At 44.7% G+C, this 61,460-nt stretch overlaps 15 protein-coding genes and 1 long non-coding RNA gene across 26 annotated transcripts; 8 read left to right on the plus strand and 8 right to left on the minus strand.

The window, feature by feature from the left end:
• Nucleotides 1-3,035: 3,035 nt before the first annotated feature.
• LOC115769809 (intraflagellar transport protein 172 homolog) lies at nt 3,036-8,767 on the plus strand. Its single transcript, XM_030714777.1, has 5 exons — nt 3,036-3,074; nt 3,138-3,483; nt 3,543-3,829; nt 4,101-5,144; nt 5,201-8,767. Exons 1-5 carry the CDS (start codon nt 3,036-3,038, stop codon nt 8,726-8,728), a joined length of 5,244 nt encoding a protein of 1,747 aa, XP_030570637.1. The 3' UTR covers nt 8,729-8,767.
• Nucleotides 8,768-8,790: 23 nt separating this feature from the next.
• LOC115769810 (regulation of nuclear pre-mRNA domain-containing protein 1B) lies at nt 8,791-10,661 on the minus strand. Its single transcript, XM_030714779.1, has 4 exons — nt 10,291-10,661; nt 9,562-10,235; nt 9,357-9,500; nt 8,791-9,146 (listed from the first exon to the last, which is right to left on the minus strand). The coding sequence occupies exons 1-4, from the start codon at nt 10,439-10,441 to the stop codon at nt 8,994-8,996; spliced, it is 1,122 nt and encodes a 373-aa protein (XP_030570639.1). The 5' UTR covers nt 10,442-10,661; the 3' UTR covers nt 8,791-8,993.
• A 503-nt stretch (nt 10,662-11,164) lies between these two features.
• On the plus strand, nt 11,165-16,685 carry LOC115769764 (adenylyl cyclase X E). Of its 3 annotated transcripts, XM_030714724.1 has the most exons (14): nt 11,170-12,149; nt 12,215-12,512; nt 12,581-12,794; nt 12,847-13,158; nt 13,223-13,504; nt 13,555-13,840; nt 13,909-14,084; nt 14,151-14,366; nt 14,437-14,683; nt 15,001-15,084; nt 15,149-15,417; nt 15,477-15,571; nt 15,635-15,786; nt 15,839-16,685. In XM_030714724.1, the coding sequence occupies exons 1-14, from the start codon at nt 12,054-12,056 to the stop codon at nt 16,568-16,570; spliced, it is 3,459 nt and encodes a 1,152-aa protein (XP_030570584.1). In that variant the 5' UTR covers nt 11,170-12,053; the 3' UTR covers nt 16,571-16,685. The 3 variants fall into 3 exon arrangements, with proteins under 3 accessions (XP_030570586.1, XP_030570584.1, XP_030570585.1); XM_030714725.1 differs by lacking the exons at nt 11,170-12,149; nt 12,215-12,512; nt 12,581-12,794; nt 12,847-13,158; nt 13,223-13,504 and having other exon boundaries at nt 13,800-13,840; nt 13,903-14,084; nt 15,839-16,682; XM_030714726.1 differs by lacking the exons at nt 14,151-14,366; nt 14,437-14,683; nt 15,001-15,084; ... (2 more) ...; nt 15,635-15,786; nt 15,839-16,685 and having other exon boundaries at nt 11,165-12,149; nt 13,903-13,962.
• Nucleotides 16,686-16,971: 286 nt separating this feature from the next.
• Nucleotides 16,972-21,939, plus strand: LOC115769964 (adenylyl cyclase X E-like). 5 transcript variants are annotated; one of them, XM_030715009.1, is made up of 12 exons: nt 16,972-17,129; nt 17,187-17,327; nt 17,384-17,537; nt 17,778-18,115; nt 18,171-18,298; nt 18,352-19,095; nt 19,156-19,368; nt 19,701-19,941; nt 20,002-20,088; nt 20,141-20,403; nt 20,502-20,917; nt 20,985-21,939. In XM_030715009.1, exons 1-12 carry the CDS (start codon nt 17,028-17,030, stop codon nt 21,560-21,562), a joined length of 3,405 nt encoding a protein of 1,134 aa, XP_030570869.1. In that variant the 5' UTR covers nt 16,972-17,027; the 3' UTR covers nt 21,563-21,939. The 5 variants fall into 5 exon arrangements, with proteins under 5 accessions (XP_030570869.1, XP_030570870.1, XP_030570871.1 ...); XM_030715010.1 differs by having other exon boundaries at nt 17,913-18,115; XM_030715011.1 differs by having other exon boundaries at nt 17,967-18,115.
• Nucleotides 21,940-22,041: 102 nt separating this feature from the next.
• Nucleotides 22,042-27,581, minus strand: LOC115769966 (cytochrome b reductase 1). 3 transcript variants are annotated; one of them, XM_030715017.1, is made up of 4 exons: nt 26,957-27,158; nt 22,902-23,111; nt 22,477-22,840; nt 22,042-22,414 (listed from the first exon to the last, which is right to left on the minus strand). In XM_030715017.1, the coding sequence occupies exons 1-4, from the start codon at nt 26,970-26,972 to the stop codon at nt 22,246-22,248; spliced, it is 759 nt and encodes a 252-aa protein (XP_030570877.1). In that variant the 5' UTR covers nt 26,973-27,158; the 3' UTR covers nt 22,042-22,245. The 3 variants fall into 3 exon arrangements, with proteins under 3 accessions (XP_030570877.1, XP_030570878.1, XP_030570876.1); XM_030715018.1 differs by lacking the exon at nt 26,957-27,158 and adding an exon at nt 27,449-27,581 and having other exon boundaries at nt 22,045-22,414; XM_030715016.1 differs by lacking the exon at nt 26,957-27,158 and adding an exon at nt 26,006-26,457 and having other exon boundaries at nt 22,045-22,414.
• A 375-nt stretch (nt 27,582-27,956) lies between these two features.
• Nucleotides 27,957-29,911, plus strand: LOC115769967 (elongator complex protein 5). Its single transcript, XM_030715019.1, has 3 exons — nt 27,957-28,074; nt 28,129-28,792; nt 28,851-29,911. The coding sequence occupies exons 1-3, from the start codon at nt 28,026-28,028 to the stop codon at nt 28,942-28,944; spliced, it is 807 nt and encodes a 268-aa protein (XP_030570879.1). The 5' UTR covers nt 27,957-28,025; the 3' UTR covers nt 28,945-29,911.
• Nucleotides 29,912-29,917: 6 nt separating this feature from the next.
• Nucleotides 29,918-33,157, minus strand: LOC115769965 (xylosyltransferase oxt). The gene is made up of 3 exons (XM_030715015.1): nt 32,259-33,157; nt 32,039-32,202; nt 29,918-31,725 (listed from the first exon to the last, which is right to left on the minus strand). The coding sequence occupies exons 1-3, from the start codon at nt 32,962-32,964 to the stop codon at nt 29,938-29,940; spliced, it is 2,658 nt and encodes an 885-aa protein (XP_030570875.1). The 5' UTR covers nt 32,965-33,157; the 3' UTR covers nt 29,918-29,937.
• Nucleotides 33,158-33,484: 327 nt separating this feature from the next.
• LOC115769953 lies at nt 33,485-34,397 on the plus strand. Its single transcript, XM_030714998.1, has 2 exons — nt 33,485-33,968; nt 34,026-34,397. Exons 1-2 carry the CDS (start codon nt 33,485-33,487, stop codon nt 34,208-34,210), a joined length of 669 nt encoding a protein of 222 aa, XP_030570858.1. The 3' UTR covers nt 34,211-34,397.
• On the minus strand, nt 34,284-36,636 carry LOC115769949 (protein ecdysoneless). 2 transcript variants are annotated; one of them, XM_030714995.1, is made up of 2 exons: nt 36,244-36,636; nt 34,284-36,186 (listed from the first exon to the last, which is right to left on the minus strand). In XM_030714995.1, the coding sequence occupies exons 1-2, from the start codon at nt 36,527-36,529 to the stop codon at nt 34,376-34,378; spliced, it is 2,097 nt and encodes a 698-aa protein (XP_030570855.1). In that variant the 5' UTR covers nt 36,530-36,636; the 3' UTR covers nt 34,284-34,375. The 2 variants fall into 2 exon arrangements, with proteins under 2 accessions (XP_030570855.1, XP_030570854.1); XM_030714994.1 differs by having other exon boundaries at nt 34,284-36,636.
• Nucleotides 36,637-36,757: 121 nt separating this feature from the next.
• LOC115769950 (putative neutral sphingomyelinase) lies at nt 36,758-38,763 on the minus strand. Its single transcript, XM_030714996.1, has 2 exons — nt 38,493-38,763; nt 36,758-38,392 (listed from the first exon to the last, which is right to left on the minus strand). Exons 1-2 carry the CDS (start codon nt 38,531-38,533, stop codon nt 37,114-37,116), a joined length of 1,320 nt encoding a protein of 439 aa, XP_030570856.1. The 5' UTR covers nt 38,534-38,763; the 3' UTR covers nt 36,758-37,113.
• Nucleotides 38,764-38,813: 50 nt separating this feature from the next.
• LOC115769951 (uncharacterized protein C7orf50 homolog) lies at nt 38,814-39,702 on the plus strand. The gene is made up of 2 exons (XM_030714997.1): nt 38,814-39,004; nt 39,063-39,702. Exons 1-2 carry the CDS (start codon nt 38,839-38,841, stop codon nt 39,626-39,628), a joined length of 732 nt encoding a protein of 243 aa, XP_030570857.1. The 5' UTR covers nt 38,814-38,838; the 3' UTR covers nt 39,629-39,702.
• On the minus strand, nt 39,674-42,331 carry LOC115769948 (nucleolar MIF4G domain-containing protein 1 homolog). Its single transcript, XM_030714993.1, has 2 exons — nt 41,447-42,331; nt 39,674-41,388 (listed from the first exon to the last, which is right to left on the minus strand). Exons 1-2 carry the CDS (start codon nt 42,309-42,311, stop codon nt 39,716-39,718), a joined length of 2,538 nt encoding a protein of 845 aa, XP_030570853.1. The 5' UTR covers nt 42,312-42,331; the 3' UTR covers nt 39,674-39,715.
• Nucleotides 42,332-42,373: 42 nt separating this feature from the next.
• Nucleotides 42,374-43,080, plus strand: LOC115769954 (39S ribosomal protein L23, mitochondrial). The gene is made up of 2 exons (XM_030714999.1): nt 42,374-42,789; nt 42,857-43,080. The coding sequence occupies exons 1-2, from the start codon at nt 42,403-42,405 to the stop codon at nt 43,013-43,015; spliced, it is 546 nt and encodes a 181-aa protein (XP_030570859.1). The 5' UTR covers nt 42,374-42,402; the 3' UTR covers nt 43,016-43,080.
• LOC115769955 (thioredoxin, mitochondrial) lies at nt 43,041-43,817 on the minus strand. The gene is made up of 2 exons (XM_030715000.1): nt 43,447-43,817; nt 43,041-43,391 (listed from the first exon to the last, which is right to left on the minus strand). Exons 1-2 carry the CDS (start codon nt 43,620-43,622, stop codon nt 43,142-43,144), a joined length of 426 nt encoding a protein of 141 aa, XP_030570860.1. The 5' UTR covers nt 43,623-43,817; the 3' UTR covers nt 43,041-43,141.
• A 176-nt stretch (nt 43,818-43,993) lies between these two features.
• LOC115769947 (E3 ubiquitin-protein ligase MARCH6) lies at nt 43,994-47,993 on the plus strand. The gene is made up of 2 exons (XM_030714992.1): nt 43,994-46,070; nt 46,134-47,993. Exons 1-2 carry the CDS (start codon nt 44,415-44,417, stop codon nt 47,559-47,561), a joined length of 3,084 nt encoding a protein of 1,027 aa, XP_030570852.1. The 5' UTR covers nt 43,994-44,414; the 3' UTR covers nt 47,562-47,993.
• LOC115769956 lies at nt 47,739-49,570 on the minus strand. 2 transcript variants are annotated; one of them, XR_004018793.1, is made up of 2 exons: nt 49,093-49,570; nt 47,739-48,947 (listed from the first exon to the last, which is right to left on the minus strand). It is a non-coding gene; the product is annotated as an uncharacterized LOC115769956 (long non-coding RNA). The 2 variants fall into 2 exon arrangements; XR_004018792.1 differs by having other exon boundaries at nt 47,739-49,032.
• Nucleotides 49,571-61,460: the final 11,890 nt, after the last annotated feature.

Here is a 61,460-nt window from a genome sequence, read left to right on the forward strand (position 1 = left end):
CGGCTGCGGCTGCAGTCAAGGATGCGCAAGGCACGTTGTTAAGGCTGTTGGCCAACTTGGTAATCTATGGGGAATGCTGGCCAGCTAAGCTGCGGCCCAGCTGCTGCTCCAAGGTGATTATATTCTACATTTCCGGCTTGCATGTGGCCGTGTCATATTTTGATTTCGTTATATTCGTATAGCTTACAGCTGCCCACCTGATTATCGTGCTACTCTAGAAGTAGGTCTAAAGCTGAGATTGATATTTGTTGTTGTTGTTGTTGCTCTTGGCAATCACTTTGATTGCTGCGCTGTCTGTCAGTTCGTTTACTTTTGGGATCGCTTAATTTTAGAACATTTCTTGCTCGTCCTTTAACCCTTTTGTGCAGCTGCTGCTGTTGGCCTTTTGTTGCGCCATTTGGGCTTGCATTGAATTGCAAAATTGTTACAATACACCTACCACACACACACACACACCATCGTCCTGTTCATTCTTAGCCATTACCCAGTGCGCTCGACAGGCCGCGTTAAAATCTCCACTGACCGGAAACTAATTTGAAAATGTTATTCATTATGCATAGCGCTTGCAATGGCTGTTATTTTTCGCGCACTTCCTGCCACACTTTTTGCAAAGCTTCTTTTTCATTTTTATTATTATTTTTTTTTTTTTGTATTTATGCACAGTTTGTTGCAGTTTCCACGCTTGAAGTGTGTGCGTGTGTGTGTGTAAAAGTTTAAGGAAAAACTTTCGCCTTGCAGGGAGCGATAAGTGCCCAGATTTTAACTGGCGCCTGGCTGTGAGTTTTAACCAGATTGTTGCTTATGGTCTGTATTAGAGCATTTTGGCCGTACGCTGCGGTCGCCAGCTGCACAATGCATGAAAATCCATTAATGCAAAGCCAGCCAAAGAAAGAGATAGCAATAGAGATAGAGATAGAATAGAGATAGAGATAGAAAGATAGATACACCTGTCGTATGCCTGACACTTCAACTGTCACTTGTTAATTCTAATGGAAAGCATCTTGAGAACTAAGGAAACGACATAAATAATAAGTCGACAAATTAAGTTGACTGTCGCCGAAAGTAAAACAATACAGCAAGAGAGAGCTATAGAACGTTGCAACGGAAATGGCAAATGCAATGCTGCTGGCAGCCAGAAAGGCAGCTGAAACAATGACAGACAACGCGAGCGCAGGAATTGCCAAGTTTTAGAAGAAAGACAAAAGTCTGGGCAACGTTTTAAGGTTTTAAGCCACAGAGATAGATAGATAAAAATGGCGTGCGACGCACGGAACATGAACAAAAATGGCACCCACAAGAGCTTCCGGCAGACATCCGCTTTAACAACTCTGTTAGCCGCACACACACATGGAGAGAGAGAGAGAGAGAGAGAAAGAGTGGGTGGGTGAGTGGCTGGGTGGGGCAGAGGGAGTTACACACATGCGACTGCGAAATCAGCGACAATAAAGTGCGCCCTGCACATTAGCTGCGGGTCATGGGGTCTGGTTGGTGAGCAACGTTTTTGTCATAAACCCATTAAAAGTCAAGGACGAAATTCATGTTGCATGTTTATTCATGCACACTCACACTCACTCACACACACACACAGAGAGACAACTGTTATACTAGCAGCAGCTGTAGCAATAACAACAAGCATAACAACAGCAGCCACAAGCAACCGCCGCTTACAAAGTAGCTTTAATTAATGTAACTCATTAAAGGGCTGCTGCCAAGTCCTGGCCCGGCATCAAGCCAAATGCCAGCCAGGCTAAGCAGCAGGCCTAGACAGAAGCGCGCGCGCTTTGACCTGCCACAATGCGCTGCCACATATTAGCCTGGTCCACACCGACTTTGGCCCGCCCGGCTAGCACTCCATTTGCGACGTGTCCACGGATCCTGCCGAACCGACGTTGTGCTGTCACGAGCCACGCCACGAGTGGCTGCTGTTACGATGAGAGACGACCGTGTCGAAGGCACGAGAGCGCAACGAAGCTTTGCGGAGCGCCGGTTGGGGAAATGATTTTGGTAAAGTTTAAAAAAATTATTCCGAAAAAGTGTACTTCCCCTGAGTAAGCAGTTGGCAAAGCAGCTCAATACGAAATTAACTGCTTGCAAGGCAGTGGATTTCAAGTGTTATACGCTATAAATATTATATACACGAACCTGCGCACAGGTACTATAAAAATGTGACTCTTATACGCTAGCAAACACACAAACCTGTCTAAGCTAAGTTTATTATACAAGACTCTAGTACGTTAAAGCTAGCACGTACACGAACCTGATACTATTTGCCTATGAGACTCTTATACGGTAATACTAGCACAAACATGCACTTGCTTTTGTAACATTCTGTTTTAAGCTAATACAAATTCAGAAAACATTGCATTTGACAAAGCAGTGCAACAAGTAAACTCTAATAAATATACGTGTGTTATACAAATGTGACTCTTATACGCTATAATTAGCGCAAACACAAACCTAATACAAATTTGTATCTTTTAAATATATTTGCCGCTAGAGCTGCTTTTATGCCAATTTGGTAGAACTTTCCTTAATAGCAAAGTTCTCTCTGTCTCTTTCACGTTCTCCCTCAGGCGCTCTCCCTCACTGGATTAGCACACCTGTATGAATTAAACTACTCTCCGCTCTCCGCTCTCTCGCCCACACATGCGCCTCGGCGAGCTGTTGCTGCTGCCAGGACTAGGCCAACAGGCTGAGGCCTGACGAGGCCTGGTTGCAGAGCAAGCAACAGCTTTGGCTGCGACGCCAGCGCCAGCGTTGACATTATCATGTTTGACAACAGCAACAAAAAAAAAACAACCCCCCACGCCCCTTCCAACTAGAATCCACACGTCCTGTGGCATGCCCGGCACCTGCTGCATTTCCAAACAAAAGCCATTTATTTAGAATGGCAAGCACAAAGCGGAAGCAGCAAGAAAATAGGCAACATGCAACGTTACCTTGACAACGGCTGGTCAAAACAAACGCAAACATCGAGCTGAAAATTTCGACGCAATAAACAAAAGAGATTTATAGCAAAAAAAGAATTCCCAGCCATGCAATTAAAATATTTGCGAACGCTGCTCGAGGGACAGGTGAGGCGCAGGAATAGCTGTCATTGCCTAAGATTAACACACACACACACGCCCACTTTCTAGGAGCAAATCCAGCGTATTGCGGGTCTCGCCTGGTCACCCAATCAGCAGAAATTGGCCATTGCCACCGCCGATCGTCACATTCTGCTGTACGATGATGCCGGCGAGCGCCGGGACAAGTTCAGCACGAAGCCGGCGAATGCTGCCAATGGCAAGAACTCGTATGTTATACGCGGCCTGGCCTTTAGCCCGGACTCAACCAAGCTGGCAGTGGGCCAGAGCGACAGCATTGTCTATGTCTACAAGCTGGGCGAATCGTGGAACGACAAAAAGGTCATTTGCAACAAGTTCCCCCAGGCGGGCGCAGTCACAGCGCTCATTTGGCTGGCCACAGGCGCCATTGTGGCAGGTGAGTTGTGCCTCTCGAACATCCATCGATAGCTTCTCATTCTCAACGCGCCTCTACAGGTCTGGAAGATGGCAAGGTGCGCGCTCTGCACTGCAAGAGCAACAAATCGCAGAGCCTTTACAGCGGCGATAGCATCTGCATCTCCCTGGCGTCCAACACCAAGGGCAATGGCTTTCTCAGCGGACACAACGATGGCACCATCATACGCTACTACCTGACCGAGGAGGCCACCGAGCCATTGGGTCGTGTCGTGCAGCATCCTGTGCCTCCATTTGCTCTCGCCTGGCCCCAGGGCGGCTTCTGTGCCGCCGGCTGCGATCAGCGCATTGTCTTCTACGATAGTGTGGTACGTAGGTCAAGGGGGTCAAGGGTTGGCAGGATTGAAATACGTAACCTAGGGATAGCTATCAGATTGTGACCGTACTTACACAGAGTCTCTCTGAGGGTCATCAGCTTCTGCTCGTGCTCGATCTCTTCCTCCAACCTCTCTTCCATTGTCGCCCTCTTTGTTCTGTTTGATCCTCCTTCTTCCATCACCCCATTCTGCTCCTTTCTGTCATGCATATAATAATCAACTTTTAATCTTTCTCCTTTCTCCGCGCTCTGCTTTTCTTCAGGGCCGTCAGCAACGCAGCTTCGATTTCTCACGCTCCGAGGGCGAGCGCGAATTCACGGTAGCCGCCTGCAGTCCCAACGGGCAGGCGGTCGCCTTTGGCAGCTACGATCGCATTCGGATCTTTGCCTGGAGTCCACGCCAGAGCGCCTGGAGCGAGAGTGCCAGCAAGGAGATCAGCTGCTTGTACACATTGAGCGCTCTGATCTGGCGCCGGGATGGTGCTCGCCTCGCCCTGGGCTCCGTAAGCGGCGCCGTTCTGCTGTTTGAGTCGGTGCTGAAGCGCACCATCTGGCAGGATAAGGTCGAGCTGATCTTTGTGGCGCCCAGTCAGCTGCTGGTGCGCTCCTTGACGGAGCCCGCGCAGCAGCTGACCATCGAGTCGCAGCTGGGCCTGGAGATAGACGATGTACGTATCATGGGCAAGGACAATTTCCTGGTGGGCCGCACCGAGGAGTCGCTCATACTGTGCGACCTGACGCGCAATCTGGCCAGCGAGGTGCCCTGGACGGCATCGGGTCGTCACGAGCGCTTCTACTTTGAGAATCTGCACGTGTGCCTGATCTTCAATGTGGGCGAGCTGAGCCTCGTCGAATATGGCGACAATCACATTCTGGGCTCGGTGCGTACCGAGTTCGTCAATCCACATGTGATCTCCGTGCGGCTCAATGAGCGCGGCAATGGGCGGGATAACAAGAAGCTCGCCTTCCTCCTGGACGCCAAGACGATATGTGTAGTCGATCTGGTCAGCCAGCTGGTCAGCGGCCAGATCAATCACGAGACAAAGATCGACTGGCTGGAGCTGAGCGAGACGGCGCACAAGCTGCTCTTCCGGGACAAGAAGCTGCGTCTGATACTCGTCGACAATTACAGCGGCAAGAAGCAGACGCTGCTCGGCAACATCTCCTTTGTCCAGTGGGTGCCGCAGAGCGATGTCGTGGTGGCCCAAAGCAACAACAATCTGGCCATTTGGTATAACATCGATCTGCCGGAGCACGTGACCATGCAGACCGTACGCGGCGAAGCCATCGAGGTGATGCGCGAGCATGTAAGTCTAACATATTTCTGGTAAGGATCAGTCATAGGAGTTTCTGGTATCCGCAGGGTCGCACCGTGGTCCGCACACAAGATGGACCCAGCGAGCACAGCTATCAGCTGGACGAGGGCCTCGTCGAGTTTGGCACCGCAGTCAACGACAACGACTTTGGCCGGGCTGTGCACTTTCTGGAGTCGTTGGGCGATAAGCCGGCTGCCAAGGCCATGTGGCACAATCTGGCCACCATCGCGCTGGAGGAGGGCAATCTGCGCGTGGCGCAACGCTGCTATGCGGCCTTGGGCAACGTATCCAAGGCCTACTATCTGGCCGAGATGATACAGCAGGCGGATGACTTTGAGCTGGCCACGGGCAGTCCGGGCATCCACTGTCCCGCGGTGCGCGCCAAGCTGGCGCTGCTCGGCTCGGACTTGCGTGCCGCGGAGCGCATCTATCTGGAGCAGGGCGACATCGAGGCTGCCTTGGGCATGTACCAACAGCTGAGAATGTGGGATGAGGCTGTTGCCCTGGCGGAGAGGCGGGGCTATGCGCGCTTGCCGGAGCTGCGACAACAGCACATGGACTTTCTACTGGAGACCGAGCAGCAAGAGAAGGCCGGCCAAGTGCTCGAGAATGAGGGTGAGCTGCAACAGGCGATGGCGCTGTTCCTTAAGGCCAACAAGCCGGCGCGTGCCGCACGCCTGGCCCTAAAGACGCCGCAACTGCTGCAGGATGAGCAGCTGATGCTGCAGGTAACCGAGGGCCTGGTCCACAGCGAGCTCTACGAGCTGGCTGGCGACATTGCACATCGCTTGTCCCGGCCGGAGGCCGCGCTGGCCCTGTACCGCAAAGGCGGCGCCTACGCGAGGGCCCTGGAACTGGCGCGTGTCGTCTCCCCGCAGGAGGTGACATCGCTGGAGGAGCAATGGGGCGATTGGCTGGTCAGCCGCAAGCAGCTGGACGCATCCATCAATCATTACATTGAAGCGGGCGCCACCCAAAAGGCTCTGGAGGCAGCTGTCGGCGCCCGGCAATGGCGCAAGGCGGTCCAAATCGCCAAGGTGCTGGACGAGCCGGAACTGATCCAGCGTCATGCATTGGATCTGTCCAAGCACTTGGCATTTGCCGGCGACCTGGATGGCGCTGAGGATTTGCTGGTGCGCGCCAATCTCTACAAGGATGCCATCGAGCTGCTCAATAGCCATGGCAAATGGGAGCGCGCCTATGTGCTGGGCGAGAAGTATCTGAAATCGGAGCAGCTACGCGAACTCTTTATCCAGCTGGCCAGCAGCCTGGAGGAGCAGGCCAAGTACCGGGATGCCGAGAAGGTGCTGATAGCTGTCAACGAGCCGGATCTGGCCATAGCCATGTACAAGCGCCGGGAGTTATATGACTCCATGATTAGGCTGGTCGAACGCTATCACAAGGATCTGCTGGACAGCACCCATCTGCATCTGGCGCGCCAGCTGGAGTCGCGCGGCAAATTCAAGAATGCGGAGCTGCATTTCATTGCGTCCGGCGATTGGAAGTCAGCCGTGCACATGTACTGCTCCTCGTCCCGCTGGGAGGATGGCTACCGCGTGGCCAAGCAGAAGGGCACTGAGGGCGCCAGCCAGCAGGTCGCCTATATGTGGGCCAAGTCCATGCCCGTGGAGAGCGCCGTGCGTCTGCTGAGCAAGCTGGAACTACTGGACACGGCCGTGGGCTTTGCTTGCGACTCCGGACAGTTTGAGTTCGCCATGGAGCTGTGCCGGTTTGCGGGCAAGCCAACGGATGAGGTACACTTAAAGATCGCCATGTCGCTGGAGGATGAGGGCAAGTTCGAGGAGGCCGAGGCGGAGTTTCTGAAGGCGCACAAGCCCAAGGAGGCGATACTGATGTATCAGCATGCCGGCGACTGGCACGCCGCGCTCAATGTGGCCGAACTGCATCAGCCGGATGCCGTCAACGAGGTACTCATTGGCCAGGCGACGGCGGCGCTCGAGACGCGCAACTATCAGGATTACGAGATGCTGCTGGTGCGCGCCCAGCGTCCCGATCTGATCATCGAGCACTACAAACAGGAGTCGCTCTTCGACGACGCCCTGCGCATTGCCGAGGAGCATTATCCGTCGGCCTTGAACGATCTGCGACGTCTCCAGGCGCAACAGCAGCGTGGCCAGATGGGCGAGGATGCCAGCGCGGACTCGCGCGCCTATTTGCAACGCGCCGCGGAGTTCGCCAAGCGGGAGCAATTCCGCAAGGCAGCCGAGTGCCTGATGCAGATTGACGCCAGCAATGCTGAGGATGCGGCCACGCTGGAGCGTGCGCTGTTGCGTGCCGCCGAGATTGTCAATCAGTTTCTGGAGGGCAAAGATGCCCAGGAGCTGGCCCAGGCGCTGGGACCGCGTCTGCTGGCCATCAAGCAGATCGGACCGGCCGCCCAGCTGTATCTGGCCGCTGATATGCCCAAGCAGGCGGTGGATGTATTCATACGGGCCGAGCAATGGTCCAAGGCACGTCGCCTGGCCAAGGAGATCGATGCGGAGCTGCTGGCCTACGTGGAGCAGCAGCAAAAGTCACGGCTCAAGCACGAGGGAAACGTGGAGCAGCTGGCAGACATTGACATCATCAGCGCCTTGGATCTGCTGGCCGAGCAGGGCCAGTGGCAGCGCTGCCTGGAGAAGGCCAAGCAGCTGAGTCCATCCGTGCTCCAGAAGTATGTGGCCGCCTATGCGGCTCAGCTGATACGCGAGGGCGACTGCATCACCGCACTGGGTCTGTATCTGAGCTATGGGGCGCCGCCGATTGAGGAGCACTTCAACATCTACACGCGCATTGCTCTGGATTGTTTGGCGCTGCGCGAGGAGCAGTCGGAGGGCGGCGCCTTGTGGCAGAGACTACGCAATTTTTTGCATGGACTGCTGCAGGGGCTGCGCAACTCGGAGCACGGCCAGGCCAAGTTTACGGCCAATGCGGAGCAGTATCTACTGATCGCCCACTACTATGCGACACGTGCCGCCTGCAGGCAAGTGCCATCCCTGCAGCCGGTGGCGGTGCGTATATCCTTGGCGCTGCTGCGACACACGGATGTGCTGCCCGTGGACAAGGGCTTCTACGAGGCGGGCATGGAGCTGCGACAAGCAGGACGTGAGTCGGAGGCGTTTGTCATGCTCAATCACTATTTGGACGTGTGCGAGGCCATAGAGGAGGGCTCCGGCAATCTGGTCGACCATACCGACTTGGCGGCCACCGATTTTCCCAGCTCCGTGCCGCTGCCGGAGGACATACACCTGAAGAACGAGCCCAGTCTGCACGAGGAGGTGCGCGAATGGGTGCTGGCCGTTAGCATGGATCAGCAGGTCGATCAGCTGTTGCCAAACGATGATCGTGGCCTCTACGAGTCCAGCTTGGGTCCAAACGATATGCCCTGCCTGCTCAGCGGCTATCCGGTGCGTGGCCGCCAGCCGGTCACCTTTCAAGCGTCCAACAATCAGGTCAATCGCGATGTCTGGAGCAAGTTCGCGGTCGCCGTCAAGATGGCACCGGCCAGCAGCGTGACCGACATCATTGGCTTCGTGGAGAAGTGGCAGGGCGTGGCCAACTACGTGATGCACTAAGGTCACAAACTGATGCACTGATGCAGGCAAATAAATAATGATGTGCTCTATTTAACTGTCAATAAATGTTAATTACAATCAATTATTATTATTTTGTTGAAAGTGGCTCAAATACATGCGCACTACGGCCATTATAGTTGATATTTAATATATATTATGTAAAAATCTAGGATTTGACTCAGCACTTATCAAATGTTGTCCTCGAATCATCTGGATGTGCTGATGTTCTGTTGTTATCTGGGCATCCGGAATTTCGGGAATCGATTCAATGCAGTGTATTAAAGAGATCGCCGGCTGAGGGTAGCGGTGCCAGGCCGCCAGTTACGTCTGGCAGCTGTGTCAGGTCTGGCAAATTGGATAAATGATCGTGTATCTCTTTTTGCAGGCCCAACATCTTTGCCAGCTTCTTCTTGTGTTCCTGCAAATATACATATACAGAGCAAAGAAGAACGCGTTAGGCATGATGCAGGGTTGGGGGTGGCACTTAAAAGTTTGGATAGGAGCGTTTTTTCGAGTGGGAAAATGCAAGTATATAAATATATATATTGGAAATGGACCAATTCGAACATTTAATGCAAAGCAAAAGTAAATTGTTTTTCGTTTATAAATATTTTGCCAATCAACGTACATCCAAGCGCTGCTCAGCCTGAGCCAGCAGCTCCTTTTGTTCCGCCTGAAAGTCCCGCAGCATGGCGGCCAATTTGGTGCGCTCCTCCATTTCGGCTGAGAGACGTGCATTGTATTCATTCAGCAAATCCACGGCTTCATTGACCTATAGACCAAAATGGGACTGCTTAGTGAAATGCAGGTAGTTGGCACGATTCAAGACTTACCTGCTTGGCTAAGACCTTTGCCTTGTCCTTATCCTCTAGTTTGGTAATGCAGCTTATTTCCGATATCTCCGGCGGCAGCTTGGCGATGCGTTCCCGCACCAGCGCATCGCTGGACGCCGAATTCTCAATACTGGTCAGCGCTTTGATCAGCTCCTCGGGCTCAGGCGGTTCGCCCAATGGCAAATATGGCGGCGTATGCCCATTTTCCGCTTCAGCTGCTGGCGTCTCAACGCTGGCGCTCTGGTGATGCGATCCACGCGATCGCTTTGATTTCATGTGCCGCTCCTCATGCTTGCGCTTCTCGCGTTTCTCCGACCTTTCCGCTTTGTTGCCACTGCTGCTGCTGCTGCTGTTGTGGTTGTGCTTGTGACCCGCAGCAGTGTCACTACCATTGCCAGCGGTATTGGCGGCTGTTGCGGCGCTTGTCTCGCGGTGCATGCGCGCTCGGTAATCGGCAATGGCCTTGGGATCGTAGACGCCGCGCTCTTGCCATATATTTAGGATGCGTCCCAGGCTGCCCAGCAGCTTGTCTGAGCTGCAGGTTTCACCAATATGGCCAAACACTTTGGGCAGCACATTACTGAACTCCTTGCCGTATTCGGGGCCCTTCTTTTTGCTGTTCTGAATGACATCGTTGGCCAGATACATGAACGTTAGTTTCTTAGGCTCCGGTACTGTGAACATAGATAATGCTGGGTGTACTGAATCCTGCGCATGCTGGCTACATACCATTCTGTAATTCGCGCTGCCAGGTCTGCACTATGACCGTGTGGTGTTTGCGGTGATGTATAAGCCATAAGGACAATGTTTGTATGCTCTGCTGGCTGGGGTTCAGTTCCGACAGCTTCTTGAGTAGCGCGGATTCCGTAAACGCTGACATTGCAGCAGCTGTGAAACTCGGGCAAGTTCTATTTATATGGCGTACTTTATTTTATATGCAATACGAAAAAAAGGGACAGAAAAAATACGCACGGGCCGAAAAACAAAAATAATTAAATCTTCTTCTTCTCGTGTGATGATAACAGCGGCAATTATTTAACATTAGCTCTGACTGTTAAATAACAGCAGCCAAGCATTCCTTTCTGCTGTTACTTGTGTTCCCGGCATAACCAACTCGTGAACAATTTAATAAACAAAACTAACACTAAAATAAATCATATAATTGAAAATTACAGGCGCGTACATGAGGTTGTTTGATGGAACATTTACCTCAGCACTTGAAAAACAGCAGCTGCTTAAACGCACAACATGGCCCGAACAGAAACTCGCAAGGTAATGTTAAGTCCTGGAATAATCGATAAGCAAACGTTATGCCAACTCAATTTATAGTGAACAGTGCTACCTGACCGAATGCTGACATTCACTATTGGCGCGTCTTTTGAAATTTAAGCATGTATTTTATAAACAAAGTAAATGTGCGCGAAACAAATCTCATCTCATTAAAAAAAAAAAAACAAATGTAATTAATCAGCAACAGTAATGCGAACAAGCTTAACACTTTGACGCGCGCACTTCACACCGATAAGCGGTTCAAACAGACAGGTGTGATAGCAATGCGTCGCCACTCTTGCCACCAGTTGGTCGCAGAAGTTGATCGGTGCGAGACTTCAAGTTTTACAGGTGCGCAGCGTGTTGAATATATAGAGCACAACCGTAAAGCGTGTGCCTCAGCTCAGTTGAGCAGCAATAGCCGTAACCGTCGCTGGCAATCGACGACGCTTATCAGCTTTGCCAAAGAGTAATTTGTGATACCTGTCCGTTTTGTATTGGTTTTTAGCAGCGCGACGAGCTTAAGTGGTGTTAATTTTTATTAATTATTATCGTGTTTATTGCCAACGAAAGTGAAGTGCGTGAATTTATTTCAAGTGGTTGTGTGTTATTAGCCAGGCAACCACAATAAATTATAATTCTATCCAAAATCCAAGAACAATCAACTGCAGCACGGTCCAGTTTGCAACTGCAGCCAGAGATAGGGCTTTACAAAATTCCTAATAGAGTCTATTGGTGTGTGTATTGATATACAAGTGTGTGATTTACAAGCCATTAGCGCTATCAACAACACATTAGACAAATTGCAAAATTAGCTGGCGTACACTCTTTTTGCTTAAATATTATTTTTAACTACTTTTGAGTACAATAAATGATATACTTGAATCAGAGATATTCTTATATATCCCAAATAATCACACTAAATACGAACACTCACCTCGCTCAGTCCCACTCGCTGGCTCTCCCAGCTGCCTTGATAAGAGCCCCCTTTCCGAAGAGTTCCGTCAATAGTCTGGCCGACCGGCTCTGACTCAATGTTTTTATGCCCCAGCGCGTAGTGCTCCCAGGAGTTTAATCTGATTGTAAAAATATCAGACTAGTGGCTGACTCTTGATTGCGGATTAAAGGTTTTTCCTCGCATTTTTGTTGTTTTTATTTGTTTTTGTCAATGCTGGCCAGCAAAAATGTTAAAGACTTGAAAGATAACGAGCAAGAGCACCAGAATGAATTCACATGATCGGACACATCCGTTTCGCTCGCATGTCGAGCACGTCCAAACGGCGCTCAACGAAAAGAACTGGGAATGGTCCTTTCTGGTGGTAAGCAAGAATCCTTAAACACAGAGAGAACAATCCCTCAGCTTAATGCTGTTTGCCACAATCAGCGCAAATGTCGCAACCTGGAGCTGGAGGAGTCATATGAGCTGTATATGCGCCGGCTGCGCATTGGCTATCTGTCGATTTTCATCTTTATCGAGCTGCTGGTTACCTTCACCCATGCCCTGCTGCTGCTGACCTCGTCGGATCTGACCTATGCGTATATTGATATGGTCGCCTATGTGGTCACCGGTCTGCTTATTTGGTTAATACTCTCGGTCAACTTTCGCAATGAGCTGATTAGCAAGCACGGCTGGCTGATCTACGCCTCCTCCTGGCTGGCCGTCTCCATCCTGGTGCTGATGGGTGCGTTGAGTGCAATTTAAAGCGAGCGTGGGTAATGGTAATCCTTTGCTTGCAATTCTCCCACACAGATATTGGCCTGAATATCTACCATGCCACCACCAATAACGATATACTTAATCCCATCTACGATGCCTACACCTTATATGCCATCTACATGTTCATGCCAATTCCATATGTGCTGCAGCCCTTTATACTCGGCGCCGCGGTTACCATATGCTACATAATCAATTACAGTTTTGTGATCACTTCCAAGGAGGAGAACCAAATGCATAGCATATTCAAGTAAGAATGCCATCCGATGCAAAGAAGCTTCCTTTTCAATCCTTGTTTCCAGTGAAGCCATCTACCTGAGCTGCGTCAATTGCCTGGGCATCTTCTTCCGACTCATGCGAGATATTGCGCTGCGCACCACGTTCCTTGATAGGCGCCAGTACGTGGAGGAGAATCTGTTGTTGCGCTACGCGCGAGATCAGGAGCGCAGTCTTTTGCTTAGCATATTGCCCGCTCAGATAGCCGATCGCCTGCAGGAGGATGTCCGGAATCGCATTGAACGCTCCAAGCAACAACATCAGCGCAGACCCGGCTTCGATCACGGCCTTAACAACAACAGTCAAGCATTGAAGCGCTGGCGCCAACCGGATCATGGGTAAGGCTTACCATGCCATGGAATAGATATGATCCTTCTCTAACTCCACTCTTCCGGTCGACAGGACACTCTTTATCGAGCCGCACAAGGACGTGACCGTACTCTATGCGGATGTGGTGAACTATACGCATCTGACCACAACGCTGGACGTGAAGAAGCTGGTGGAGGCGCTGCACGATCTGTTTGTGCGCTTCGACATCGCCAGTGAGGAATATAATGTAATGCGCATCAAGTTCTTGGGCGATTGCTACTATTGCGTCGCTGGACTAGCCAGTCCCAATGAGGATCATGCCAAGTGCTGTGTCGATCTGGGTCTGCGCATGATCAAGGACATACGCGATGTTAGGTGAGACAGTCCATGGTCATGGCCCAGCTATTAATTTTCACGCTTCTCAGGGAGAAGCGTCATCTGAATATCGATATGCGTATTGGCGTCCACTCCGGAGATGTGCTGTCGGGCGTGATCGGCGCTGCCAAATGGCAGTTTGACATTTGGTCCAAGGATGTGGACATTGCCAATCGACTGGAGGCCACCGGCGCCACGGGACGTGTCCATGTGAGTCAGCAAACGCTGCGGCTGCTGGACGGCGAGTACTTCTTTGAGGATGGCACCGAAAAGGCTCGAGAGGATCCGGTGCTGCAGAAGCACGACATACGCACCTTTCTGATCAAGTCCCTGCGCGTGAGTATTGCCCACGACACATTAACCCCGCCAAGATGAAATGAATTACACAGAGTCGAAAGTTATAGGCCCCCATGCATGATCCGCGTCGGGTGCAGCGCGAGCGCCAGGCCAAGAAGCTGAGCGAGGCCAGCAAATCGAACTTCATGTACAACTCGACGCTGCAGCAATACAATCAAGTGCGTAACCAGGCCAAGCTGGAGATGTGCCGCGAGCTAGACAAAATGCCCATCGGTCGTATACAGTAAGTGCAGCTTTATCTACATAGAGTCAACTTAAACTTACCAAATAGCTGTTGATCTTCTACCAGGATCACCAAGGTGTGCCGCCGCTCCAAGAACCTCACACAGGATGAAATCGAGGAGGAGACCTTTCGACGCAACATCAGTTCCTTCTGTTTGCTCTTTCGCATACGCAACTGGGAGCTTCAGTACATACGGGAGCCGGATGTGATGCTCAAGTATAGCATTGCACTGGCCTGGTTTGTGTACATGTGCCTGCTGTCCATACAGCTGCTCAGCAAGGAGTGAGTGCAATCGCGAATTCCGAGCTATTCCAATCCATTAATGGCATTTGGCAATATTTTTTGTTTTAAGCGCCCAATACCACTACTGGGTCATCGATGGCATCACCATATTCGTGCTTACGACACTGCTGATCATCTCCTGGTACAAGAAACTTTGGATTATGTATGCCTCCGACGCGGAACAGTCGCTGCCTCAGTCCAAAATCAGCCTCCTTTTCTATAGAATGTCCGACTGCATGCAGCGCAGCATTACAATACGCCTCGTTGTCTACTTTCTCGTAATTCTTTCCTATGGTGGCGTGGCGACTATGCAAGTGGTGGGTAAAATATATATGTATAACAATTTTTGTACAATTTAATCAATTTCTTATTAGCTCAAAGTTAAATTACTTTTTATTTTCCTACACGTGTTAAACGTAAGCAGCAGTGGCAACGCTGTAAGAACGATTAAGCAGGGGCGTAATTAAGTTTAACTGTAAATCGCAATCTTTGTCCCTTTACAACACTTAAAGCTTGTGGAATGTTTCGAATTCCTGATTTTTAATGAGAAAAAGGTTCTTTGTGCTTGCAAAATGTGTCACATTTTTGCTATACTTTAAACGTTTGTTGTATTTGTTTTATTTATACTTTACAGCTAGACTGTAGATCCACATCCATTGAGGATGAAACAATACCGGGGATTAGCTTTGAAGAGCGCTTACAATGCTTTCATCCTTGGGTAAGCCCTGCCAATATACATATATAAAGTCAACTTTTGTATATAATCCAGCTTAATTCCCCAGATCCTGACTAACTGCATGACCCTAGTCATTGGCACATCCTTTCTGTTCACGCGCATACCCTTCTTTGTGAAGACAACTGTGGCGGTGGTCATCACTGGGACCTACGCGGTGCTGGTGGTCTTCGAGTTTGATTATATCTATGCCCTCAGTCCCTCGACGAATGTGAACTTTAATGCCGAGTATTCACACATTTTGCTCATTATTATAACGCTGGGCATATTCCATTTGATGGAGCGTCAGACTGAGTTCATAGCCAAAGTAGACTACAAGTAAGTGGTTTAGCATCTAAGTCCTGATTAGCCTGTCTAAAAGCAACAGCAATTGGCAGCTGGAAGCGGCAACTGATGCAGAAACAGGACGATGCCCTCATCACCAATGACACTATCAAGGTGCTGCTGGTCAATATATTGCCCGCTCACGTGGGTAAGTCTATTCCAAACACAGTGCTATAAACGACCCTAACATTGTCTTTCATCTGATTTCTAGCCGACTTCTATTTATCCACGCAGCTGCAGAACGAGCTTTACTACGAGGAGTACGACAATGTGGCTGTCATGTTTGCCTCAATCAAAAACTTTGATACCGATAAAATAGGTCTGCGTGTGCTCAACGAGATCATCTGTGACTTTGATGATGTGGTGAGTATGAATTATAAATAATAAACCAATAACTGCCGCATTTTCATTTCAGCTGAACAAATATGTGACTAGTATGCGCGTGGAGAAGATCAAGGTGGCCAACTGGACATACATGGCGGCCTGTGGCCTGGATGTCACACGTTCCGAGCAGGTCAATGCGCCCCAGGTGAAATTTCGCAACGTGTCCTTGATGCCAAACGGTCGACGGAGTCAGTACCGCAACTTGGGCTCTGAGCAAATGCAGCGCGTGCCTTACGGCAATGGCAGCACCATAGCTCTAGATCTGGAGCGTGGCCAGTACGAGGGCAATGTGATAAACGGTACGCCGAGAGTGAGCAACGGTGACAACAGCAATGAGCGAAGCAATGATGAGGTGGTTAAGGTTATGGCCAATTTTGCTTTGGATCTAATGCGTGCGATGCGACGCTTTAATGCTGAGAATATGCAGTCGGAATATGAGGGCAGCACGGACTATGGCATGCTGCGCATCGGCATCTCCCATGGCCGGGCCATGGCCGGTGTGGTCGGCATATCAAAGCCCCACTATGATATCTGGGGCAATCCGGTGAATATGGCCTCCCGAATGGACTCGACGGGCGTGCCAGGCAAAATACAGGTGACAGAGAATACGGCATTGAAGCTGCGCAATTTTAATATTCAATGCAACTATCGGGGTAACACGTTTGTCAAGGGGCGCGGCAATATACCCACCTACATACTGGGCACCGATGACGAATACAAGGGCTTCCTGCCCCATCAGCAGGTAACGCAAGCACCTAGTTAAATAATCGATTTTTTAAGTATCTTACAATTGCATGTTTGTATTATGTATATAAAATTGTATTAAACACTGTACAGATAATATAAAACGTGATGAAACTATACCATATATTATATTATATGACGGTAATTAAAATGACCGCTAGAAAAATAAGTTCCTGCATGAAAAACTTTTTTATATATAGCCGCTATAAGAACAATCGGTCAGGATCTCAAATTTTGTAAAAAAACGAGATCTATCGTGCTCCCCATTTAAGAGCCTCAATCCTATCAACATTGAACTACTATATCATATATTCCCATGGGAAGAATTGGTCGAATTCCATTATTATATGGAACAAGTTTTAGTTTTTCAAAAAATAAATAATAATATTATTTACATGTGTTTAGCAAGTAGTTGCAGCTTTCTAAGTCAAATTCAAATGTGATAACTAGTACAGGAGTCAATCCGGCCGGATGTCATGGACTCACTTAGATCGCATATTGACCATGCTTCAATGGAATCTGATGCACCAGATAATGAACTGGCCTATAGTAAAAGCAGGGAATGGGTTCACTTGCGCGTGAGTCTGTCACTGGACGAAAAATATACTAGTATAAACTGATCTGTCGTCTCACAGAAAAAATGCAAAGATCTGGATATGGAGACATGCTATAAACGTTATATCCAGCGCCTGACCGTGATCAATCTGTCGCTGTTCTTATTCATCGTGGAGCTGCTGTTTGCCATGCACATCCTATTTCAGTTTGTGTATTCCAAAGTGAGTCAAGTCCTTTGGCAGTGCTCTGCAGTATAACACGATCTACACCTTTGCAGTGCACCGTTTGGGTATCTATGCCCTATATAGTACTCATGGTCTTGCTGCCACTCATACTTTTGATTTGTTTCAAGAACAAAGCTCAATATAAACACTTTACCCTGTGGAACAATCTTGCCAGCTGCACTGCCGCCTTGCTTGTGACGTTTATAGGTATATCAAGTTTGATTTGGGCATATTTATATATACACTGGGCACATAGTATAAATGAGTATATTGATGTTACCCAATGTTCATTTGGCATTGGATATGTAAGAGATTGGACTTTAATTGAAGCTCCTGTCTTACTCTTCTCGGCCTGCTTTTTACAGCACTCTGAACAGAGTATTGAGCAGTCGGCTCAAGCCGACTTCATTGTTCTAACATGTTATCTTATTCACGTTAATTGATCAGATACCTTCCTTATGTTCATGGTCGATAAGACTGATAAGCATATTAAGAGTTCCTACGATCACATCATTATTATATCGGTGTATTTTTTTCTGCCAATTGCCTTTTATGGGATACCCTCGCTGCTTGGCATCGCAGTGTCCGTTTTATATATTTTGTACTTTATTGTCTCAAGCTTATCCATTTCTGAAGATCTGACATTGGCCCTGCATGGCTGCTATGTCATCTATATAATCTCGCTAAACGTGCTGATGGAGGCATTTCGCATTTTCATGGAGTACCATCTAAGGCAGATGCTATTAAGACGTCACCAGCTGCTGCATCAGAACTTCCTACTTAAGGTCAAGTCTATAAATCATATGGAAACAATTCTACATTTCCTATTTTATATTTCAGGCGGCCATGCAGAAGGAGAAGGACATGATGCAGACGATACTTCCAGCAGATATTGTCGATACATTGCTGCAGGAGATCCACAAACGCATCGAGGACCAGCGTATCGGCACTCATTTTCTAACTCCACTGTTTGTATATAACTGAATGTCTAAACTCGATTAAATTCCAAACCTATTCGTAGCATCCTGTTTATAGAATTGCACTCGGATGTTTCCATACTGGTTGCTGATATGGTTAATTATACGCACTTGACCACACGGATGGATGTGAAGGAAATCGTAAAGTTTCTCCACGACATCTTTGTCGGTTTCGAACAGGCAGCAGAAAAGAACGAAGTGTTGCGCATCAAATTTTTGGGCAACAGCTACACCTGTGTCTCAGGAATACAAGAGTACAGTCGTACGCATGCCAATTCCTGTCTAAGCCTCGCTCTGGACATGATAAATGTGATGGAGACTTTGCGTGAGATTTATGGCTTGAACATTGACGTTCGCATTGCCGTACACTCCGGCGAGGTGTTCACGGCCATCATAGGTCGCATCAAGTGGCAGTATGATATATGGTCGCGCGATGTGGATATCGCTTATCGTCTGGAATTATTGGGCATGCCGGGCAAGGTGCATGTCTCCCAAACAACGCTCGATTTCCTGCACAACGAATATTTCTATGATGAGGGCACCTTTCTGGCCAAAGAGGATCCTATTTTACAGAAGGCAAACATTTTAACATATTTAATAGGCCCACAGCCGCGTAAATTTACAATCAAGACGGCCACCTTTAGCTACACATCCATATCAGAATATTCGGTCACGTCTTTATCGCATATCAACAGTGGAAAAGATTTTGATACAATCGACGTGATTCGGAAAAAAACCCATGAAGGCATGCTCGAAAAGGTGGAGTGCATGCCCGTCGACGGGATACAGTAAGTGCAACCCATCAAATTAACTTTATCTATATACAAATATATATGTTTGCATTACAGGCTGGCAAGGATATTCGATTTCTCTTATCGAATTGAAAGGGGCAATGAAGATTACATGTTTAAACCGTATATTTCCTCGTTCTGGAGACTATTTCGCCATAGTGAGGTTGAATGGAACTACATTAACGAGCCCAATTTACTATTGAAATATAGTCTGCTCATTATACTTTTCGTCGGCTTATTATTCCTTTTGCAGAACCTTATACTACCAAAGTAAGCATTAATGTAACTACATATGGGTGTTTCCAGGAAAACCAGCTTGATCACAAACAAAAAAAAACCATCTAGCGTAATCTTATCAAAGACAACATACTTAAATGATTTTAATTTCAAGTATTGACAGCTTTTGTCAATTATTCGTAAAAGATAATTTGCCAGAGATAATTTCCCAATTGTGATTAGAATATGCAGAAACTCTGGATGCTTCTCCTGCTTGTAAAAATAATTTCTATTTGTTGTCTTTGTTTTGTTGTTCTTGAATAGCCCATATGTATGCCTATATCGAATTATATTTAATACATATAAGACTCCTGTTGCATGTGAAGAACTACCTTCGTGTCTAAACTGCTTTTATTGCTCGTAAGTTTAATGCTCATATGCTTCTTCGCCTTCTATAAGAAGATTGCGATACAATTCAGCAAGTCGCCCAACACATATGAGCCGAAATGCTTTCTAAATCGTTGTCTCGTCATGCTGTCCGAGCTGTTGGAAGAGAATCTAACCATGCGCATTTGTACGTACATTATATGCATAATCATAATTTATGCAATGGCGACCCTGAATACGGTAAGTATGCCTATTATTGTACTTATTGTTCAATCATGTATGTATGTTGAACTTTAATAGGTTCTGCTGAAGCTGGAGCAAATGCGGAGGAGTGGTGCCAAAAGCCTGCCAGACGACGATTTGGATAGAGAGACCTTCGAGCCTTGGGTGGGTAGTGCTGCATTAAGAAACTCGCATGATTTTAATGGATTCTACACAGGAGGCCACGCAAAATGTTATCATGGTATTTATAGCCATGTTTTTTGTTGTTGTGCCGCTGTTCTTTAAAGCGGCGATAATCGTCATGATGTGCATCCTGCACATCCTTACCGTGCATACATTTTATAATAGTTTGCGTAGGGTGCAGACCACGAATATGGGCATGATATCGGAATTGGCGAGTATCTGGTACATATTGGCATTTACTTTATTGGTTCTTATCAAGGAGCAGCACGTTACATACCTCAAAACAGTAAGCTATCAGTAAGTGTGGTCCAATATTCTCTGTCTCCGCCCAAAATTGGCCCAAACGTGGCTTGCAATCTTGATTCCTTCTGTAGTGTCACGCTCCTTTCCCACAGCTACAAGTCGCTCTATGGGAAGAAGCACATACTAACGGAAAAAAGCAAACTGAACGCAAAGATTATAATGGCCAACATCTTGCCCAGCCATGTGGCTAACTTGTTCCTGAATCGTGATGCGTCCGATGAACTATTTTGCGAGTCCTACGACAAGATCGCCGTGCTGTTTGCAACCATTGTAAACTTTGAATCGGAAAAGACGGGCTTGCGAGTGCTCAATGAGTATATTTGCCTTTTTGATGATCTATTGGCGTACTACATACACAATTTTAAGGTGGAAAAGATCAAGGTCACGGGCTGGACATATATGGCTGCCTGTGGCCTGAAAGTAGATCCCGAAATGGACAGTGCGCTAACAATGCCATTGTCAACAGATCGGGCTAAAAGCTACAAGAAAAACAAGCAGAAAAATTTGAGTAAATATGTGTACAGACATATATAAAGATATTTGTCAATTTAAGATTCACTTTTTGCTACTTGCAGCTGAATATAGCGCAACCTTTCGGGCTCACCAATCCCGCTTCACTCATCCGCTTTTGAAACATGATGATAAGTGTGTCCTGACCCTGGCCCACTTTGCTGCCGACTTGCTGCGCATAATGCAGGATATATCTATACTCAATAATAGTATGAGCTATGCCGGCTCCATGCCCGGACAACTGAAAATAGGCATATCACATGGACCGGCTGCGGCTGGCGTTGTGGGCTTGTCCCGCCCTCATTATGACATCTGGGGTTACACCGTCAATATGGCCTCACACTTGGCACTCGTTGGTGTTGCCGGCCGTATACAGGTCACTGAACATACGGCCATAACATTGGAACGCTTTGACATCAAGTGTGAATATCATGGCATAACGCATGCCAAGATCGTAGGCAAGATTCCCATGTTCCTGGTGGATCTGGATGAGGACCTAAACTTTCAGTATATGGATGAACTTTACTTGGACTCTATTGATATCGTTGACGCCGATAGTCAGGATACGAACAAAGACAATGTCAACATATTATATATAGATCCATCACGTAGCTCGGATGACGATGTTAAGAACAAGAAGTAATAGACTATAATTCAATTATTTTCATTCATGCACAAAAATGTTTGTCATATTCAATAGATTATAATATGATGTCTAGCGTATTCCATAAACAGTTTTATTTCTGACACATTTTCGCGCAACGGAGTGAATTTTTTCCAATCGGTCGTCTTAGTTGAGTTTGAAGTTTATTCAGCAGAACAAGTAAGAGAGCCCTTCTAGGTAGGGCCGCCCGTCCTTGCTTGCTTGTTACCGCACTCAATCTCACTCTATGTCTATGTCATTTTTAACCGTCATATCTTTCTTGCTTCACAATAATAAAAGTACAAATTAATGCTCTTATCGTTTAAGCTGCACAGTTAAATATGACAAACATTATTTTAAACTTTAGATATATTACATATACATATATTTATATAGATATTCGTATAATACAGATGATCTGAAGGGTAAACATATAAAATTTAATTTCACACTGTTGTCTGTGACACATAATATATATAGATTAATATATAAATCATTTATAAATTATGTACTATTATATTTAAAACATGCATTTCAACTTTAACATTTCGTATAGCATTTGAGAAGAACGAAAACGAAGCACCACATGGTTAATATTATCCCCTTTTTGGGGTTTGTTTAGTTTTGTGCACAGTTTTGAGCTTAAGTAATGATTACAGCTGGTTGGTTGGGGTCGATACAATTTACTCATTTACGGGACCAGAGAGTAGAGCAGTATCCTCCGGTAAAGCTTTCCGCTTATACGAGGGCTCCGTGGCCAAATACACAACGAGAGCACCAAAGATAATATACAGCACGCCAATAATGTTGGTCAGCACCGCAGCCGCGGGCAGTGTGGAATAGTTGGCACCCCTAGGCACAGAGAGTCGGTAAGTATTTGCCAAGTTATAAACTGAGTTAACCAAATAACTTACAGCGTAAAGATGGCCTTCTCGGTGAGCCCCATTACGGCGCTGGCAATGGCCAGGGTGAAGCCAAACAAACCGAAATATATATGCAGCGGCATCAGGGCAATCTTGTAGTTCTCCCGCATGCCCGGCACCAGGAAGGCCATAAATCCAGCCACATACTGCAGACAGAAGATGATCACCGCTGACAGGCCCAGCCACGAGTGCAGCGAATACATATTGGGTATGGGCGGATCGACCAGATTATGCGAATCGAATACAGTCTTCAGGGCAATCACCGTTAATACGAAGGCGGCCAAGTGTATGCCAGCGTGGGTGAGCTTCAGTGTCTTCTTGCGCGTGGTGCGAAAACCGCGATACACGAGTATGGCTAAAAAGATTGCATGGAGTGGTCCGTTAGTGGCACCTTTTCCGGTCCAACAGCTACTCACAATTGCCATATAAATAAATAAAACCAATGGTCATTAGGAGTGGATGCCAATTGAACTCCAGTCTGGGATTGTCAGTGCCGCCCAGGCCACCAAAATGCTGCCCGATCCAGGTGCCAACCAGCACAATCATCGTGAGGCCGCACAGCTGGGTCAGCACATAAAGCACCTTAAAGTTGATCAGCGCTGGATCCATATTGGACTTGTTGTCGCCTATGCGCCAAGAATAAACAAATGAATAACATTAAGAAAATTAAGTAAGAGGATTCGTTGTTGGCCACATTCAGATGACGCATTTAAATGCGACCCACAATTTGTTAGCCTGCCTTTCCATCTGGCTTTTTGCTCTTTGCAGATACCCTAAATTGATAATTAATGATTTTCTATGACCTAAGCATTAGATGGGCGAATTTATGTACTCTTTGAGGTCAGAGATTTATTTAATGGGTACAGACTAAAAAAAAGTATTTCAACTTTTTACAGCAGTATGAAAAAATTTCCAAAAATTTATTTTAATGAAATGACTCATTTTGTTTATTGTTTATTTTTATCATAGAAAATCGAGAGTAAACCAATTTTCTTCTTGCTGATTTTCTAGTCTGCGTAGCAATTGACCCAGCGCTCTCCCCATAGCTGACACATGATATCATAGCCAATTCAGTTTATTTCAACAAAAAGCCAAACAGCAACAAGTTGTAATTCCAGCGATCTAGCGATAAACACAGCCTCGTTTAACAGCGTCGCCGGCAAACTGAGAAGATGTCTAAACAAAGCACCAAGCACGTTCTGATACGGACTATGTGTGTGCCTCAGTACGATTATTAGATTACGCTCCCTTCCTCTATATAAGCCAGTAGACCGGACTATCCTATAATGCTATGCTTACCCCACCTGCTATTGTAATTGTCTGTCTAACATTAGAAGTCGAGGAGCAGCAGCTCGGCCTGTATCCGTATCTCGGCTTCGGCCTTCTCTTATCAGCACTCCATGTAAACATTGTCTAGAAGCCGTTCTCCACAATCTTCTGTAGTGGCAAAATGATACCAAATCGCTTTAAATAGCATTGTTCAGCGTGTATATATTGTTTGATGTTTGCAGAGATGAGGGGAAATTGGAAAACAAAAATAAAATACGAAAAAAAAAATTGCAAATGAATTAAAAATTTCTGCGCTTCTTCGATAAATTGAAGTGTTCTCGTTTAAATTGAAGGGCGCAGGCTATGTTTGGCATAATAACTTTAAAGGTGAGACAAGAAAGAAGACAACGATAATTAAATACGCTTGGGTTGGAAATGCTCCTCTTATACGAAAGTTCTATTTCCGATTGTTCTAAGAGGTGTCATTTAATATATGTATGCATTTTCAAGCGATTATACCCAAGTAAGTTACTTGAAGGGTTTCAGCGAGTAAGATAAATAATAGAACTTAATGGAATGCATGTAATATGGAAGCTAGGTTATAGAAGTACGTCCGGATATCATGTAATATATGAAATTTTAGAGCAATTCCATGTTTAATTTTGGGTTTAACAATCATTAATTTTGGTTAGCTTTTTAAAGAACAATAGGAATACAAAGGCGTGTACTCTTTATTAGCCTGGTTAAGAGGAACCTTGGGGTTTAACCATGTTCAGATAACGTAAGTTTTTTAACATGGACTTATCAGTCGCTTGAATTGAAGTTCTTTTTGTCTATGCAAATGAGTTTTGCTTTTCTTTTTATACCCTGAACCCATTAAAAATGGGTATAAGGGTATAATGTATTTGTGCAAAATCCAAATGTATGTAACAGGCAGAAGGAAGCATCTCCGACCCCATAATGTATATATATTCTTGATCAGCACCAATAGCCGAGTGGATCTAGCCATGTCCGTCTGTCTGTCCGTCCGTCTGTCTGTCTATCCGTATGTATGAACGCAAGGATCTCAGAACCTATAAGAGCTAGAGACTGAAATTTTAGATGTAGGTGCTCCTAGTGCCTGCGCGATCAAGTTTGTTTCCGATAATCGATAACATACTCCGTTTCCAAGCAATCGATAAAAATCTATATCGATATCCTGTTTTTTGGGCAATTTTGGTAAATAATAAGAGCTGGAGTCACCAAACTTGACATATAGCTTCTACAATATATATATATATATATATATATATATATATATATATATATATATATATATATATATATATACATATAGGAAGAAGAGGGTTCAGGGTATTCCCTAGTCGACTAGAACCTCTTACTTCTTTACTTTAAAGCAGATTGCAATTAAAGTCATGAATAAAGTGAGATAAGTGAAATGTGGCACACGCTGTTTTTTTCTTCTTGTTGCCACAAGGCACGTGCCACAGTTATACAATCAACAAATTTTGGGGCTCGATATTTTCGGGCATTGAAATGAAGAGCCCCATTTTAATGATAATTAAAGCGCACATTATAATTAATAGACTGTTAGTTAAACAGGCGTGCTGCAGCCGGATTGTTGCTATTTGGTGATCAGCAAAGCGTTGCAACAGATCGTGCGCAAAATTTGAAGGTAATGGGCAAAAGAAAATACAAGCAAGACATAAATAATCCGCATAAAAAGTAAAACTTTTTGAAGATGCGACGACGATGACTTTGGAAAAGCGTAAAAAGTTCGAAAACGGCAAAAGTAAAACAAATAAAGAAAAAAGCTGAAATGCTGAAAAACTAAAGTGAAATTTAACTTGGTGCGAATGCGCAAAGACGTTGATGACTCGGCAAACACACAGAGCAGCGAAGAGGGCAGGGAGACGCAGATGAAGAAGGAGTACGAGGATGAGCAATAGTAATGCAATTGCAATGCTCTCTTTCGCGCTGCATACTTCTCTCCCTCTGTCTATGACTCTCGCTTCCCCGCTATTTCTTCTCTGCATGTGTGTGTGTGTGTGTGTGTGTGTGTGTAAGTGTTTGCCTTTCTTTCTTTATACACTTGTCCGTCCTGTTCGTCCGGCTGGCTATTGTATGCGTTTTATTATAACTTTTACTAATTCGAAACTAAAACGTTGAGCCGCGTTGTTGTTGGCGAGTTGTTGATTTACTTTGAAAGCCAAAGCCAAATTTACTGTTGCTGTTGTTGTTGTGGTTGTACCTCTATTTGCGGTCGCCTCGACGACGGCGGCAACCGTTGGCTGCACTTGTTCTACTATGGTTGTTGTTGCTGCCACTGGTTGCTGCTTTTGCTCCTCTGCCGCTTTGCTGCTCTTGTCGACATTTGTTGTTGGCATTGCCGCTACTGCTGCGCCCGCTGCTGTTGTTGTTGTTAGCTCGACAACAGCAACAGGCTCAGCTTTGACTTCAATAGAAGTCGTCGTCATTGTCGCCTGCGCCGCCTGCTCCACGTCTAAATCCTTTGACATTGCGTGTTCACTCTGCACTTAAAAATCAATGCACGAATTGCTGGCTAATTGCACTTGCTAACAACTTGTCTAGTGTTGATTTGCATGCAATTGCGTATGATTAACAGTAACTCGAAAGACAGTAGCACCGAGACACTACACGAAACAACAACAATACCACGAAAATCACAACCGTGCACCACCAAGTGCAATGCGCAACTGAATTCAGAGCAGGCGCTTTGCACAGAGTCCGCAGCGACGACACGACGCGTCGCGACGCTGGCAGCGCAGAGCTTTAAAAACAACAACAAAAACAATTACTCTCATGCGAGAGGTAGCTGTTTAAAAAGCTTTCAATGCTTTTCGTATGCTCATAAAGTCTGGTAATTATTTAACTAATGGTTTAATTTAATTTTTTTTATTTAATGCACATTTGAGAGCGAGCTGTGTTGGCTATTGGCTAATAGAAATTGGCATGCAATTGGGCAGCTCAACCTTGTTGTTGGATGTAGAGGCAGGGAGGGGGAGGTTTGTGGACATTCCTTTGACTTTATTGAAATTGAATTTTTTCTGAGCTGCATTTCAATTGAGGTGTCGGCTAGCTAATAACATGTTCTATGCATAATAATTGCACAAAGCTGCTGACCGCACACACACGCAAACACACACACACATGCCTAACACCCGCTCTTGCGGTGACTTACCCAGCGAGAACAGCATGGCGTATGCTTAATAGAATTTCGCTTGTTTCCTTTTTTCTGCTGCTGTTTGTTATGAATTTTAAGCGGCCTCTGTGACGGCGTGCGATTTGAAGAGTTTTATTAAATAAAATATGAACTTCCAACTATTTTTTTTTTATGATTTATCTTGCAGCAGTCTTCACTTGTTGAACAAATTGCGTTATTTGCAGGATGTCGCCTAGTGGGCTAAGAGTGTATTAAAACTCGTCCATATGGAAGCACCGAAAATATCTGCAAAGGCAGCGAAGCCTATGCATTTCCACTGAAAAGCGCCGCAAGCTCTACGCAAAGCTTTCACGTGAAAGCTCTACGTATCTAAAGCAGCGCAAGCTCCATCCAATACATGCACACAATTACTGCTAACCACTTGTTGGATACATATATTAATGATACACTCATTCTTTTGTTTATATTGCGATTTTTAAACATGGCTTTAAATTTCAAAATATAACTTACGGTATTATGTGCAAATCCGCTGAAAAGTGTACCAAGCGCCACGTTATTTTTTTTTTTGGAGCACGCGAGTGCCGAAAACGTAAACACAAGAGACGACGCGGAATTAACCACAACTGAACGATCCACGCAAACCACAATAAGAACGGCAGCTTCGCATCGGCAGCGCAGACGTCGGCGTCGGCAGAGAAAGCAAACAAATGAGCTCAAACAAACAGCAATCATCGCGCGGCAATGCCAATGACCTACTATCAGAAATAGGTACTAGCAGTACATAGCAAAAACGACACAAGTTCAAGGTTCCACTTTCTTTTAATCCGCTTAGTAATCGATCCTCCAGGCCCCATATTTTGCATTGTTATATTGTTTACTCATTTGGAAAAGGCGGCTGTATCAAATATCAGCTGGCTATAGAGATGAACGATATATTAGTGCACCTGTATACAAACTATCGCGACTAAAAGCTTAATATCGCTTGCTCAAAATATCGATATCCCTATGATACTATCATCTCTAACGGTTAGCAACAACACAAACTGCAGTTTAATTTAATTTTAAATTTATTACAACTAAATGCAACATGCTTTCCAATCTTATTGTGACCAATCAAAAGGTCATCCTTATAATTGGTAAGCAGAACCAAACATACGCCAAAACACAACGGTCATTATAATATTTTTCAGATCAACTAAATCGCGAACGAATCGCGCTAAAGTTCATTGGCAGCCTGCTTCACGAGCAGGGCGAGGGCAAGGAGATTAAGACATTGCCAATTGGCACGCAACTGAAGCACGTGGCCAGCTTCGAGACGCTGCTAAACGAATGCAACAACAATAATAATAATCAATTAAACCAACCAGAGCCAACAACAAAAACTGGCTGCAATATCATACTGCCAACGCTGGCAGATTTGCTCTGCTATCAGACGCCCGCCTATATCTTCGACTTCATCAATAAGTTGCGGCGCTCCGAGCATGTCCGTCGCGTGTTCTTGTGGGCGTCACCGCAGAACTTGCAGCACCCGGACGCTGACTACATACTAGCCGGATGTGAGTATCTGGCGGAGTTGGTGCTACGACTGGAGACGGATACAACGTTGTCGCTGATATCGCGCAAGCCGGGCGGTGGCGTCACCAACAAACGCTATACGTGCCAAGTCAGCAAGACAGAGTTCCAAGTGTCGCCACTGCTGGACGCTAGCGAAACGAATGCCTTAGCTGCTGCAACTAAAATAGAGGCTGCACACGAAGAAGCCGTAAAAGCAGCTGATCCTGGCGGTACCTTCAAGATCGAACTGGACGAGGATGAAGTTGTGGCGCGCAATGCGCTGACATTGCCATATGAACGGTTGGTTGGTTGCGCCCTTGATGAATTACTTGTCTGTTATCCGACCTTTCTATTGCAGCACCAGCGAAGCGGCTGAGGGCAACATCATCTACACGCCAGATGCCGATGATGATTTCGATGATGAGGATCCGGATGAGGATCTATTAATATAGAATGTGCTCGCACAGCAAACGGCAGTACAAATGGCCTTGGCTTTAAATATTTAAGTCTAACATACAAATATATAAAATGCATATAACATTAAGCGAGCTCAAGAATTGAAATTCCGGCCAAAATGAAAATGAATCTTATAGTTGCATAGTTCAAAGTTTATACTACATGCTAGAGATATATATATGTATGTCCAGTGTTACAATTGCATCGCATAGTTACTTAAACCCTAACAATTTGTTTGTAATACTCTTTTTTAAAAACTTGCCCACACTCACTTTCACTCCACAAACGACCGCAAGTCCCAATCTCATTCTCATTTTACATATATCACAACATTCTAAAAGAAAAAAGATTTTAAGGTGCGTTCAAAATTTGTAGAATCTGAATTAGAGAAGTTCGAATGTGGCAAAGTGCAAAATTGAAACACTTAAGATTAAAACGGCAAATCCGATGCGGATGCCCTTGCATATGCTCGATCCGTAAACTGAATAATAATAGATTATACTATATAACATAACATTGTAGATATTCTATCTAGTCAAACTTGTTATTATATACATTTTCACATTAATATCAAAGTTAGGCTCAAAAGAAAACAGAAACAAATCGGTTTCATTCTCCATTAGGGACTTGAAACAGTCCCATAAAATTGTTAATCTCAGTGTAAGCTCAGGCTACTGACATAACGCCAGAATAATACTAAACAATGATTTAATGAAAGGAATACATATGCAAGGGCTAAGTAGACTATCGGCTGCTTTTAGTTTTGTGTGCGTTGAGCATAATATTGCAGATATCTGAGTTTAAAATTCTTATTTGAACTATGACATTTAAGTATTGAAACGAGTAGTAAACAGATGGTTAAAAAACCAACACACAGACACATGAGGACATTCACAACTATTTACACAACAAAATGAATAACTAAAAAATTATCAATGGTAGCGTTTTCAAAAATGGCTATAACAACTTTATATGACTCTGGCCTATTGTCAACGCTTGAGCAGCGCGTCCATATCGCTCTTGGGGTCCGCGGCCAGGGAGCTCCAGGCGGTGTCTCGACATAGCGGCAACTCGTGCAGCACATTAGTTCCATCCGCAATGCAGGTTTCACGCAGCTGAAAGAATTTGCCGACCAGCAGGTCTATCCAACTGTGCAATGGTTGGCCAATGAATTCAGCATTGGCCAATGCTTCTTTGCGCAGCGCAATGACGTCGTTCTCATTGAGCAGATGCTGCTGCCACTCCTCAGGCAACGAAAAGTCCTCGGGCAGTGACAGGGCTAGACCGCCGTTTTGGGCCCGTGCGGCTGCCACAGTGTCCAACGGCACACCTTTGGCATATGCAAGCGGAGCGACTAGAAACTTGAGCTGCGCATAGATGGAAGTGCGTCCAATTAGCTTGGCTGTCCATATGCCCGGCGTGAGCGGATGCTTGAGCAGCGTCTTGGAGTGATTGATAACATCGATTTGGGACTCCTCCACATGCAGCTCATTGAAGTCCTGCAGTCGACCCAATGGATCCAACCAGAGCAGCGTCAAATTGTACGAGTGCGATGCATCCTGTGTGGCAGCCACACCCTGATATGTGTAGCTAAGCAATAGATCGCTATGTGGTCCAAGTAACTTGGCAAAGTTGCGCGCCACCTGCTCCTTCTGATCGAAATCGGTGGAAACCTCAAAGTTGCGTAGCCGCTTGCTGAAGCGTGTATTTTTCGCCACTTTGCCGTGCTGCACGGGTCGCACGCGTGTCTCCAGCTGCAGCTCCCTGGAGTCATTTCCGCGCAGCACGCTGTAGCGCACCAAAAATCCCTTGTACTGATCCCGATGCAGGTAGTGTGTCAGCTCCAGCAGCCGCAGCGGTTCCAGTTTGGCCTGTTGCGCAGAGAGACGCATCAGGCTGTCGCCAACTGTTCGTGCCAGATCATCGGCAGCGCCATGCACATCCTCGTGATGATAGAGCGACTGCCAGTAGCCGTGCAGATTGGCATATTCGCTGGTGTACGGCCCGTAGAGCCACTCCTCTAGCTGCAAAAGCACCGCCTGATTGATAATCGGCTCGAATTTGCGCGCAAAGAATAACGACTTTTGTTCCGTGGCCAGCAGCCGCGCCCAATCCTCGGGCTTAAAGTCGTTGGGGCTGCACCCACACCAGTCCACCACATGCTTGTATTGACACTTGCAGCCTTGTTTGCGCTTCCAGTTGGTCACATGCAGATTGTTGTCTACATAGCTGTGGCAATGCTGTGTGTTGCGCAGCACCGTGTGAAAGAAGGATTCGGCTGGCAGAAGTGTGTGTCGAAACAGTTGCAACAGTGCCTGCAGCAAAGTATCATCCTTTGCTGGATTTGTTACGTAGTTGACAAATGGACGGGAAAGTGCCACCCAGTCGCTGCCACCGTCCACCTGTATGCCGGCAGGCAGCTTGCGATCGCCTATGCGCCACATGTGTGTGTCGCACTCCACGAAGGTCTTGTCCAGGCCCTGCTTCTGGATAAAACGCTGCGTCTCACGGCCATGGCCCTTGACAAAGTTGCGGTCGCGATTGGCGCTCAGAAAGTCAACCAGTTTGTCCAGCGTCTTGACAGGAAAATCACTTTCACTCAGATTGATGACAAAGTCCCACTCCCAGTTGGACTGCAGCAAATCCTGCATACACTGCAGCAGCATGGTCAGCAGTGAGGCGCCGCCCCAAATTGTAGAGAAGCGTTTGCGTGCTAGACGTATATTGGGAAACTTGGGTTCCAGTTCCAACAATTTGCGGTAGAGATAATCCTGGCGCTGTGAAATTGGAAAATAATCTTTTAATTCAATCGATAATTGATAGCCAAAACTTGTTATTAAATTATGTTGTGCTTCGGTTAATGATGACTCAAAACTTAATCATAAATTACGTAAATTATGTACTATATATCATCATATGATACTACCCTATTCTTGTTCATATACTTGTATTATTCAATCTTAAATAAATGTAAGCCACCATTTGCTGCTTTAACAGCGAGGCGTCAAATTCCGCTCAATTAGCACAAATTGTGGAATTCGCTTTAATTATAAAATCCGGCCGCGTGGCCGTCTCGCACCGATCACTCACCGCATCCACGTGTATATAGTAAACGTGTTGGGGCGCATACAGAGCTCGGAGCAGTCGATGAACCTGTCGCAATGCACGTCCGTTGAGCGTCAGCAGAAATGCAATGCGGACACGCTGTTCCTCCCCTGGCGCTGGGCTGCTGGCGGCCAGTTGCGGGGTAAACTCTGCAAACAGATTCGATTATTATATATAAGAATGACAATTATATGGATGCACTCACTTGCAATACCCGTTTCATAGACATTCATGGCAAAGAAACCACCACAGATTTCTTTGGCATTGCCCAAGCATTTCATGTTGCAGCTGGAGTCCGGCAGTTTGGCGGAGCTGGGCGGAGTGTCAAAGCCGCAGAAGCATTCGCGTGCGTATTGGACGCCCGCATATGGATAGCCGGATTGCAGGCAGAGCTCGACACAGCCACTGGGTGAATTGGACGTTTTGAAGCTGGTAAAGTAGCCGCCCAGCAGGCGCGATTCCTTCTCGTCGCGATAGCAACCCAGCGAAACATTGGCCGTGTGGTTGCCCGCGGGACAACTACTCTGTAGATGTGTGGCATAGAAGCGTCCAGCTTGTATGGCACAGGCTATATGGGCGATATGTTGGCGGCAGTCTTTCGTCTTGGCACGCTGCAGTGCCGATATTGCTTCCTTGGCATTGATATCACATTCGGGCTCAAAGCCCAATTCCTTAGAAGTGAGCCGGGCGCCCTTACCGGCTACCTGGACATGAACTGGTGGCGCTACAGGTTCTGGTGGCGGCGCCTCCAAATCGTGCACATCGCGTTGTGTGCGCCTTGTCCCAGTCAAATCAATGTCAACTGATTTGTAGGCCAGAAACAGCTGGATGGCAATGATGAAAAGTAGTATTAAGTAGAATACGCGGTAGCGGCGCAACCAGCGCATGGATACAGACGACTGTTGCTCCATGGCCAGCTCGGAAGGTGCGCACGTAGTCTGTGGTCGTTGACCCGCGTGCTTTTGCTTATGGCTCGTGTAGTTCTGTGGATGCGATGCAGTGGCATGTCCAGCGTTTATCTCATTAGAGTGAGCCTTTAGTATAAGTTACATGTACAAGTATTTACAATCGCTTAAATTATCTGCATTTCACTCAAAACACTCCCGCATTTCACCAAGAATACTGAATCAGTATTACAGACATCGTATGCTGTTGCCGATATATCGATACATTGTTTACGATATTTGTATTTGCCATGTATCGAATTTTGCTTAGGCGCGGTACGCTGATCACAGGTAATGAGAACAAGCTATAGCTAACAGCAGCAATCAGTTATGCCAGGCTTATAATTTTCTAACGAAAAATTGAACCATAATTAATATATACCGTAGTGCGCCCATTAGTTAATTAAGTGTATGGAAATTGAAAATAATTTGTCAAAGGTAAGCTATTACTTTCCTGCTAGAAATTAGGAGAAAAGCAAATCACGTCATGTTAGTCGTTCTTACAAATATATTTGCCAAAATATTGCAGCCCTGCTCGCAACAATTTAGTTTGAATTCTTCTAAGGAGTTTTTGCCACGCTCTTCGATCAGCAGCATACTAGCCAGTAAACAACTAACGTTTCCAATGGTTGATCCGAATCGTAAAATCAACCGACTCTCGGACAGAGATGTTAGCTTTTTGGATGAATGCGAATCGGAATTTGCATCACGCTACACAACAGACGATGCCGAATTTATGGCACATTGTTCTAAGCCAGAGCCGGAGCCGCCGCTGGTTGATAACTGGATGAGCGGTGGTGGTGGTGGCGGAGGAGGAGGAGGCTCTGGTGGAGGTGCTGGTGACGGCTATACAAGTCCTTTTAATAATCGTTACAATGGCGGACAGCGCAGAGGAGGAGGCGATCGTGGCTGGCAAAGACGCGGTGGCGGATACAATAATCACAACAGCAATAACGAACGCGGCCTCAGAGGTACGCAAATCAGTTTATGTTGAAAATTCGCTTTAATTGCTTTTAAACCACCTGCAGATCAACGCCGCAATAGATATGAGGCTTATCCGCGAAGGGATCGTGGTGGTGGCGGCGGAGGAGGAGGAGATAGGACTTCAGAACGTTCTTATCAGCACAGGAGCCGCAATGAGTCACCGCAGGGTGGCTCGCCTATGCACGTCAGGCGCGACTATGGCAACTTTGTGCCGGCATCCAAAGATTAGCGTTTAGCTTACCCTGTTTCATTTGTCATAACGCATTTACACACACACACACACCCACACCCACACACATATGTACATGTATATAGATGTATATTTCGATTTGAATGTTAAGCCCATAATGCGATTGTAATCTTAAATGCTAAATGATGCGTTCCTGTTTGTGCCCTAAACAGCTGATTCTGACAAATCCTTGGGTTTCTCATCTGTTGCCGCAGCCGACATGCCTACGCCCATGGCGGTAAATAAATTGGATACGGGTCCTGCGCCTCCCATTTGGGATTTATAGCTGTCCATCATGTTTCGCAGCGTGTTAACATTTATATTAATTGGCTCAAAGTCCTCGATGTCATCGAAATCATCCTCGGCAGCGTTGTGTTGCGACGTGCTGGTGCTTGTGCTGCTCTTTCCATGAAAAGACTTGCCCACGGTCGTTTGAGCCAGCTCACGATCCATTTGCTCCATGTACGCTTTAATGTTGCGATCCAAACGGTAGTTATCATCGCCGCCACCGCTGGCATTAGATAGAGCATCGAAGTTGCGCTGAAGATCCTCCTCGTCCGCATAGTCGCTCATCTCGGAATTTGAATCCCAGTTGTCCTCTGGTATCACAAAGTCAAGAAAATTGCGCACATGTGTGCTGTCCTGCTCGTCGGATTGTATCAAGGAGTTGCGCTTGCATGCCTTGCGCATTGAAGCGTTCTTTTTGACCTTGGCATTGCTGCTAGTTGCACTAGTTGGCGGCGGCGGCGGTGGCTCGTCATCGTCTGAGTCCAGTTCATCGCCTGCCTCTCCCGGTGCTTCGATACCTTCGAAATTGGACTGTCTGTCTAAGAATTGAGACAGCTGCTTGGTAAATTCTGCTGCATTCATGTCACCATTGGGATTATACAGCTTCTGGGGGCCGTAGCGCTGCTGCAGCATGGCATCCAGATCCTCGGCGCTAATATTCAGCCAGTCATCTGCATCGCTGGGCAATAGATTGTTCTCCTCGTCACGCAGCTTCTCAGAGCCGCTACCGTCGCCAGGGTGCAATAGCAAATTAACTATTTCGGCGCCAACCAGCGGTGCAGTGCGAAAGCGCTTCTGGTTGCACTTAAAGTACTCCTTGGCCGTGGTTAGTAGGCGCTCATGCTCCGCACTGCCATCAATGTTGTCCCGAAAGTAACCCTTGCCTTGCAAGCTGCGCAAATACGATCGCCAGGCGGGCGATTGCTCGTCCAGCTGCTCGCCAGCACGCTTCGCCTGGCTAGCCAGTATTTCTAAGCCGCTGACTAGCTTCACTCCAAGTAGCTGTTCTTTATAGCACTCAGGATTGGCCACGGCATCCGTCAATTGCCAGCCCAGTCGGCGCTCTGGTGTATATTGGCTATGCATTATCATGGCATACAAACATCTTGTGAAGGCCACATTTGTGCGTTTGCGTGGCGATTCTGGCGGAAAATATCGCATGGTGCGCAGCGCCTTCGTGTCCAAAGTGTCGCGTTCGCAGAAGGCGCGCACAGCCGACGCCACCAGACTCGGTCGCTGTTTGAGAAGCTGTGCCGCGTTTTGTGGCAACTCCACGATTTGGCGATGAATGGATACATGCGGCTGTGCCGGTTGAAATTCGTGCAGACGAGCCTCAATGCAGTTCTGTATATCGCGCGAACAGCGGTATAGCGTGGGATTCAAGCGTATACGCTGTACAGCAGAAGCCATGGACAGCGGATTGTTTTGGCTAGTGTTGGTCGAGTTCTGCAATAGCTGAAGCCCACCATTCACAATATAGACACGTTGCTCGCACGTCTCCGGGCTGGCCCAGTCGGGCAGAGCATCGGCGGCCTCGATAAGCAGAAATTCGCCGTCAGCATCGCAGACGCGCGCTATGCAATCCGGACGAGAGCGGGTGAGCTCGCTCAAGAGATAAACAATGAACCACTCGTCGCCAATGTTGTCGCCGTAATGCGTGACGCCATGTAAATGGGGCGGCAGCATACCTAAAATGAGCCCAATTGCTATAGCTAAATATAGGCGCATAAATAGTATGTACTTGCCCGCATGCTCTTCCTCCTCCTCCTTGTTGTCTTCCTCGTTGAGCAGGCGTTCCTCGGCACTGCCCGTGCGTGCTAACAGCTGAAATTCATCCTTGTGCCAAATATAGCTGCGCTCGGCGACTTTCTTTTCCACAATGGACATGCATTCAGCACGCACTTGCTCCAACTGCTGACGCACTTGCTCCTCATCGTGCTCGACACCGTCAGTTAGTTTGGGAAAAATGTAGTACTCAACAAAATCGTCCTCGCGTACAAATTCCAAATTGGCACCTGGTAACTTATTCATTGTCTTTGTTGTCTGCCTTTGTTTTGGTCGCGGTTGGACGTGACTCAGTCTCTGCTCAACAGCGTGTGTGTATCCCTTGTGGGCACTGTTTGTTGCCACAAACAAGCAAAAATTATATTTGCTCAATAAATACTTAACAAACGGCACTCTTGCTGACAGTTACAATAGTTTTTAAGCAAATTTTCATTTATTATTGGCAAAATAAACTTCTTTATTGGAACGGGAGCTGTTGTTGAGACCACTCTCAATGATATCGACAAGTTATCGATAATCAGTTATCGATATAAGATTTTCAATAAATGAACTTTCCCTTAACGTTTATTTTTATTTGAATTCGAAAGAGGGACACTAACCATTTTACTGCATTAAATTTTACAGCCGAGGCAGAGCTTGAATATAAGTACGTATTTAATTTTTTACTTGAATTTGAAAAGGGGGCAGACACCATTTTATCGCGTAGAGTGAGCCAGAGCTTCAATTTGTAACTTAGTCGAGATACGTAGATGTATTAATATAGCACATGGGCTGTTTTTTAAATGCTTTTTGAGCTTCTTAATTGTTATATGGAATACACCAAGTTTACATCAATAAAAGTAATCATATTTCTGGGCATGTTGCAACATCACCTCCATAGATTTCTTGCCCTGTAGCACGCCATTGCGCTCAATGTAGTTCCAAATGGAAGCCATAAATAAACAGAATAGTATTACGCCAAATACGATAAACTTGAGCAACAGATAAATCGTCTTAAGTCCCACCGGCGGTGCATACTCAACGAGCAGAACTAGCAGAACAAACAGAACAGTTGCTGCACTATAATATAATAACCGATCGGTGTTTAATTGCAGCAAGGAAGCATCGCACAGAGCAAGTGCCTCGTTTAACGCTGCCGTGCGTGCAGCAGGCAGGTGCTGAGCATTGGCTGAAGAGCTACTGTTCTCGTGCGTGGCATGGGCATCTTCTTTAATCGCATCCCCGGCGCCCTGATCCTGTAATGTACACACTTCTTCAAAAAGATTGCACTCCACATGCTCCATATTTACGGTAATCTCTTCGGCTGATTCGGGTTCTTTTGGCAAACGGATTAGTCTTAACTTGGCCAGCACAGCTTCGTGATCCGAGAAGCTGAACTTTTGTCCAGGTACGCGTTCCGGAAATGGTAGCGTGTATTCGACAATCTCCGCATTGATATTATCTGCGCCTCTCACAAATATGTGGTCAATCCGTATTCCTAGCGGGTTTTTGGCCAGCGCACGTTTCGATGTGTATGAGTTCCTGCCACACTCGTTGGTGCGAAACGAGTCCGAGGCACAGCTGTCTGTCATCTTAGAGGTATAGAGCAGCACCTTATACGAAATGTCCTGAGGCTGTGTATTGAGATCACCCGCCAATATTTGGAGCACCGAGTTGCCGCGCGTAGCCTCTATAAACTGGGCCGTGTCAAAGGCCTGAATTACACGATGTGTCTTATATTCATCATTGTCGTTGTCATATTCTGCATGCAGATGCGCGTTATAGAGGTGAACGATTTGATCGCCAAACAGGATGCGACAGAGACCCACACCCTTGCCGCCAAACCAGTCGGCGTGCTGGATGCGATGAAAATAGCCGTTGACGGACCAGGCGTGGAACAGCGTGCCCAAAATTGGATACTTGGAGAGCACCAGTAGACCAGCACCCATGACACCGCTGTGAAAGTAGTGGGAATACGGCAATACACTTAACGTGCCCTGCTGCAGTTGCTCGCTGTCTTGCTGTGACCATACCTCCTGCAGGGACACGATGTCGTACTGGCCGCTGCTGAGCTCCTTACATATGGCTTCGATACGTGGCGCACGGTCACGGGAGACAAAAGGAATACCCCTGTAATTATAATTTGATTTTGGCAACGCAAGCAAACGCCAAGGCGAATTAGTTCCAAGCGCGTGACCAAATTGAGAAAACATATAAAAACTCAACACACCAAATGTTCAACGTTAGAATTTTCAGCTCCAGCAGCAGCATTGTGATATGTTTCGTGTTTCCGACTCCCTCATTAGCTATCACTGGCGTACAATGTACGCGCGCAGCGCCGATAAGATTAAATTTTGTTTCTAAACAATCAACTAGGCATTTCTGCTGCAAGCAATTTGTTGCCCGCTTGAAGGTGGCTGCGCGCAATTTTGACCGCAATGAAGTTGGCCGCGCGCAGATTTTGCTCACGTGAAGTTGGCTGTGCGCGATTTTGGGTCCAAAAACAACAAAGAGCACATGAAACGAGTAAAATAATTTAAAATTAGTTTGGAAATAAAATCAAAAAGACAATAAATATGGCACGTACCGAGCTGGAAATAAAGAAGCAAAAGCGTAAGGCCAAAAAACGTAAACATGACACTCAGCCAGCGGGAAGCGATGACGAAGTGGCCAACAAAAGTTTAATTGTGGAGGAGCAGGTGGCAGCGGAAGCCCAAGCGAAGGAACAGCTACCCCGTAAAAGTAAGCAAAAATTCTTTAGTGAATACAAATGTATAATTCAACATGTTACTGATTGCAGCCAAGGCGTCCAAGCGCAAGATCCAGGCGGACCAGGGTGCCATCAAAGAGAAACGCAGCAAACAAACAGATGAAATTAAGGAAGACGCCGCCACTGATGATGAGCTAGATGGCATGCCCACAGCGGAGCAACTGGAGCAGGCGACCAAGCCAGAGAACTCGAATGCCATTGTTACGGTACGACAAAAGAAAAAACAGAAACACTTGCAGCGGCTAGAGACACAGAAAGATCAGAGTGCCGACAAGGAAGCCAAGCGCAATGAGGAGTACCTACGCAAGTGGCGGGACAGTAGGCAAGATTGGAAGTTTGAAAAATTGCGACAAATCTCCATACAACAGACGGCCTTCGATGAGAAAAAGGTTAGCGCAGATATTTGGCCCATTGCTCTGGAGTATCTGGCGGGCTCAAAAGGCGCGGCAAAGGCAATGATCAGCAAACTGGCCGAGGATGCCATACAGGAAATGGATAAACAGTGTGAACAGCTGAAGGAGGAGGCGGAGCGTCAGGCGATTGTGGAATCAACACGTTATCAGCGCGCTCGCAACCTGTTGCAAAGTTTCGATTAAGCGTTAGTTTCTAGTTTTGATATGAATAGCAAAAAAGCGTTCTTGTTAATATTTAGGGTTTAATAAACAAAAGAAAAAACATGTTATTTATAAATCCACATATGCCAATAGCTTGTCCAGATGCTCAATGCGTTGTCGGAGCAGCTGCTGCTGCTCTTCCTTGTGCTCCTCCAGTTTCTCAAGCATAAAATGCTGCATAAACAAGCGGATGCTTTGCTTGAACTGCTGCAGCTTGGAGTTCTTCGCAATGCGCTCAAACGCCTGGTAGAGTTGACTCTCCTCGTTGGACAGCAGCAGACGTGTCATAATTTCGCGCATAAAATAGAAACTAAGTTTGTGCAATTGCATAAAGTCTACAACCTTCAGCACAGACAACTGAAGACCCGAGGCTAGTATTAGCTGCTGTAGGAAGCTAGCAAAGTTGCGTATTTGAATTTTCGACAGCGTTTCAATGTCATTGATGCGATCCCAGCTGGCAAATTGAAAGGCCAGCTGAAATTTGCGATTATACTGACAGAATTTCAATGCCAGATGCGCATAGTATGGATTCGCCCGGCGCTCATTGAGTGCACAATGTATAATCACATAGGCAACAGTTCGCTGATCTTTCAGTGACAGATGAAGAATTTTTTCGAATGCATCTACATAGTCGGCGGCGCTCATGATAATGCAAAATATGTTACGTCGCTCGGCGGTGTTCATATGCTGTTTCTTGGCCAGCTCTAATAGCTTTTCCGAGTAGCGCTCACTTCCTGGTTGCTGGCGCTGTTTCTGTTCCTCCGCCTGAGCGGTGCCCATCTCGGCCAGATTGCCCGCCCATGCTGAGCCAACAATCCACCATTTGCCTAGCTTATCGGCACGCAGCAGATCTTCCAAGGTGATATTCAGCGTAACAACATAACGTTCATTTCTGAGCATTCCCTTAAGGCGCTTGCGGAGCGTCTCCGCCAGTTCAGGATCATACTGCGGCAACTTGCTCATGTTGTTGTTTTTCACAGCGTTCAGAATGTCTACCATGAAACGCAGACGCGGATTCTCCTTTAACTCTAGCGGAGATGCAGCAATTTGCGACTGCACGTTTTGCATCATATTCTTAAAGGCCAGGGGATCATCTTTGCGCAGACGAAATCCAACCGTTTGGAAAATCAGCAACAGGCATTCAACTGATTTCTCGCACAGGCTGCCCGCAAGTCGCGCAATCAGCTCTAGCAATAATCGCTGCTCGTAGATCTTAAAGATGTACATGTAACACAGGATTAGAACCAGATTGTTCAGACGCTTATCCTCCACTTCCAGTGCGTTTATCTCCTTTACATAGCCATCAAACTGTTCAACGAAGGTTTGCAGGAAATGCGCGCCGATCTCGCTGCCAATGTGCGCGTGCAGAAAAGCCAACAGTACCATATGCTCCTGAACCATGCGCTCGTTGGCGCGAGCACGTCCCAGCAGCGCCTCCTGTAGGAGTTTTGTCAGCGTCTCGTTCATGTTATATCGGGAATTCTTCATGTAGAGCGTCTCGATGCCACTAGAAATCTTATGAAGATTCGCCTCGGACAGTCGATTGAGCAAACCCTTGCATTGTTTTTGCAAGCGCGCCAGTTGCTCCGCCTGTTGGGCATTGGAACCTTCGCTGGGAGCGAGTAGCGCCCGTTGATGTGGTGGTATGTATTTCTGGCCGGAACCTTTTGACTCCACCTCGGCATTATCGGGCACAATATTGCCATCGGCATCGCGACGACGACCATAAATGTCCTCCTTGTCTGTAAAAATTGATGAAATTGAATTGGTAAAACAAACATTTGACCCTACAATGCATACATTTCGTTTGTTCTGTGCTGTGCTCGCTTTCACTATTGGATTCTAATTTATCATCGTCTTCGTCCTCTTCCATGTCACTTTGATCCGACGACACTTCGTTTTCGTCCACATCGCTGTCTGCCTCTGACATTGGTTCATCCTCTTCGCTCCACATGTCTGCTTCCTCCTTTTCCTGTTGCTCCTTAAGTTCCTTTTTCCGACGCTGCTTTTCATCCCATTTTTGTTTCTCCTCCTCATCGTCAAGCACAAAGTCGAGCAGATAGTCCAATCCGTCGTTGAACATTTTTCGAACCAGACGATTCTTGTCCTTGCTCTTGTTTAGCTTCAACTTTTTTTCCAGCTTGGCGATTTCCTTATCCTCCTCCACGTTTTCTAACTTCAGTTGCTTCATTCGCTGCTTGCGCGATTTGCTAAGCAGCTCCTTTTGCTGGCGCAGCTCACGCTTGCGTACTTCCACTTCGTCGGCTCGCTGTATCCCGGCGTGTTTCCTGGGCTTCTTGCCCAGGGGCTCGTATGTTTCCACTTTACGTTCTGATGGCAGGCGAGCATTCACCTCCGCATCACTAAAATCGGAGGCTATAGATTCATCATCATCCTCATTCACTTCGCCCGCCAGCAGCTCTTCTCGAGGCATGTCCTCGGGCTTCAGCTGCTTCTTTTTTGGTTTTTTCTTCTTTTTGCTTGTCTGTGTCGCTGCTAAAGCCGCAGCCGCTGCTGCCTCTGCTACGCGCTGCGCTCCATTTGTTTTGTCCGCATGGTAGATTCTCTTGTTGTTCTTCTTTGTCTCCTGTTTCAGCTTGCGCTGCTCCTTGCGGCTGAGCGGCTTCTTTGGTGCGTGCGCTGCTTTCTTTTTCAGTTTCACCATGTCAACAAATTGAACTTCCAAATCGTATTGTTAGTGTTGCCAAATCAGCTGTGCACAGCACGTGTGTGGGATATTTTAGTGCATTTTTGGTATGGAGCTTGATACAGGCAAAACAGCTGAGTCGGTTTTGTTGTTCGAGTATAGTTTTTACTGCTATTTTATATTAACACACAATCTTCGAATTATGTCTACGCGCTGGTATCCTATTTATCAACGTGGCAATCCGCAGTTGCGCGTCTTTTTGCCCAACTTTTGGATGAAGCTGGTGCGACCCACGGAGGAGCAGCCGGCAAATGTTGTTACCTTTGCCGTGTCCACGGAAATGACCAAGCACGACGTGAAAAACTATTTGGAAAAGATTTACAAAGTGCCCGTGGTGGATGTTCGTACACGTATTGCGTTAGGCGAGACCAAACGTGATCAAACCTACGGCTATGTGACCAAAAAAGACGACGTCAAATTGGCTTATGTAACCATGGTGAGTAGACAGGCTGAACTAAAGCTAAAAACTTGGCTCATGGATAAATTCATTTTGGTTTTTGCAGCCGAAAACCGAAGCATTTACTTTTCCGGATCTTTTTGCGAATAAAGCGGAGCAACAGGAGAAGGAGGAAAAGTCAATGGACGAATCGAAGGCGGGCTTTCGCAAGTTTCTGGAGCGCAACAAGAAGCGACCCGGCACACCGGGCTGGTACTCTATTTAGGCTTTTAAGTTATATGTAGCTTAAGTTGTTTGCAACGAATAATAACATTTATTTTGAAAAACCCATATTAGTTGAGTAAAACAAGTTTAAAGCTTAGAAACATTTATGATGCCGAAGGAGGCTCTTCTACTGCTTCGCATTTTTAACCGCCGTGGCTACCCAGGCGCGTATCTTGTCCTCATCCTGGAGTCCGACCATGCGTTGCACTTCTTTGCCGTTTTGCATAACCATGAGCACGGGAACGGCGCCCACATCGTAATCCAGCGCTAGCTCACTGTGTTCGTCAATGTCAACTTTTGCCAGTTTAATGGAGCCAGCCTGCTCGCCCACAATGGTCTCGATGCGCGGCGTTAGGAGCTTGCAAGGATTGCACCAACTAAAGAGGGAAATGTTGGTAAAGAAGTCTTTTGACTAGAATGTGCTTTACTAACGTTGCAAAAAAGTCCACTATCACGGGCTCCTGGCTGTTCTTCACCTTCTTGTCAAAGTCCTCTGAGCTCTGTACTTTGAAGATTTCCCTTTTCTTCGGCGTCACTGAGAATGCCCGCTGATTGCTACGCACCTGTCGCGTCACATTTCCGAGCACATTAACTATTTGTCTTTGCATTTTGCAATTTGTTCAGATTAAAAGTTACGAGAGTTTATACTATAGTTGACGGCGCTGCTTAAAGTGCCAGCGTTACCAACAGTTACGAAACAGCTGTTTTATTTTTGTTGTTGACCAGTGTGACCACTAGAGGTTAATTTGGAAATGCTTGGAATTCAAACACGCAGGTTAAAAACGTTCTTCGAAACGTCGGAGCTTTAATGCTCTTTCAGATTCACTAAATCAATACACTAAACCACCATACACACCAACATTTTGATTATTTCAAATTTTTGTTTTAATACAGTCGACAAGTTTGCTGGTATTCATCAAAACTGCCTTGAAAAGTATATCCTATTTGTTTAATAATCAAGTCTTCATAGATCACTACACATTGCATGTGAAATTTAAAAGACCTTAACTAGAGTATAAAATACCAAAGTTTTTATTTACAAGAATACCTTAAAGGTACGAACTTTTTAAAATACCAACACACGTACACACACATACAAGCACGCACGGACACATACTGTAACACGTATTCGCGTCAGGCATAAAAAATTGTAATATCAAAAGTTCAATTGATTTGATTGTACACTAAAATCAAATTTCAAGTGTTAGTTCTGCTTCGACGGTTTGTTTGACAGTTTTCAAAACGTGTGCAAGTGCAAATTGTGCGTTTCTACCACGGAACACGGTAAACGAATTCTGAGTGCAATTCGCGAGCACCTCTCGAACTGCGCAAATGGCCCATAGCTATAGAAAGGTGGAAGCAGCAGACGAGGAAAAGTAGAGGAGAACAAACGTAGCAAGATGGATGATCTCTCGCAGGGCGACATCTGTCGCGTCTGCCGCTGCGAGGCGTTGCCAGATCGGCCGCTCTTCTATCCCTGCATTTGCACGGGCAGCATCAAATATATACATCAGGATTGCCTAATGCAATGGATGCGTTACTCGCACAAGGAATACTGTGAGCTGTGCGGTCATCGATTCAGCTTTCAGCCCATCTATGCACCGGATATGCCGCGCGTTCTACCTTTGCGCGATGTGCTTGTGGGTCTGATGTCTGCGGTGTTGGAGGGCGCGCGCTGCTGGCTGCACTACTCTCTGGTGGGCATGGCCTGGTTTGGTGTGGTACCTCTGTCGGCGTATCGTACCTATCGCTACCTATTTCGGGCCAGCTCATTTGATATGATTCTCTCGCTGCCGTTTGACATCTTCTCCATGGAGAATCTGGCTGCGGATGCATTTCGTGGCTGTTTTGTGGTGACTTGTACGCTACTGTCTTTTATTGGCTTGGTCTGGTTGCGTGAGCAAATTCTCCATGGTGGCGGACCCGATTGGCTTGAACGTGACGAGGCGCCGGCTGCAGCAGCGGCTGCTCCAGCTGTGCCTGCTGTTGCCGCAGCTGCCGCACCGCCAGTTGCCCGAGTTGCGCCAGTTGCGCAAGCTGACCCAGATGCAGCTCAAGATGATAATAACAATGGTAACGCGCCGCAAGATGTACCAATGGATAATGCTGCACCAGCAGTGGCCGATCCGGCTGACAACGAAGGCGATGCTCCACAGCCAGCGGCTGTGCCCGCTGCAGGTGCCGCCGCCGCTGGCGGCATCGCTGCCGCTGCTGATGCAGACAACGATGAACAGAACTGGAATCCCATGGACTGGGATCGTGCCGCCGAAGAGCTAACCTGGGAGCGTTTACTTGGCCTGGATGGTTCACTGGTCTTCTTAGAGCATGTTTTCTGGATAATCTCGCTAAACACCATGTTCATCTTTACGTTCGCCTTTTGCCCGTATTGCGTGGGCAACTTTATACTGAGCTCCATGGATCTGTTGCAACCGGAAAAGCCATTGCTGCATTTCCATGGACTGATTACTACGCTCTTTGGATACTGTTGCATCGGACTGACGCTGGTAGTGCTGCACTTCTTCGCACGCGTCTTTCGGCTGCGTCGCATCTGCTGGTTCATTGGACTTTGTTACATTGTGGTGAAGGTGTCGCTGCTTTCTGTGGTGGAGATAGGCGTGTTGCCGCTTATCTGCGGTTGGTGGCTGGACATATGCTCGCTGCCGTTGCTCGATGCCAGCCTTAAAGATCGCAAGGCCAGCTTTAAGGCCGCACCGGGCACATCGCTCTTTGTCCATTGGATGTTTGGCATGGTGTATGTCTATTATTTTGCTGCCTTTATATCGCTGCTGCGCGAGGTGCTGCGTCCGGGTGTCCTTTGGATCTTCCGCAATGTTAATGATCCCGATTTCAGTCCCATACAAGAAATGATTCATGTGCCCATTGTTCGTCATATTCGCCGTTTAGTGGCATCGGCGATGATCTTTGGCTTTGCCGTACTGCTAATGCTCTGGCTGCCAATACGTATACTGCAAGTGCTGTGGCCCAATTTCTTGCCCTATGCCCTAAGCGGTGACTCGGAGGTAAATGATCTGAGCTTGCAGCTGCTTTTGCTACAGGTGAGTAATATATCCTTACATCGATGTGGTTTCTATTTTTAATGCAACTTCTTTGCATGACAGATTGTGCTGCCCGGCTTCTTCGAGCAAACCCAAACTCGCATTTGGCTGAAGGGATTGCTGCGTATCTGGTGCACGGCTGTGGCCTGGCTGCTTGGCATACGAAGCTATTTGCTGCCCGCTCCGGAGCCACAAGCTGCCGAGGAGGCCGAGCCAGCAGCTCAGCCAGCGGAAGCGCCTGGAGTTGCCGCTGCACCGCCGCCACCAGCTCCAGTGCCGGAGCCAGCTCAACCACGAAATTTGGCTGCAGCTCACCAGGCTATGATGCAACGTGATGTGCCCATCGGCTTTCAACCATACGAACGTCCCACATTCTTTTCCCTGCGCCTGTGCGCGCTCCTCTCGCTGATGTGCTTGTCCATTGTGTGCGCCGCCATGTTGATACTAACTGTGCCCGTCTACATAGGCCGTCGTCTGATGATGCTCTGGACTGGTCAGCCGGGTGACAAGGCTCCTCCGCAATTGGCGGCTGACTTGCCCGCAGCAGATCCAGAGGCGGCACGCAAAAACGAGCGTCTGCTACGTCCCCATGAACTCTATACGGCCGAAATTGGCGGTTATTTATGTTGGATTGTGTCACGTGGCATTGCTGTAGTGGTGACCCTATTGCCCCAGGGACGCGCCGCAATTGTCAACAAGCTGAAGCATTGGGCTCGCGTCGCACTGCAATATGCGCTACCAGTCTTGACGCTCCTGGGCATATTTGTGCTGGTGCCGTTGCTGTTTGGTTTACTGCTGGAGCTGGTGATGGTCATACCGTTGCGTGTGAAGCCGCGCAAGACACCTATACACTTTTTGTGGCAGGATTGGGCACTGGGCGTGCTGTATACCAAAATCGCCATAGCACTCACTCTAATGGGACCGGATTGGCATCTAAAGCGAGCATTGGAACGCGCCTATACGGATGGACTGCGAGATTTCGATTTGAAATTTGTAATGCGTGATCTGGCTGTGCCGGTGGTGACAACATTTGGTCTTGCCCTGGCTATACCCTATGTTATTGGCCATTCGATATTGCCCATATTCTTTACCGATCCGTACACACGCCTGGACATCTCTTTGATGGTTTATCCCATAAGCTTCATTGTTGTGGGCAGCGTTTGTTTTGTGCTCTTCCAGATTAAGCAATTGAAGAAGCTGTATCTGTCGATCAAGGTGGACAAGTATCTGGTGGGCCAGCGTCTGGTCAACTATGAGCATCGCAAGAAGCAGCAGGCGCAACAAGCGGCTGCTGCCCAAGAACTTAAGGCACGCCAAGAGGCCGAGGAGGCGCAGCTAGCGCAAGCACAAGAAGGCGGCGGAGTCGGTTTTGGGGTGCGCAACGACGAGCCATTGCTGGAATTAGCGGAGCAGGCGGCTTTGCATGCGCGTCGGCGTCGAGAGCAGTTGCCACGTCCACTGATTGTTGATGCCAACGAGGAGCTGCTCTAGGGTTACGTCTACTTTATGTGCATGTTTATAATGGAGTCTCTGCTGATATATCTTTGTTTAATTCATACGCTTCAGCCAGAGCAAGCCATATGAGTTGATGCCAAGCCCACACAACCGAAGACCCAAACCGAAGTGGCTAGGGCAGGCGCTTCAAATTTTCAAGTTAAATAATTCTTCGTTTTCTTGCTTTAGTTCTTTTTTATATGTTAGCCACAATTGTTTGTTAAATTTTTTCGCTTATAGGTCCTAAACTGTATGATAATTTAAGCCAGCCAGATATAGCCAATAATTACCATCTGATTAACACTTCACTTATTTATCCTATATATATATATATAAAACCATAAACACTTTTCGATTGCTTTGTAAAATGTTTTGGAAAAAACGAGAAAAGTAAAACACTAAATCCAAGTATGGCTTGATAATATATTTAAAATGATAATGGCGATCCGTAAATATATATAAATATATATATATATATATATATTGTATGTATGTATGTATGTATTGTAGAGAGATTACCTTGTATTAGAATCTGATACGATATATGTATGTACGAAAATTATTTCCCGATCATAACAAGAATATTTCAAATAAAAACTTGGTAAATGTGGTGAAAACTTTTGAGTAGCTTTACGAACTTGTAAAAATTATATATGTATACATTTATTATTAATAAATAAATTTAACTTTAAATTTCAATGGAAACATAAACAATTGTCTATATTTTGTACGACAATGAAGTTAGAGAAGCTTCTTCTCGGGAAATGGATGAAAAAAAACAGGGACTTTTTTTACTAGTAATGTAGTTATATAAAACAAATAACTTTTTCCATTTTGTGCTCAAGGGAAAATGGAGTATATGAATATACAGATAAATATTATGCAAATGACACAATTTTAAATACACTGCACACGATACGATTGAGTAGCTTTTACACAGCGAATAGAGTATTGCGCAGTCGATCAGCGGAGAGAAAGCATGCAGTTAAATTAAAATTCCTGGAAATTCTTAATGCGAAATCGCGACTGGATAGCCGTGCAGATGCCAAAACAACTTATTCAATTGAAGACCAATTAATTGAATGGTCATTACACAATTGCTGTGCACTTCTTTGGGCGTATCCTTGTGCCTGCCGCTGGCCTCTTGATTATGTCCATTTGTTTGGTCAGAATAGCGCCTGGCTTTTCCACGAAAATGCATCAAGCTGTGCTCGTTATAGGACCGGCGTCCTACCATTGACAATTTCAATTACGCTTGGAACAACATCGATGCAGTGCATGTTACAGACCGGAGCTGCACCACAGGCCAGCAGGTTGATAGCTTTAATAGAGCGCATAACAAGATGTACAACAATTTTTGTGATTTTCTTCCTTTTATATTGCCTGCAGAGCAAATTGCATTTGGATAAAACTGACTATGGCGTGCTTATGCAGATATACTGATAATAAATCGATTTAATTTTCAAACCTTACAAAAACATACAAAGATTAGGAATAAGCTGAAATATAAATCATTGAAATATATCACCTTTTGTATTTTCTCTAGCTCGAGGTCAATGGATGTTATTATTTTTGTATAAATAATAATCACCAAAGAGTGAGCAGGTTGTCTGCATAGCTTTTGCACGACTTTTTTTGTGCCTACTTTACTTTTTGCATTACTTGGAACTTACAATTCTCAACAAGTTGAAGCTTCAAAAGGACTATAACCAAAGTTCGCAACGTTCAGCTTTATATTAATGTTTTTTAAAAATACCTTTTTTTTTAAAGAAATATACGTCTTTTATGTTAACCAATTTATTTGAGTCTAATTGTTGGCACCGCCTACTACTTGCCTAGCTGTTTGTGTGTTACAGTAATCTCTGCAATGTCAGACCAGCTTAAAGCCCACAGCTCATAAATCTACCCAACTCCATGGCGTGCCATACGGCTATACACCCACAACTCCATGCACCTTTGTTTCCATTTATTTGTATACCCTGTATACCATTAAAAATGGGTATAAGGGTATATTGTATTTGTGCAAAATCCAAATTTATGTAACAGGCAGAAGGAAGCACCTCCGACTCCATAATGTATATATATTCTTGATCAACACCAATAGCCGAGTGGATCTAGCCGTGTCTGTCTGTCTGTACGTCTGTCCGTCCGTCGGTCTGTCCGTCCGTCCGTCTGTCTGTCTGTCCGTATGTATGAACGCAAGGACCTCAGAACCTATAAGAGCTAGAGACTGAAATTTTAGATGTAGGTGCTCCTAGTGCCTGCGCAGATCGAGTTGGTTTCCGATAATCGATAACTTACTCCATTCCCAAGCAATCGATATCGATTTCCTGTGTTTTGGGCAATTTTGGGAAATAATTAGAGCTAGAGTCACGAAACTTGACATATAGCTTCTAAAATAGAATATATATGTATATGCATTTGATGTTGGAAGAAGAGGGTTCAGGGTATCCCCTAGTCGGGAGCTCCCGACTAGAACCTCTTACTGGTTTAAGTTGGCCATTGCCCATGGCTGGACTTTTATAATTTTTAAGCCGGTCCGACCGGCATGCGTGTTTTATTGGCCATAATCGAGCAACGAGCGGGCAGCGGTCTAGCACTTAGCACTCCTTAAGTTTAACAACTTCACGCTCAATCAGCGACGACAGCGTTGGGCTATAAAAACGTAGCAGCTCGAACTTCAAACTTTAACCCAAGGCAGGCCATAAAATATAGCAGCTGCACTGAATGCGACCATGTCCACAAAATGCTGAAAACTTGCAAAAACAAAAACAAAACATAAAATAAGAAGAACAGGTAAAGCATCAAAGGGAACGAGGGTGAAAAAAACATGAAACAAAAGCCACAACTATTTGAACCGTGTTTTGTTGACATAAAATACCAAAAGTCACCAAGGGTACAAACCGCTGCGGTTCCTGCCTTAACCCTAAGCAAAAAAAAAAAAAAAACGTTTGGGGCCTAAACATCGGTCGGTTGTCCTTTGTTACGGAAGGTTTTTTCTTCGTTTTTTTTAAGATAATAAAACATAGGGTAGAGCTGACACAGGGCACAGCTGCACACTTGAAGCTATATATATGTATATATTTATTATAAAATTTAATTTAATTTACGTAGCTTACTAAGTTTATTTTTTTAAAAATGTATTTGAATTTTCACTTTTGAATATTACAAAATTTTAGTTATGAGGAAAGTGCATTCGCCAGTCGCCCAACTACCATTATTTTGATCCATTTTCGTTACCCTCATCATTTTGTTTTGCTATTGTGGTCAACTATTTGGGCTGCTGAGGCAGACATTTCCTTCTCTCCAGCTCGTTCTCTCGTAAAGCTTTTACACAAATTATTTTATTTTGCGTTGAAGAAATAATAAATTATGGCAACGCAAATCAAAGGCCACTTCAATGAGCCCAAGCAAATATAAAAAACAAAAACAAGCAGCTGCAAGAAGATATATAATAAAACACTTTTTGCCGTGGCAACGCGCAATTTTTGACTAGAGTTGGCCAAGAGCTGTGTATAACAATGGCAGCAGGAGCTGCTCTGTTTGCGAAGGATGCGACGTGAGAGCGCGTGTTATACAAAACCAGTTCAGTACAACAAGAACAACTACAACAACAACAACAATATGACTAGCTGCTTCCTTTATGGCTAATTTTAGACAATTAATGAAGTGTTGGCTACGCTTGATAAGAGCTTCAAGTGAACCAGCAGTAAACAACGCAACAACATCAACATCAACATCAACAACAATAACAACAACAACAAATCATAACAACAGCAACTAAGTCATGCAAATGAGCGACAGTTAAGGCAGCTGCCTGGCACATATATAACGCATACGCCGCGTCCGCCCCTGGTGATGTGTGGCGTCTGATAAGGGCGTAAATCCAGCAGGCGACTGCGACAGGGGCGAAGAAGTTATCACCATTGACATATGAACTTGTTAATTTTGAGCAGGAATACCCAAAAAAAAAGAAGGGGAAGAAGGAAAATAAATAAAAAGGGCCAGAGAGCTGCTCACATGTGAGGGTGAAGAGACTTGGCTGTTTGGTTTTTGGAATGTAAAACTTCAGAGTTTTGCTTAAGGCTGTGCAAAAGTTTGTGTAAACTTTAAGCAGGGATCACATCAAAGCCATCTCTCTGTTTCCCGTACACAATAAATTGCGTAAAAATAAATTTTAGTTGTGGGTTTACATATGAGCAGCAGGCATAAAAAAACAACTTTAATTCTATTACACTTGCTTCCTCTCATCAAGAAATTGGCAATAGATCTGTAGCATTTCGCTGTCGACATTTGTGTTTTCTGTACTTAATTAAATGCACTCGCAATATTTATGGGCTGACACATTTGTGTGGAATTTAATGAAACTAATTAAATATTCGCTGCATTATTTAAATGGACACACAATTCGATTGGCACCAACAACAATGGACAACTCCGAATGCTCGTCTGCATTTCAAACGCTGACATTTGAATTATTTAAATGAATTTTCGGTGACAGTTGCCAGTGAACAGTGGCTAGTGAATTGCTTGATTTTATTTGCGTTCTATTAAAAATGTCTGATGCAGCTCTATTTGAGACCAAACCAATAGCCCTATTTGATATAGGGTTATGCGGCTTTTGTGGCATTTTACGTTTCAATGCAAATACAAGAACAATTATAACGCCTGGCTGCTCTTTTGACTGTGGCATCCAGCCAAGAAGATGGGCTATAAGCTGTAGAACTTTAAGCTCCCAAATCCGCTTACTGCTAACAAGTGATAAATTCTGTATATACGTATAGAGACGACTTTTGTTAGTTGTCACGCGCGGCGTATACGTAATTTAAGTGCATTTTGTATGCATGGAGCCAGTCAGATGCATACTTCTAAAAAATGAATTATGCGACCGCAAATTTTATATTATTTTATTTATGATGCATTATTTACTTGGCTAAAGTCCAAGGCGTAGTCCTTTGTCTAGGTGGCCATGGTGTGGGTATGAAATCAATTTGTGATATGGAAAATTCAATTGAGTCTATTTCAATAAATCGTTTATCCAGTGATTTATATGTATGTTAAATTGGTTTTCGAAGCTCCAATTTTCTGTTTCTGGTGCTGAAGTATCATTTGTATTGAATAACTTTGTTTAAGAAACAGTTTAAGCAACTATCGAGTGACAAAATAAAACATAGCTGTTGACTGGAGTAAATAATAGTCCATTGTTTTCTGTTACCATGCCTTATTTATATCAAAACAAGCATGAATAATCCACTTAACAATCTTATGGAGCCTATTTGCCAGCTCAACCGAATCGTATGAAACTGAAGCAAGTTCATGCCCATATGTCAGCTAGTTTTAGTGTTTGGCAACTGAAATAAAATAGTGCTTATAGATAATGTTCGATCAATTAGCCATAAAAAACCGAAAAAGCGAATGCACAATGTTAACAGCTGTAGCTGACAGTTAATCAAAGTCCAAGCATATAAAATGCAGTATAATCCCTGAAAAGAGGCGCACTAATGACAGCAAGAGACAGCGAGAGAGAGAGAGAGAGAGAGAGAGAGAGAGAGAGACCATCTTGTCCTTATGTCAATCATACGCACAGTGTGACAGTTAAAGCAATTGAAGCGAAAAGCAATGCCATATGGCATATGAGCATTTGCCGTTGGTTATTTGCTGTAAAAGTTTTTGCATGATGACAGCACAAGGGACGGCTGGAGTAGGAGCTGGCTGACGGTGGGCGTTGCCTGGACATCCAGAGAAACTGCTCGAACCGCCCACTTAAAGGCGATTCCTTTCGAAAATTACTCAGAGTTTGTTTCTGTTATGTGCCACACAAATTCTAAAGTATTTATTTTGCCTACAGCTGGAAGCACAATTTTCTGCGTAATTTTCTTCTCTTATACTCTAACTTTGCGTTTACATCTATATATTAATTCCGTTAGTTTTGAACAAACCTAACTACTGTGTTAGCGTATTTCATGTGCGGCATGGCTAGAGTAATTTTTCCATTTATTTTTTTTTGACAACTTTGGCAGTCAGTTGTCACATTTTGTTGTTGCGTAGCTCTTTGCGTTTCGTTCGGGACAAATAGAAAAGTTTTCAATGTTTCTAACTTAAATTGTTTTGTGGTTTAACATGACACCGCGACTGCGAGCAGCTCCCACTGGCCTTGTGTCTTGGCCAATCTAAAGTGGTTTATGTGCCAGTGACTATCAAAATGTGTGGCAACTGAAAGTTAAATCCTTACTGACGCAAGTAGGCACACACACAGGCACACATTGAGAGGGACCCGCAAGACAAGTGACAATTTTGCAGTTGAAAGAACAGGACTACGAGGTAGGCCCTTTTGGGCGTAATAAGAGGGATAAGCAAATAAAAGTGGGCTTGGCCAGAATATTTAACGACATCTTGCAGGCCAGATGAGCTTAGCTTCTAATTAACAAAGTACGTATATGTGGGGTAGTTTTCATTCCTGGGCTACAATTCATGTTCTTGGGTTCAATCTTGTTTTGTGATGTGTTTAAAAAAGAAGTGTAATAAAAAAATTAATTTTTAATTTAAAATTTCTAGCTTTTCTGATAATATTACATTTCGTATATATTTTCGTATAGATATAAATTTAGAAACAGAAAAATAGTTCAATTCGGGTTGTTTTTTTTTTTCTGGTTTGATTTTGCGTGATATTTATCCCAATTTATAAAATGAAACGTGACATGGCACCAGCCCAATATACCCCGTTTTCCATTTGTGAACAGGATATAACAAGCAAATAATAATACAAGTCAAAGGTCTTGATTTGTATTGGGCAAAAGTTGACTCATTTTGAGCGCGTGCTCAAGTGGAGGCAACAATTCTTGGGCCATTTGGGCAGGGCGGGTAGAGCTTGGCGGGGTGGATAACGAAAAGTTTTGTATGCTGAAAATAAATGAATATAAATTATGACAAACATGTAAACTGTTTGCGTCTATAACAGTCTTACTGTAAACTTACAAGCCACAATTAGACAACACAATCGCACGACAAACAACTTATTTGCCCCACTGTAAATGCCGGAAACTAAGATATGATGAAGCTGCTCTGTGGCAAATGTAAATCGTTGAAGCGCTTGGCGAACTTTTCGCTGGTTGCAAATGACATGCAACACACTGACATGCAACACATTAGGAAACATTTGCCGCTAATGACAGACGCTGGGAAAAAGTTCGCCTTTACAATTTTCATGTACGGCTGTCAAGCACTATATTAAACTCCAGCTCATAGAGGATAAATTCACTGAGCGCTATAATCAAAATTAAACTAATTAACAGCACCGCACAGTTAGCTGCGTAATTTGTGCATAATTAGATAAGCAAAGCAGCCAGCCCGGGGGCTTCATTAGGGCCGAAATACGCTGCCATTTGCGAGGTACATCCCATACTACCAACCCCTAAGCGGTCATATGATATGTGTGCACCATAAGCCGAAAACTGTTAGCATTTTAAAACGCTCTGAGTGGCATTTCGGACAGCTAAAAACACAAAGCACAAAAAAAAAAAATGGTGAAAAATGGAAAAAAATGGGGGAAATAGCAACTTGTGCTCGGCACATGCTAAGTAGGCCAGCATGACGTATGAGTTATGCACTAAGCATTCCCATCTGGCCATCTAAAATGTAGCACTCATGATATGTCTGTGGTACTTAGTAGGGGGTGGCCTCCTGCCATTTTTTTTTGTTTTCTCTTTTTTTTTGTTTTGTTGTTCTGCTCTCCAACTTGATTTGCTGAGGCAGCGCATTGTAAACTTTTTAATAAAGCCACAGTGGACAGCATAATGGGGAAAACAACTTTATATGCACATGGCTAGCTCGGAGACAGAGGGCCGAAGCAATGCCAAAATAATACACCAACACAAATATGCGAATATGCTCGGCATTTGGGAGGAGCCATATGGAAATCTGTGGCGGGTAAATATGAATGGATGCGGTACCGGGCAGCCATGGAGATATGATGAATAAATATAAATTCAATGCATGACGTATTTGCAAATGCTATTGGTGTAGCATGAAGTGAATAACAAAAACTTTTTTGGTATTTTGCTATTTGTGAAATATAAAGCAACGAATAAAAAAATATATATTGCATTGATTGAAGATTGATTTCAATGTTAAAAAAAGTTATTTCATCAATGACAAAAAAAAAACTTGATTTCGGTTATGATATAGTGGTTAATATAAATATAGAGAATGATGTAGATTTATAAACTCATAGACTAAGTTGAAGTATAGATATGTTGTCAAGATGGATGTTGGAAATAAATAAGCTTTTGATATAAACTATACATTTTGATAGAAAAGGAATCTATTGGGAAATTGTACAGTAAATTCTCTAGCTTGATTTTCTTAGGCAGTGTATCGCATCAATCTTTTTTAATCATAAGTTAAATTTAAGCTTAAACCCTTAACACAAACTAAAACATGTGAAAAGTGATTATTTTACTATTTATTTTCTCTTGTCTTTTCTATTGCAAATAAGCCCATGGCACCACAAGTCACTTACATTTGATTTAGTTTGAAGAAGAGTGCGGCAACATGTTGTATGCGTGATATTCTTGAGGGCACAGCAAGAGCAGCCGTTTGTCTGGGCAATTAAATAAACTTTTTAAGTAGACATCACAAGTAGTTCCACAGTTAAAATTTAGTTTAGTTACGTACTTAAGTCAGATTAGCAATTTAACAAAAAAGGTGGTTTCGTGAGTGTGGTTTCGTGTGCGGCAACTCTTTAACACAATTTTGTGGTCAATTTAGTTGTTGTTTTTTTGGGATCTGTACAAAATTTGGTCGAAATTGCGCACATTTTGTGAGGATAGCATAGTTTAGATGCTTGTGGATGCTGCTATTTGTTACTGCAATTGTTGTTGTTGTTTTTGTTTTTGTTGGCTAATTAGCAAAATAGAAACGGCCAAGCCGCCCTGTTGTTGACCCGAGCCTTGAGGATGTTATGTGCACATTTTGTTGGTGCCGGGTCCCAGTCAAATGTCAACAGCTGGCCACCAACAAGATGAGCACGAAGCCGACGACAACATAGTTCGACAGTTGCCATGTGAATGTTCTTTGTGGCAAGGGTCACGCCCACAAGTATCCCTTTTGGATATGCATACATATATACATAAATAGTGTCAGTGTATTTGTGCACTTGTGCTGCGTTTGAGGCTTGTGTTTATTTCAAAGGCCATAACTAAATGCCGAGGCACAGCTGCTGGCAACGGCCTTTGAAGTTCTCGGAGAAATTGTTGGGGTCCACATCATCGCATTAATATACAGCGCCGGCTGCATGTAAATTGAGCTTATTTAAATTTATTGTTAATGCTGCAAACACACAAGTCAATTGGATCATTAAACCTATCAAATACAATTATTTACGTGCCTACAATTTGCAGCTTAGAAGTTTTCAAAGTGAAAGTTAGGCGTGTGAAATACATATACATATATGTATATATATATACTCACACACACACCCAGACACGGGCATACATATGCTATATATACGGCTTAATTTTATCCAAGGCTTGCAGCCAGACGACGAGGCGTCATGTGGGGGCGTGTTTAATCATTTGAAAGTGCTTAGCAACGGTTACTTCTGTAGCCCGCTGGCATGGGGCGTGGCGCATGGCAAAGCTTAAGGCAATTGGAGTCTGATAAATAGACATAGCCCCTCCCCCACCCAGGTGAAAAAAAGGGATGCCTGACATTTTAGCTGCTTAGAAATGGCAAAAGTTCGCATTTCGCTAATTAAAAACTTGTTCAATCGCTTCGGAATGCCAATCTATAACAAATCTTAGAAAACAAGACAAGAGAAACCCAATAAATATTCAGTCGAAGAAAACAAATATATTATATTTTGTGTTCTTTTTCTTTTTTGTGCTTTTGGCAGGTTTTCAACTTTTTCTATGCCCGTCCTTGACAATAAATCAAAAATGAATTTTTGCTTTATGAAAAATTAATAAAAGCTTTTGAAAAAAAGTCTATGACAAAAGTTGAAGTGAATATATTGTTGAAAGTTGTTACAAGGAACGAGAGTTCATATTGGAAAAGTAAATTAGGTTAAATGAAAAGTTGTAGTTAGCAAAGGTTAAAATATTGCGAAGAATTTTCGAATATGTCTCAAGTTGGCTTAAGATGAAACTCAATATGAAACTTGTGCCTAACTTTAAAAGGGTCAGTTCAAAGAAACAAAGTCTAAAGTAGTAAGGTTATCATTTGATATTGAATATAAAATTGCGAAGTTTGTCGTACTCATAAACGGCAAGATATGTCGCCATTATGAAGGCCATGCAGGACATGCGCTCGTAAATGTAAATTGCTATCCTGTGCAAGCCTGTAGTTATTACGGGCCATATTGTGGATTATGAAAATGAGCACTTTCCTATTTACATAATTGATATTTAAAATATAAATTAAAAGCAAGCAAAAGTCCATTAGTTGCAAGTGCTTGACTAGGAATTTCCCTGAGCCTAACGCCGAGCTGCCCCTTACGAATATTCCTGTTTCCTTTTGCAAGCTGTGCCCTTAATGCAACGGATGGACTTCTTTATACCTTGGCCTCATACCACGAATGGCAAATGCATTCTTAATTAAAATTTCTTTTTAAAGCACAAGACCTTAACTTAAAAAAATTAGACTTCTCCTGTTTCGGGGGAATGTGGAGGTGTATTTTTAATCTACATATTCTATAATCGAACCTACCTTCCAAGTTTGTGCTCCGAGTTAAGCTGGGAAAACCCTGTTGGTAAAACGATATTAATCCACATAATCAAAATGAGAAGATATATCGTTAGATATAGTTAGTTTAGTTTTAGTTACCAATATCTATGCGTGTCCGATGTAGTCACATTGAGGGATGGAAATGAGGATGCAGATGTTTTTCTCCGTTACATGCATTAGCACAAAAACATAATACCGGCTCTACCTATTGTCAATGGGTTCAGGGTATAAAAATGATGTAACAACCGGGCACACACACACACACACACACATAGACATACATACCAGAGAGCAAGGTGGCGGTCCGGGGCCAGGGCACAGCGATTGCTGTAGTAGAACGACGACACGAGCATCATTAATTGAAAAATAATACTTTATGGAGCAGTCAGAAGTGTTGTTTACAGTTCTTGTTGTGGAATGATGAGAGATGGTTGGGCGGATGGTTGTGTGTACATTATAAAGCGCTTGGCCAAGGGCTCCTGCCATCACGTCCTTACACGTCGTTATGCTTTAGTGCACGAAGTGCTAGACATTCAAATTATTAAATGTAAAGGAACTTGAGGCGCTTTTGTGGCGCAACTACACGCGTATACGCAATATTAACGCTTTGCCATATTGGCAAGAGACAGCCCAACCGAGCGCGATAGTGGGAGGACTGAAAAGTGCACATTTTAAGGTTTACTTTTATAATTAAAATTGTAATGCCTGCAAGTGTTAGGCAGGTACACAAGCCGGACACGATAATAAATAAATAAATATAAATATTTGAAATGCGCCACAACAAACATCTGTCTCTCTCTCTGCCTCTGTCTGTGTGTCGAGGGAAAGAGAAAATCTCTGCAGTTTTTCGTCTGCCTATTTTAAATACGTTCAATTAAATGAAGCTCATTAAAAGTGCGGCCTGTAGCTGTACATGTACACGGGACGGTCAACTGATATTAATGCAAAACATGTTCATAATTTATTTTCACTGCGTAAAGTTCAAAATTATGCGCGAGCTTAATGCCCCGCAGTCATAATATGGGCAAAAATTGAATATAGAGTATATATATTCTTAAAATATATGAACAGCCTGTGGCTCAATAGTCGCTCTGCCTGTATTCAATATATGGACTATTACAATACACTAAAATAAAGTAAGGGGCAACTTCTAGTCGGGCACATTCATTGTAGCTTGTTTAACATTGATTATTTATGCATGTATTAATTATGGGCTGCAGACTCAAATTATGCAACTTGCTAAACTGATTAACATTAATTATTGGGGGTCACATGTAATGCAAATTGACTTAAAACCAATTTTCGCACAAAGGATGTTTTACGAAAAGAGTTTGAATTTCCAATTAAAAGATATTATTTGGATGATTGGTAAAATTATATAAAATATTGCAATAAATATTTATTTTAATTTGTCCGCTTAGCATTAGTTAATCATTTATGTTCTTCATGTAACCAAGTTAAAAAATGTTTTAAAATAATTAATTCAACAAGTAATTAAAGTGATTTGCATTTCGTAATTCATTTAAACAGCAGAACATAAAAAAAGCTCATTAACAATGCAATAAAAATTACAACAAATTTTAAGGGGATTTAGCACATTTAACCTCTATAAGAAAGCCAATATACTCTTTTGTTGAATTTGTCAGCGGGCATAAGATTTCGTTAAATATACTGCGTAAATTACTAAGCCAACTTAAGCTTCGATAAGGTCTACAGTTTTGTCTTTTTGTTTGCCCTTTTGCCATTTTCTGGAGCGGCTAAATAAATATTAGGCGACGGTTTTTCTCTGCCATTCTTTTGGCTAGAAGGTCATCATTAAAGCGGCAAACGTTTGTAGTTCAGGCGTTCAGGACACTTTTTTTTAGGGTTTGTTATTTTTACTGTGCAAATTACTTAGCGCTAATTAATTGCAAATTTTCTTTGTTTTTTGTGGAGAATTGATGGATGACAAAAGTTAATTTGCTTGTCTGTCAACTAAAGTGCAAATTTGTATATAATTATTATTATAGAGAGTGAAAAGAGTGTTAGGAAAACGCCTTTGGCTGAAATTTGAAAATATTTTATATATAATACAACAAAAATATTATAATACAATAAAATATATTAAATCATTAAAAAATGTAAATAACAACATAAAAGTTATTAAAGCAAATGCTTATGTTTGTTTTGCCTATTTCTGCCACACAAATTTTATTATTTTACCTTTTTTTATTGAACTATAAGCAGTCGCATCCGCAATAATTGGCTTGATCTAGTCCAATAATATGCATACTTGTTCCAAATCATCCTTATTTGTTGGCCAACACCAAGCGTCAGCTTAATTGAAATGCCAGTTGGAGATGGCCAATTATTGGTACTTTAACATGTTGCTCGACTAAACTAATTGATTCAGCTTAAGCGCCATGATTGCGGCTTTGGTTGCCTAATCAATTTTGATGCTGTTTTAAGCCCTTATTCGGCAGATTTTGGGATTGGCTAATGTGACAATGGCGTAATTTTCGGCCTGGTCATATCTGAGTGTGGGCCAGAGTCTTGTTCTAGGCGAATTAAAATTTAATGTTTTGGTTTGATCATCATGCTGGGCGAGTTAGCCGCAATCTAGGGGAAATGTTGCGTTGCATGCATAATCTAATTAGAAGGGGGAAGTATTATCGTGACTGGGCTGGCCATAAATTACGCAATCTCAGCCAAAAGGCAAGTCATTAAATTTATGGCCACTGACCAGGCCGAGCCAATGGCAAATAAAAGCTTTTTATATATATTTTAATAGCTTTCCACTGGCTTCATTTCGATTGTTATGCTGTGCAAATAATGATAAGTCGTTTGGGTTGGCTTAACACCACTGGGAAAAGGACATGGCAGACAGGAACAGTCAAAGGGGCCCCAATTTTGATGTTTAACAAAAATGCTTTGTTTCATTCCCAATTAGCATAAATGAAAAAAATTAATTGGCGGTCGGGTATATGTTGCTTGATTATATCATCTTTCACAACACCCCAGAGTTGGCTGCTAGAGGCGTGGCATTTAACCTGAAAGCAAAAAGATGAGCTGCGTATCGAAAATGTACGACCCTCTAGAGCAGAGGTATGCTATGTAGACAACCTATGAGTTAAATTAGCAGGTAATTAAATAACAACACCTGTCGTGAGGCTACTCAAATTAATCAGATAAAAG

Source organism: Drosophila novamexicana, unplaced genomic scaffold (assembly GCF_003285875.2).
Source record: "Drosophila novamexicana strain 15010-1031.04,08,12 unplaced genomic scaffold, DnovRS2.1 tig00004554-arrow-pilon, whole genome shotgun sequence".
Taxonomy (NCBI): Eukaryota; Metazoa; Arthropoda; class Insecta; order Diptera; family Drosophilidae; genus Drosophila; species Drosophila novamexicana.

Coding starts and splice junctions, on each gene's coding strand:
- LOC115769967 (XM_030715019.1), top strand. CDS start 28,026: ATGCTTTCCAATCTTATTGTGACCAATCAAAAGGTCATCCTTATAATT. Junction 28,075..28,128: donor AAAGGTCATCCTTATAATTG/GTAAGCAGAACC, acceptor AATATTTTTCAG/ATCAACTAAATCGCGAACGA. Junction 28,793..28,850: donor CTGACATTGCCATATGAACG/GTTGGTTGGTTG, acceptor TTTCTATTGCAG/CACCAGCGAAGCGGCTGAGG.
- LOC115769764 (XM_030714724.1), top strand. CDS start 12,054: ATGAATTCACATGATCGGACACATCCGTTTCGCTCGCATGTCGAGCAC. Junction 12,513..12,580: donor CTCCATCCTGGTGCTGATGG/GTGCGTTGAGTG, acceptor TCTCCCACACAG/ATATTGGCCTGAATATCTAC. Junction 13,841..13,908: donor TTCTGATCAAGTCCCTGCGC/GTGAGTATTGCC, acceptor CGAAAGTTATAG/GCCCCCATGCATGATCCGCG.
- LOC115769810 (XM_030714779.1), bottom strand. CDS start 10,441: ATGTCAGCGTTTACGGAATCCGCGCTACTCAAGAAGCTGTCGGAACTG. Junction 9,501..9,561: donor CAAAGGTCTTAGCCAAGCAG/GTAAGTCTTGAA, acceptor TTTGGTCTATAG/GTCAATGAAGCCGTGGATTT. Junction 9,147..9,356: donor AGGCTGAGCAGCGCTTGGAT/GTACGTTGATTG, acceptor GTATATTTGCAG/GAACACAAGAAGAAGCTGGC.
- LOC115769947 (XM_030714992.1), top strand. CDS start 44,415: ATGGATGATCTCTCGCAGGGCGACATCTGTCGCGTCTGCCGCTGCGAG. Junction 46,071..46,133: donor TGCAGCTGCTTTTGCTACAG/GTGAGTAATATA, acceptor TTTGCATGACAG/ATTGTGCTGCCCGGCTTCTT.
- LOC115769955 (XM_030715000.1), bottom strand. CDS start 43,622: ATGCAAAGACAAATAGTTAATGTGCTCGGAAATGTGACGCGACAGGTG. Junction 43,392..43,446: donor ATAGTGGACTTTTTTGCAAC/GTTAGTAAAGCA, acceptor TTCCCTCTTTAG/TTGGTGCAATCCTTGCAAGC.
- LOC115769966 (XM_030715016.1), bottom strand. CDS start 26,273: ATGTCAAAGGATTTAGACGTGGAGCAGGCGGCGCAGGCGACAATGACG. Junction 22,841..22,901: donor TATTTATTTATATGGCAATT/GTGAGTAGCTGT, acceptor CAATCTTTTTAG/CCATACTCGTGTATCGCGGT. Junction 22,415..22,476: donor GAGAAGGCCATCTTTACGCT/GTAAGTTATTTG, acceptor CTCTGTGCCTAG/GGGTGCCAACTATTCCACAC.
- LOC115769954 (XM_030714999.1), top strand. CDS start 42,403: ATGGAGCTTGATACAGGCAAAACAGCTGAGTCGGTTTTGTTGTTCGAG. Junction 42,790..42,856: donor AATTGGCTTATGTAACCATG/GTGAGTAGACAG, acceptor TGGTTTTTGCAG/CCGAAAACCGAAGCATTTAC.
- LOC115769964 (XM_030715009.1), top strand. CDS start 17,028: ATGGACTCACTTAGATCGCATATTGACCATGCTTCAATGGAATCTGAT. Junction 19,369..19,700: donor CAGAACCTTATACTACCAAA/GTAAGCATTAAT, acceptor TTGCATGTGAAG/AACTACCTTCGTGTCTAAAC. Junction 20,918..20,984: donor AAACAAGCAGAAAAATTTGA/GTAAATATGTGT, acceptor TGCTACTTGCAG/CTGAATATAGCGCAACCTTT.
- LOC115769809 (XM_030714777.1), top strand. CDS start 3,036: ATGCAATTAAAATATTTGCGAACGCTGCTCGAGGGACAG. Junction 3,075..3,137: donor GAACGCTGCTCGAGGGACAG/GTGAGGCGCAGG, acceptor CCCACTTTCTAG/GAGCAAATCCAGCGTATTGC. Junction 3,830..4,100: donor TTGTCTTCTACGATAGTGTG/GTACGTAGGTCA, acceptor GCTTTTCTTCAG/GGCCGTCAGCAACGCAGCTT.
- LOC115769948 (XM_030714993.1), bottom strand. CDS start 42,311: ATGGTGAAACTGAAAAAGAAAGCAGCGCACGCACCAAAGAAGCCGCTC. Junction 41,389..41,446: donor CAGCACAGAACAAACGAAAT/GTATGCATTGTA, acceptor CAATTTTTACAG/ACAAGGAGGACATTTATGGT.
- LOC115769949 (XM_030714994.1), bottom strand. CDS start 36,529: ATGAATAAGTTACCAGGTGCCAATTTGGAATTTGTACGCGAGGACGAT.
- LOC115769953 (XM_030714998.1), top strand. CDS start 33,485: ATGTTAGTCGTTCTTACAAATATATTTGCCAAAATATTGCAGCCCTGC. Junction 33,969..34,025: donor TAACGAACGCGGCCTCAGAG/GTACGCAAATCA, acceptor AACCACCTGCAG/ATCAACGCCGCAATAGATAT.
- LOC115769965 (XM_030715015.1), bottom strand. CDS start 32,964: ATGGAGCAACAGTCGTCTGTATCCATGCGCTGGTTGCGCCGCTACCGC. Junction 32,203..32,258: donor CTATGAAACGGGTATTGCAA/GTGAGTGCATCC, acceptor ATCTGTTTGCAG/AGTTTACCCCGCAACTGGCC. Junction 31,726..32,038: donor ACTATATACACGTGGATGCG/GTGAGTGATCGG, acceptor CCAATTTCACAG/CGCCAGGATTATCTCTACCG.
- LOC115769951 (XM_030714997.1), top strand. CDS start 38,839: ATGGCACGTACCGAGCTGGAAATAAAGAAGCAAAAGCGTAAGGCCAAA. Junction 39,005..39,062: donor GGAACAGCTACCCCGTAAAA/GTAAGCAAAAAT, acceptor TACTGATTGCAG/CCAAGGCGTCCAAGCGCAAG.
- LOC115769950 (XM_030714996.1), bottom strand. CDS start 38,533: ATGCTGCTGCTGGAGCTGAAAATTCTAACGTTGAACATTTG. Junction 38,393..38,492: donor ATTCTAACGTTGAACATTTG/GTGTGTTGAGTT, acceptor TTATAATTACAG/GGGTATTCCTTTTGTCTCCC.